Here is a 71095-nt window from a genome sequence, read left to right on the forward strand (position 1 = left end):
CTCTTAAGTGCTGGAACCGATTTAATCACTCATACCAGCCTGATGATATTCCTCAAGCTTTAGCAGTAATGACGTTGGAAAATTTTTCTCCTGATAATGAATGGATTCCAGACACTGGAGCGTCTGCTCACATGACAGGCAATCCAAGTATGCTTGAAAATTTACGTCACTATTTTGGTACTGATGCTGTTATTATTGGGGACGGTAGCTCTCATGCTATTGCTCATGTTGGTGATATGTACATAAATAATGGTAACACTAGAATTAAGTTACGTGATGTTCTTTTAGTGCCAGCACTTGCAAAAAATTTGTTATCTATTGGGCAACTGACCAATGATTATCCATATAACTGTGAATTTTATGGTGTTGGTTTTGTTGTTAAGGAACGAGAGACCAACCGTGTCCTAATGAGAGGATGTCGGAAGGGTAATCTTTACACCTTATCTGCACCTTATGAAGCGCACTTCTCCACCCGTTTCCGAACTACCTCTGAAGACGTGTGGCATCAACGTTTGGGTCACCCTCAGACCTCTGCTATTCAAATCCTAAAATCCAAAGGACTTATTCAAATTATTGGCTCCAATAAATCTCAGTCTGTTTATGAAAGTTGTCAGCTAGGCAAATTGAGCAAATTTCCTTTTTTACCCTCTTATAGTTTAACTCATGCAATTTTTTATAAAGTTTATTGTGACTTGTGGGGACCTGCCCCTATTATTTTTGTTGGTAAATTTCATTACTATGCATGCCTAGTTGATGTTTTTTCTAAATTTATGTGGTTTATTCCGTTTCGAAAAAAATCTGAATTTTTCTCAGCCTTTTTATTTTTTGAAAAATATGTAGAACGTCAATTTAATAAAAAAATCAAAGTTTTTCAAACTGATGGGGGTGGTGAATTTGCTAATACTCAGTTTACCTCTCATTTAAAAAATCAAGGCATTATTTACCAGTTTTTATGCCCTTATACCCCTGAACAAAATGGTGTTGTAGAATGTCGTCATCGTACCATCCGTGAACTTGGTATGACGATGCTCTTCCACAGTGGTGTTCCAAAACGTTTTTGGGTTGAAGCATTTGCCACTGCTACTTTTTTAATTAACCGCCTTCCCACTACTACTCTAGATTTACAATCACTGTTTTCAATTCTTTATGAAACTTTTCCCGATTATCAGTCCTTGCGTGTTTTTGGCTCCAAATGTTATCCATATACTTGGGACACCAAGCACGATAAATTTGATCCAAAAACTTTGCCCTATGTCTTTTTAGGCTATAGCGATCGGCATCATGGGTATAAATGCTATCACCAACCAACTTGTCGTACTTACATTTCTCGTCATGTTGTTTTTGATGAACTTAATTTTCCTTATAAACAGCTTGGAAACCTTCATTTACCCCCACCCTCTAACCCGAAATTTTCTATTTTTTACCTCTGGGTGACGCATCTTTCGGTACACTCTCCCCCTACTACTTCCTCCCTTCTTCCCGAACTAAATATTCCATTACCCACACCCATCACCTCCTCCGCTACTATACCCAACTCCCCCTATCCACCTTCTCCACTCCTTCACTCTCATCTTCTCCTTCACCACCCTCTACTTCTTCTTCCCCAAATCCACCTCCATCCATTACCCATACCATGATTACCCGCTCTCATGCCGGTATTCACAAACCCAATCCCAAATATGCCAACCTCCATGACCTCTCCAATATACCAAAAGAGCCCAAAACCATCCGCTCTGCTCTCACTCACCCTGGTTGGACCCAAGCTATGCTTGATGAATTGCAAGCTTTGTATGCTAACAATACATGGACACTTGTTCCTCGTGATTCCTCTATGGCTGTTATTGGTTGCAAATGAGTTTTTAAAACTAAACTCAATGCAGATGGAACCCTTGATTGATTAAAAGCTCGTTTAGTAGCAAAAGGATTTCACCAAATCGATGGTATCAACTACCATGAAACTTTCTCTCCAGTAATTCGTCCAAGGACTATCCGGATTGTTATCACACTTGCTCTGATCAATCATTGGGACATTCGTCAGTTGGATGTCAAAAATGCGTTTCTCCATGGTGACCTCCATGAAACCATCTACATGGATCAACCTCCAGATTTTGTTCACCAACTCACTCTTCTCATGTTTGTAAGTTAAACAAAGCTTTGTATGACTTAAAACAAGCCCCACGTGCATGGTTTGATAAGTTCAGCAATGTTTTACTCACTTATGGTTTTCATTGCAGCACTGCTGATTCCTCTTTATTTATTTGTCGTTCTGCTTGTGGTTGTCTTATGTTACTCCTCTATGTTGATGATATTTTACTCACTGGTTCCTCCACTGATTTCCTACATGAATTTATGTTGACTCTTAGTAGTGAGTTTGCCATGAAAGATCTGGGGACTCTCCATTACTTTTTGGGCATTCAGATTACTCAAACTACTAATGGCCTTACCTTGACCCAAACTAAATATGCTCTGGACATTTTAGACCGTACTCAAATGACTGACTGTAAGTCCATGGGCACTTCCATGATGGCTAAAACCAAAGGCCTTCAGTCAACAACGCCTTTCTCTGACCCAGCCCATTATCACAGTCTTGTTGGTACTCTCCAGTATCTTACTCTTACTCGTCCTGACCTTGCATATAGTGTTAATTTTGTGTCTCAATTTATGCACTCTCCTACTGAAGCTCATTTTAAAATGGACAAACACATTCTTAGATATTTGAAAGGTACAATTAATTTTGGACTTCATTTCATTTCCAACTCTACACTTGATCTTTATGCCTTTTCTGATGTAGATTGGGCTGGTTGCTCCCTCACCCGACGCTCCATGACCGGTTATTGTATATTTCTTGGCAGTAACTGTATTTCTTGGTCTGCAAAGAAGCAACATACTGTCTCTCACTCGAGTACTGAAGCTGAATATAGAGCTATGGCCCAAACTACTGTTGAACTCACTTGAATTTCCTTTTTGCTTCGTGACCTCGGCATCAAGCTACATGCACCACCTTTATTGCTTTGCGATAATCTTAGCGCCCTTTACATGACCGTTAACCCAATTTTTCAAACTCGAAGCAAATACATTGAGATTGACTACCACTATGTTCGTGAACATGTTGCCCTTGGTCTTCTTCATACCCGTCATGTACCTGCCTCTTTACAACTTGCTGATCTTTTTACCAAACCACTTGGACGCCCAGCTCTTTTTCCTCTTTGCACCAAACTTGGCATTGTACCTTGGCACAGTTTGCGGGGCATATTAACAATAGTCAACCATCATCAACTCAAACCACACAATCACAGGAGTTACCAAGTGAAGCACATGCAATGGCTATAGAATCCACACAATCAGAAGACTTACCATCCCATGCAACCACTACCCAAGTTCTCAAAGGAAAGTCCATCACATGCAACGGCTAGATAATTCCATTTTTAGTTCAATATTCATATCCTTGTATTTACAGTACTTTCCATGTATAAATCAATGTGTTTAACGGCAATATACATATTGTAATATTGTACTCTACTATAAAATAGATAACAAAGAGACTCTCAGATACTCACGATTACTGAGGTTTTTTGCAAACACTTTGTGTGCACAATTGGCTTTACAAAAGATACACTATTTTATAAGGAACACAAATAATTCTTTAGAAAAGCACTAACATGATCACATGATGACCGCATGACAATAATTACGTTGCAAGAAGATTTATATATATATATAGAAGATTTTTTTTAACCTTTTTCAAAAGATTTTTATCTTTTGAAAAAGAATTAAAAAAATACCCCGTGAATGATGGTCATCTAGAAGATAATCTTTCATCAATTACATTCGGTATGTATGTACGTGTGTGTGTGTGTGTGTGTGTGTTTGTATATATATATATGATCACTTATTAAGAAGGAAAACATATATTGTGGTAATGTTGTAATGTTTTGTTAATATTAATGCAATGATGATGAGTTTCCTTCTTGTTCTTGATATAGGAATGTACATATATAGAAGTGGCATAGGGATGTGCATCTTTGTCATGTACCAATTAATAAGCATGCATGCATGAATGGGATATATAACGTCCATGGATTCTCCTTGTATTGAGAGTGGCACAAAGGAAAGCTTGAAGATGATGTAAAAAAAACAGATCAGCTATGAGAAAAACTTAATTGTATATATGAGTGATTCCTTTATGTATACACGGTATGTACTATTTATAGATTACAATGTGCAATAAAGAATAAAGAATATTCTGGCAGTGCTAACAAACCTAATAGAATGAGAGTGACATGCGTTTATTTCACCAATATGCTTTTATTTGGTGGAACCTTAGGTAGCTGGGTCTGTTGTGAGCTCAATATCCCCCCGCAAGATGGAGAGTAAATTTTGATTACTCCTATCTTAAATAACAATCGATTAAATGTCAAAGAATGTATCGGTTTAGTGAGCAGATCCGTCAACTGAGTATAGGAAGGAACGTGTGCAATGGAGATTTGGGCAACTAATATCTTCTCTCGAATGAGGTGGCAGTCAAGTTCGATGTATTTCGTTCGTTCATGGAACATGGGATTTGCAGCAATGTGTAATGCTGCTAAGTTATCGCAATACAAGGTTGCAGGTGTCGAAATGTCAATGTGCAAGTCATGTAGAAAATATCGCAACCATGTGAGTTCACAAGCAACAACAGCCATGGCTCGGTATTCCAATTCAGTCGAAGAACGAGAGATGGTGTTCTGCTTCTTTGACATCTAGGAAATGAGGGAATGACTGAGAAAAACATAGAAGCCAGTTGTGGATTTGCGTGTGTTGGGACAATTGGCCCAATTAGTATCAGAATATGCGATGAGTTCAAACTTGGAATTGCTGGAGAAGAATATGCCCTGACTTGGGGTGCCCTTGATTTATTTGAGGATCTTGAGGATGGCATTGTAGTGGGGAATTCGTGGCTTCTCCATAAACTGGCTGAGCAAATTAACACTAAAATTCAGGTCCGGTCTTGTGTTGGTGAGATAGAGTAATTTGCCGACTAATTTCCTGTACAGAGAGGGGTCATGGAATACATCTACATCATCCTTGGTTAGTTTGATATTTGGTTCCGGGATGACTTAGCTGCCACTAGGCCTGTTTCAGAGAGTATGTCTAATGCATACTTGCACTAAAAGAGCTGAATGTCTGCCTTGGAGCGAGTTATTTCCATGCCAAGAAAGTATTTGGACCCAACGTCTTAATCTTGAAGTTTGTGGCAAGAAATTGCTTCACGGCATTGCTAGAAGTGGAGTCTAAGCTTAATAAATTATGTCGTCGACATAAATGAGAAGTCCGATGAACGAATCGTGCGTTTGCGTTGTAAATAAACTGTAATCTGCCTTTCTTTGTATGAAGCCGAATTCAGGTAAGGAAGAGGACAACTTGGTGTTCCATTGGCGGGATGCTTGTCGCAAGCCATGGAAGCTTTTGTGTAAGCGACATACCTGGTTTTTCTTGGCTGAGGAGTGCCCAGGGGAAGGCTTCATGTACAATTCTTCATCGAGCTCTCTACATAGAAACACATTATTGATGTCCAACTGTTGGAGATCCCAACCTTTGATGGCAACCACTGCAAGGAGGCAACGGATAGAGACAATTTTAGCAACCGGGGAAAATGTGTCATGAAAATCGATACATTCACGTTGTGTGAATCCCTTTGCGACGAATCTGGCTTTGGCATGTTCGATGGACCCGTCAGCATTGAATTTGTGTTTATAAATCCATTTGCATGCAATCAACTTCTTGCCAAGAGGGAGATCGACCATGGACCATGTCTCATTAAGCTCGAGAGCAGTGAGCTCTTGCTCCATTGCTGCGCACCATATGGGTTCTTTGATAGCTTGTGTATAAGAGGTTAGCTCAGTGTGCATGGAAATAGAGGTGGTGAAGGCTTTGAGTGAGGGTGAGAGGATGTGATAAGAGAGAACAGAGGAGAAAGGAGAGAGGAAAATTTAACTTTGAATTATTGAAAGGACCGTGATCTTCATGCTCAGGTGCTGATTGGAGAGGGGCTGGTGCAGTAGCTTGCTAACAATGGAAGTCTTTATGTTAGGCTGGAGCCTTTTTGAGTCTGGTGGAACGTCTTGGGTAGCTGGTGGGAGATGAACCTTGGGTAGCTAGGTGAATTTGGTTTGTTGTGTCGGTGGGTGAGGAAGAGGTGGGTGAAGTGGAGGGGTTGGAAGGGGTAGGAGTGTTTTGAGGCTGGATTGTTGCATCGGGAGGTGCAGGAAATGGAATATGGGGAGAGGTAGTGTATTGGAGTGGGGATAATTGGAATATGGGGTTTATTTATGGGTAGCTGGTTGGCGGTTGTTTGAGAGGGAAAATAGCTTCATGGAATATTACATCACGGGATAGAAATATCTGGTTGGTATTGAGATCGAGAAGCTTGTAGTCTTTGACACCATACGGATAACCAAAGAACAACATCGTCAAGCTCTTGGGTCGAATTTGGAGCGAAAATGGTTGTTGGTGGAGGCAAAAGATAGGCAGCCGAATACTTTGAGATGTATGTAGCTCAGTTTGGTGTTATAGAGGAGTTCAAAATGGGACTTGAAATGAAGAAGAGGAGTAGGGGTTCGATTTATCAAGTAAACAACAGTGGTGATGAAGTCAGGCCAATAATGCATGGAAAGGCCGGATTGAAATTTTAAAGCTCTTGCAATGTTGAGAATGTGTTGATGTTTGCGTTCAGCTAAAGCGTCTTGTTGAGGTGTTGCAACACATGTTAATTGATGTATGACACCTTTGGATTGAAGATAATTTGGCATGTGAAATTCGGCTCCATTATCGGTTCTAATTGTTTTTATTTGAGTTGCAAATTGAGTTTCGACTAGGGAGAAAAAATTCTGAAGAGATTTTCGAGCCTCATAGTGCCATAATTCAAATTCATCAAAGTTGGAAACATTGGAGGGATTAACAGCATTTGAACATAATGCAACAAAAGATGAATGTAGAGCAGTGGGGTTGGGTTGTGACATTTGGAGGTGATATAAGCCATTATGCACCTTCCGCAGTCCAATCGTCATCCAAAATGAAAGGTCCTGGATATAACAACAATTCGAGAAGAATATTAGACAACAATGAAAATGATTTGCTAAGGATTTTGTTGAAATTAAATTAAAGGAAATGCAAGAACACATAAGACATTTTTTAGTGTTAAGCATTTTGAGAGTTAAACATCACCAAGATGAGTGGCTACTGTTGTGGCTTCATTTGGAAGTTTAATATTGTGTGAAACGGAGGTAATGTTGTGAGTGAAAAGAGAGGGGCTATAGATCATGTGATATGTAACTCCAGTGTCAATTATCTAGGTGGCGTTTGTAGTTGTGATTGTCTGTTGTGAGCGAGTGAAATTGCAAAGAGAGATACCATATATGAGGGAAGAATGGGAGACACTGGCGTGGTTGGCTGCAGGTGTGGAGGTGGCAGGATGAGAAGGGTTGAGTAGAGCAAGGAGATGGTTGTACTGCTCCTGAGTAATAGGTGGTCCATGGCTGATTTGTTCCGGCTCAAGAGTAGATTGATTAGCAAACGATTTAAACTTATTATGGTTCTTATGGCCAGGGGGAAAACCGTTGAGTTTATAACACTTCTCTTTGGTATGCCCTGGAATGCGGTAATGAGTGCACACTAGAAGATGATGATTAGCTTTGAAACAACGTTCCAAGGAGTGTCCAGAGATGTTGCAGTGGGAACAAAAGAGGCGGTCCTTGCATGAGGAAGATGAATTGCGTTGTTCAGGTCCCCTAGCAGCCATGGTGATGGGCACTGAAGGTGAGTGAAGTTGCCTACGCTGTTCTTCTTGCTGAACAAGTGAGAGGACACAATTGAGTGGAGGGAGGGTATCGTGAAGTAGTATTTGGGCCCAAACAACATCATAGGAGTCATTGAGTCTCACGAGGAATTGCATGACTTTGTTGCAGTGCGTGTATTCCATGAGAGACTTCACCGAACCACATGTACAGAGAGGCATGGGTTCATAAATTTCCAACTCATCCCAAAAGCTTTTGAGCTTGTTATAATATTGGCTGACAGAATCTTCTTCCTGCTTAAGAGAAGATATAGATTTGGTTAATTGGAAAATGTGTGGGGTATTTTGGATTGAGAACCTGTCCCGAAGATCGTTTCACACATTGGCCGTGGAATCTGCATGACCGATGTTTTGAACCAACTAAATGTTGGATCCAAGCAATGATCATATCGTTACAGCGTTCCCATGGGGCATGTAGAGGATCAGATTCATTTGAGGGTTTGGAGATTTTGCTATCAATGAATCCAAGTTTATTTTTTATATTGAGAGCCCGTCACATGGTCCTTGCCCAGGTTACATAGTTCTATGTTGTGAGCAAGTCTGGAACAAGCAAATTTGAAGCCCCTTCACCAGGATTAGTTTCAGGGTTTATTTTGGTATTGCTTGGCACGGTGGAATTTGTGTTTGGGGAAAGTTCTGATTCAATGTCAGAGGTGGATTGGCTCATTCCTCTGATACCATATTGAGAGTGGCACAGAGGAAAGCTTGAAGATGATGTAAAACAAATAGAGCTGTGAGAAAACTTAATTAGATATATGAGTGATTCCTTTATATATACACGGTATGTACTATTTATAGATTACAATGTGCAATAAAGAATAAAGAATATTCTGACAGTGCTAACAATCCTAATAAAATGAGAGTGACATGCATTTATTTCACCGCTATGCTTTTATCTGGTGGAACCTTGGGTAGCTGGGTCTATTGTGAGCTCAATACCTTGTTCCACAAGTTAGGGCTGCAGATGCAATTCCATCGAAACAACATAAACAGAGCAACTCCAAAGGATAATACTATCAGCAAGCTGGCCAATGCGGCTATGATCTCCTCGATCCCCATAGCTTATGGGCTTCAAATTCACTCACCACCCACGCATACCGACCCCATGCTTTTGCCCCTTGAAATGCCCAACGTCAAGGGTCTTCTAGTCTTCTTCCATTTATTTGCACCCTTCTTCAAAGACTTCTTTCAAGATCGATCGATCGATCCTAACCACCATAGGCCTGATGTCCCTACTACCATGCATAATGCATGGGTGTTTTCTACCATTACATGATGGGTCTTATTGATTCTAACAGAACTCCAACTGCTTTCCCCAGCTGCGGAGAGTAGCTCTCTATTTTTTCACCTTATCTTTATGTGTTTTTCAACTTTTAATACACCTTTATGACATCATACTCTCCACCCACATAGGAATTTTTGATTGGGTGTCACATGACAAATATACCAAGAGAGAATGATTGGTCTCTATAGAAATATCACAAAAGTAAAATTTTAAACTGAAGTGACTTGACATAAGAAGTCAGATTATAAATCTCATTTTATTGTAAAGTAGATATAACCTCTCCCATCAAACCAATGTAAATTTGTAAATGAATTATGTGTAGATTTAGCACTACTCATATACCAAATTCTACTTCTTCTCCATGATTTTTTAATATCTAGATTAGTCGAGCCTTTGTTGTCGAATACGCGACGATGATAATAATAAAAGTAAGCAAGTAATCTGTGCCTCAACAGTTGCTTTTGCTCTTCACAGCAATGGCCTCGGTAACTCAAGGGTGAGATCTGAGGTTTCAATCCCCATCCCTATTGCCTAGAGAAAAAAAATGCTCGCTCTCATTGGATTCCATAAGGAACAGATAATAAGGTAATATTGTAGGTAGGCGTAGCAGATTATGAGGCACATCAATACAGCCTACAGGACCACAAGAGGAATATAAATTGGAGGGGGAGGGGGTTGAAGAGAGGTGTTACACTTGAGGTTGTTCTTCAAGGGCTCCTTATTGACGGAAAACTACGAGCACAAGGCCACTATCGGGCGAGCTATCTGAAAACCTATAATTTTTAGAAACTGACCACTGTCATAGATTACGCCATGGAAGTCTGCATTGAGAAAGGAAAATCCCTTTGATACCAACTGCAACGTTCAAAAATGCATAAAGGATGATTGAGAACCCCCAAAAATCCAAAGTAGAAGTTCAGTCACCTGTCAATGTTTGAGACTGTCCATGGCTTAAACAGATAACTGCGCTACTACCATTTAACTTGATTCTGTGCAACTAAAAGTGACGATTCTCTGTTTCACTAATACATGACAGGCCAGGGACAGTTTAGCACCGATTATCCAGCCAATTTGTCAAGTTACATATAGCATATCAGCTTCTCTCTCTGAATTCATGTAGGGATGGATATAAGCGACTGCTATTCCATTCATTTATATGGTATTAATAGAATGATGGGACCAGCAAGACCATATTCCTTCTCTAAAAGCTCATAGGAATTGCCGGCGTATCATGTGCTTTTGGTGTGTCACTGCAACTCAGTAAATACAGCTACATAATTTCAAATATCTGCAATTTTTAGCGCATCTAGTGAGTGAGGCATCCCATTCCCATTCCCAAACTTGTGCAACTCAGATTCTATGGTTTTGGCAATCTCTGTTCCTTCTGGAGCAGGCTCGGGCAGATCCACATGAAAAGAACCCTGTTTTATGAGTTCAATAGGTTCACGTTTCAAGGATTGCTGCTTTATGTAGTTGTAGAGTTGTTGATGAAATAGATGGTCCAAGGAATAGCAATTTTCTTGGCTATTCTCCGCACGCCGAGATGATCCAGAACCTTCTTTTTTACAGAAATGTGGGAGGGAAGCATGGTCCATTATCTACATGAAACACAAAAGCCAAAAAGATTAATCATCTGAAACTATAGAACAGGAAACTCAACTTCATTCCAGTGAGCCATCAAATGCAACATTTGTTCTGCATAATCATTTCAGAGTTCCAGCAAACATCTGGCTTTAGGCATTACATCCTTTGTCTGCAGCCGCAAAATTTTTAATGCATCTTTAAACAAGTGACATCAGAAGAGATACAGGAATGCTTGATTATTGACAGAAACAGGTCAAGGGGAAACATCCCTGCACGGCATCAATTACAAATAGGAAAGTTTTCCAATCACCCTTAATGGTAATTCCACCTAATGGTGATCATGCAAGTTTTCCAATATTTGACTAAAGGTTGCATCATATCAGAAAAGATACTGGCTCAAAAGTAATAGTTAAAAAGTCGCCATACTTTCAACATGTATATTACAGACTTGAAGAGGAAAGAATACTGACAACCGTAATCAAGATGACAAATATTTCAGCACAGAAAATAGAACTTGCAAAAGAGTTGGAAAGTTCTATGCTGATCAACAGGAAAAAAAGAAAAAAAAAAGAAGGCAAACTGTACATAAGTATCGTGGGGAATATCTAGATAAACTATTATAAAAAAGATTGTGGATAACGGAGGCAGATTTCATACATTTGTGAATACTTTAATACATTCCATAACAGAATTACCTTTAAGAGCTCATCTCGCCCACAGCCTGGCAGGACCTGAACTTTTTTCCTTGTTCTCTCCTGCAAAAGAGGCTTGACAACCTGCTAACAGTTTAAATGTAAGTATGTAACGATGTTACCATGCCAAAAACATATTGTTTTAGAGGAAAAAAAATATTATGATAACCCTATATTCTTGCTGAACTTGAGATAAAGCCAAGTGCTCAGTTTGCACGAATGCATAAAGGAGAAACACTGATAAAACAGCAGACCAGAATACATATCACAATGATCAATAGCCTTTTTTTTATATGTACTCAATGTTCAACAGCATTAGGCATACCTTCCAACAAGCTGAAAATATATACGGGACATTTACAATGTAATATGTATTTGTCCTCTCTGGGTAGTTCAAATCATCAATGGTGGATATAAGCGTCATTAACTGCATGAGAACAGAATGCCAACTGAGTGAATGTTGAATGAATGCATATATCAGCCAGTATAAGATAGACTCAGATTCCCAAGCTTCATCCAATGATTCTGGAATTATTTTTTCAGGTATGTCTATAACTTATTTTTACAGATTTGGCCCCAAGCCAAATAGGATTTGCTTAATGCCGTGCTTCTTAAGTACACCTGTTGAACATATTTCATATACCAATAAATTAATTGTGATTTGTTTAGACAAAACCCCGTATTTATTATTAATCACCCATAAGTCAGAGGAACACCGTGGAATCTGAAAACCTGATTAGCAACTTTATTTAATTCATTTCTTCACATGTTACACAGAATTTTCTGTAACGACCCGATCCAATATTTTTAGGGATGAAATATGGATAATGTAATGAGCCTAAAATAGGTTTAATGAGCCCTATTGGAATAGCCCATGAGCTATTATTTATTGGAATTTACTTAGGCCCAAAACTTTATTTTAAAGTCGTTAAGGTTTAGTTGATGATTTTGGAGGATTTTAATGGGCCAATATTTATAGAAGCCCAAATTAGATTAATCAAGTAATTTTGGAAAGACCATGGGCCCATAAATTATTATGGTGGATCATGAGATTTTATTGGGCTTAATAATTGAGTTCAAGCCCATTTAATATTGTATGGACCAAGTGGGCCCTATTTAATTAGTAACGGCCCAAGAAATTTTTCTTATAGCCCATAAAAAACTGATTGGACGAGTTGGGTTTATTTTGGACTTGAGACGAGGCCCATTGGAATTTATTGAATACTAGGCCCATGAAAATATAGACAAGCCAAAGAGACTTTTGGATCGCCTAAACTGGCCCAACCCATTTGTTAAGTCCATACATTGCCCAAGACTTGGGCCCAAATATTTGAAATGAACTCCAAGTCCATGAATGTGTTCAACTTCAAACACACTAGGGTTACCATTCTACATTCCTCTTCACACTAAAATTCCTTTAACCGACTGCCTTCTATATATTCAAAGCCATCCACGTAATTACCTTCCTCATCACAATCTAGGGTTGCCGCTCTGCACCTCTCTCATATCTATTACTATATATAAAAGCGGATTCATATAATTCCAATGTGGCATTCTACCTATAAAAGTAGGTATTCTACCAATTAGATTTGAAGTGTGATGTTACATATCAAAAAAAGATTTGAAGTGTGATGTTTATTAAGCGGTAAATCTTTTAAAAGCAATGTTTCATTATGAACCATTGTAACTTTTAAGTTTTAATGTTTCATTATGAACTGTTGTAACTTTTAAATTTCATTTCTTTATGTTTATGAAGCGGTAAACCTTTTAAAAGTAATGTTTCATTATGAATCATTGTAACTTTTAAGTTTCATTTATTTTCTTATATATAAAGATATAAACCGATTCAAGTCTCCACCCAAAGGTATTATTTCAACCTTTATATTGTTTCGTTAAATAAACCGCCCTATAAACTGTTTCGAATTTCTCTACTATAAAACTCGGTCTCTCTCTAAATCCCTCTCCCTCATACACAACAATCTGCGCATTGCACGGGTTATAGGCTCGTATATATATTACCTCTCGGTTTCCTTGGCTACAAGTCACGGCAGTTTCGAAGCCACAGCATCCTCCCACATCAAACCAGATCAACCAACTGCCAAGCTCCTCCAATCCACTGCCCTATCGTCAAAAACCAGCAACACCCTCCACAGTCCACACCGTGAGCCTCTTCCCCCACAAACAACCGACGCTGCCCACCATTCCGTCAGCCATGACCAAACGCCCAACGTAAAACCAAGAGCAAACCAGCAAACCACCATACCTGTAGAAACCGAGGAGCAACCCCCTCATGCGCTGCCCGTCAACAAGGAAACCCATCAGCCCTCCTCAGCCGTCCAACACTGAAACGCCACCTCAAGCAAAATGGAAACCACCATCACCGAGGCCCCTGTTCTAAGCAAGAAAAACAAAGCACTTGCTCCCCCACTGTGAGACAAAGCCACTGCAACCTTTGCTCAAGCACCACAGCCCAGTTCCCATCCACGCATCAACCTCACACGACAAGCCCTATTCTAATCAACTGAAAACAGAGCAGCCCCACGCATGACAACCACCTCCATCCTCCCCCACGGTAGCCCACAGTTTAACCGTAGCCGCTTGGCTACCGCTGTTTCACGCCGGAAAGTAAGAATCCACCGTTGGACGCAGCCCAGTTGACGTCCAGAACTATTGTCCACAACCCCCAAGTTGCACGGTGTGTAAACTCCCGCTCTCTCTCTCGGTTACTATACCACAGCACAGTCTATTTCCCTTTCCAGTCTCTCGGTGTAAGCACATAGAATAGATAACTGCTTGCAAAATTTACTTGCAAATTGATGAGGCTTGAGACTTTTAAGTCAAATTACAGTTATGCCCTTATCCTTTTAGCCACTTGCAGTCACGGTTCAAAGTATTTTGAATCCATAGACGAATAGACTATTTTAAAGTTAATGGTACTATGGATGCTAGGAAACCAAGTTGGATTCAAGACCACTAGGGTTAACTTCAATATTATGGAGTTAATGTTATTTCAAGGTTACGAGAATTTTAGGGAATATAGGTTAATTAAGTATTTAGGGTTTATAATTAGACTGTACACACTTTATTAGTAATTTACGTGATGATACTTGTATTTTATAGGTAATCAATTGCACCCCAAAAATAATGGATTAGCTCTACAAGGTAAGTAGCATGATCATACCCTTACATGTACGTACAGTAAATGACAATTTTTTATAAGTATAATATAAGTATGTACGTCCTCTATTGGAAACCCTTTTTTATGTACCCAAGTCATGATAAACTTATAAATGTCATGATTTTATGCATAAGTTTCATGTGAGTTGCATGACATATGCATTAAAATATTTTATGAAAATTCATGATTTTATGTGACTATTATGCATTAAAGCATTTATGAAAAGTCATGAGTTTATGTGAAAGTTATGCATCAAAAGATTTATTAAAATCCATGATTTTATATGAAGATTGATGCATTAAAATATTTATGAAAGGTCCTTATTTTATGTAAGAGTTATGCATTAAAACATTATGAAAATCCATGATTTTATGTGAAGAGTTATGCATTAAGATATTATGTGAAGAAAAATGTATCACGACATTTATGAAAGATTACGATTTCATTTGAAATCTATGAAATGATAAGGCATGATTTCACTTGAAATCTATGGTATGATATGACAAGAAAGTATGCATGTATGACTATGACGAAATGTGAATGTTAAATACGTAACGGCCTATCTTATGATATGAAGACGCTACCATATGTTATGGGCATATAACATTGCCAGGTCGTACATGTTGGTAGTGCATCTAGTGTGTCTTCCTTATGTATGGATTCTACAAACCACTGTCATGGGCATAATCAGAATCTACTTAAATTCGTTAACCCTAACTCACGGAGGTCAACAATGGGTACCGGCCTATGACAAGTGAAAAGACAAGTTAAAGCATGTCATGCACAGTTCAGGTCCATATTCATGTTATTTACGTATGTAATTATAAGTATACATGTTTTCAAGAAACCTTATGTTTTATTATGTTTATTGTATAATGTGTTACTTATGGAGTATTCGACTCATTTTTCTATGTTTTTTTGGTTTAACCTCCCCAGATGAGGATCTTTATGAGGATGGAGCTGCAGGACAAAACTTAGCCCAGAGAGGCGAGGCAGAGGCCTAGACAGTTTATGATTTCTAGTTTAATAAGTTATTCTGGATAAGCACATGAGACTATTGATTTTAATAAGTGCTTCCACAGACTCTCTTTTGGATTTTAAGTATTTTAATAAATATTGAATTTATTTATTTATGAAATCTTTTGGATCTGGTGCTTCCTTAATAAAGAAATTTTTTTAAATCAAGTTAGTAGCACACCGTTTTCTCGAGATTCTAAAAATGACTTTATTATTTACCCTAGGGGAACGGGGTGATACATTTTCTGATATAATATTAGTCTTAAAAACTGATTGTCTTGTTTGAATAACCATATTTTCAACTTGTCTCTTGGTGATTATGTTCCCTGTGATTAACTTCTCACTGATCCATCTTGAAAAAGTCCAATTATTGTTTGAGTGTTGGTCATTCATTCAAGGTAAGATCAGTGAAGTGTACAAGTTGTTTGCAAATCCTGCTCATCCAAGTGTTCAAGCAAAGTGAAATGCAGTAACTTTTGTTTTTGGACAGGTAAAAAGAAAATAGTGAAATGCAATAACTTTTTTTGGACAAGTAAAAAGAAAATAATGAAATGCAATAACTAACTTTAATTTGCTGCTAAAAGAGAATAAGTACCTAAAAAAAACTAAATTATATGATGAGAAGAAAATGAAAATGATACACAGATTGTATAGTGTTAAATGGGGTAGCAGGGGCAGTAAAGAGAAAAGAAAAATTTCACAACAGAAGGTGATACCTTTATCTGACTCAGTGCCGAAAGTTTAAGGCCAGTCATGTCCAAAACCTTCACACAAGTGGTAATAGGCCGTCCATATTTTTTAGATGCAGAAGGCTACACAGACATTTTTTATATGGATCAAAGCGGTGACTCAATACGTTTTTTATGTAAAAGGAATCTCTAAACAACTGTAGAAATTATTCATGAATCTTCTTTCATCTAAAAAAATAACAGGAGATTTCCAAAAGATTGCAAACTTTAATACTAACCAAAATTACACGGTCCCGATATTCATTGATCTGAATGTGTGACTGCACATAGTAGTTGACCTGCAAAAGAAGAGACACAAATAAACATCCTTCGTTGAGAGCAAGCAGTAGAAATTGTTAACTCCATAGGGTTATTTCTGTCAATGAGAAATCAGCGAGGAACTAATCACAAACACTTACAGATGCTTTATCATATGTGCTGAGCCCAATGCCAATTGCAAAGACAGGCAATCCCTGGAGCAGATGGCAAGAGGAAAGGTTAAGAAACACAGATCAATGCAATTAACATCATTGCTTCAATTAAGGTGCTACCCATCAAGCAACATATCACAGTATTGAATATGTAAACACTATCCTGGCAGAATAATAAGCAGCATTTGTTAAAAATGAGCACCTCTTTCGAGTAACCTGACACTCCTACAAGCTGCGAATCACGCACAGCTCTGTACAGCTCAGTAGGAATGATGGGTTTCTGCATAAAGAAATGGCAACCATATCAGACTCAAGAATTAATTGACCAACACTATAGTTATATTCTGCTTCAAATTTACTTGTAAAAAAAATAGACTACTTTTGCACAAAATAGCAGAGCAAGACAATTTAGGACCAAAACATTGTTAATGTGCATGCACCGACAGAAATCATGGTTGTGTTTAATGCGCCTGTGTGTATGTGTGTCTGTGACTCTGTCAGATAGAGAGCGAGAGAGAGAGAGAGAGCAAAGAAGAATTAGGTGCCGTTTGGATAGTAAGTTTAGATGAGTTGAGATGAAAGTTGAAAAAAATATTGTTAGAATATTATTTTTTAATATTATTATTATTTTGAGATTTGAAAAAATTGAATTGTTTATTATATTTTATGTGGAAATTTGGAAAAGTTGTAATGATGAGATGACATGATATGAAAAACTTTCACTATCCAAACGGGGCCTGTTTAATAATATCAATAACTGAAATAAAGTAAATGTCTGGCTGATATTATGAAGCACTACTGCCTTTTTTTGCACAAAATACCAGAGCAAGACAATTTAGGACCAAAACATTGTTAATGTGCTTGCACTGACAGACACACATACACACACAGGTGCTGTTCAATAATATCAATAACTGAAATCAATTAAAAGTCTGGCTGATATTATGAAGCACTACTGCCCTGAGACTAACAATACAACAGCCCACCTGCTTCATATGATTTCCATCCATAAAATGAGAAATTAAGGATAGCGGTTTTCTATGTACCAGGCTAGGTGAAGAGGCCACTGCTAAACCAGTTAGCTCAAAAGGATACAACAACCATATGTGGCATCTATATGTCTATAATTATGAAGTGGTCATATAGGCACTCCCACTACATAATAACAGAAGTTAATTTTGGTGAAATCCGGCTCGAAATATTTGATTTTATTTGCATTCCAAGAGCCAAAATGACCATAACTAGCTAGACAAGGTAGATTGCAGGCTATGAGATAATGCATTTGATATTATGCAACAGATTGGTGATTTTCAAACAATCACATAATGTGAACTCTGTTTAAACACCTTGTGTCTTTAATGAAAGGTATAGAAGGAATTCTAACAGCCAATCTCTAACTTAATGTTGTCAACTGAAAGAAAAATGTGACCCTGAGCATAAAACAAACTTACTGCTAAGATGTTGTCAATCTCATTCTGTACCCTCCAGTTTAAACAATCCACCAACTGCAACATCATACAGATATAGCATTTGTCATTAGTATAAAGAGGATGTGGTAACAAAATGTTTAACGATATAAAATCATAGAAAAATATTTTGACCAAAGAAGAATATAGAACCATTTTATGGGTTTTGGCAACATTCCACTCCCTTGCTTTCAGGAAACGAACCAGAGTTTCAACTAAATATCCTTGATGAACATTCTGCAGATTAAGGTACAATTATTAAGTCCAGCAATAAATTCAAACATCAATACGTTTGAAGAGGTACATAGCACTTGATGAGGCTCAATGCCATATTATTTTTAACCAAAAAACTACAATGAATTTTTCTCCAACCACATTAAAAGAGTGACAAATGAAAAGACATCTTCCATTCCCCCGAACCCATAGCAATTTAATCAAACTCATAGATAAGTTTTCTGCCGAATTAGATTTCAATAGAAAATCTCAATCTGACCAAAGCACAGTTAGTAACCTGTAACGATTGATCTTCGACACTTTGATGCAGACAACAGTGCAAATTATATTTCCTATTTCACCCTTTGAACTTGCCTTACGTTCTGAAGTTGCTAGAAGGGATGATGTCATTCAACAGGTTGGCCTATCATTGACAGAGCTTTTCATGAAGCTGGAGGCATAATGTGCTATGAGACCGAACTACAATTTTATTCTCCTTTTGATGACAACCCAAAGGAATGATATATTTCCAGGAACTGTTGGTTTGATGACCAAGGACAGTATTGGCATGTGCCAAATTCCATGAACACCAATGATATATAGCTGACCCATCCAAGAGATACAGAGAGAAAGATGAAAATGGAAGACATGAACAGATCTAGTAACTTAATTAAAGGGCACATGCCAAAATCTTCAGTGAGTTGCGGTAAAAGCATAGCATAACCACTTCCACCGAGTCTTATGCCAGAACTACATGGTGTGAGTGTGACTCAGATAAGACCTCGTTCTGAATCACATAACGTGCTATATTTGCCACATAAAAGACGAGTAGCCACCCAGATCAAAGTATTTAATCAGGTAGCTAAGCAAGATTTCAGGATCAAACTCTTTTGCGCACCAAATTCTCCGAAACACAACAAACATCTGTGGCTTATATCTTTTGCTCGGCTACAATCAGAAATTATTTCTCCTACAACCAGAATTACGAAAACCCAAAACACCCAGAAAAAATTACTGAACAAAATGCACTAAAAACTAAACTTTAGAAACAAGAAAACAAAACAAAATAAAAAGAAGCATATTTGGAAGGCTTGTGAATCGGGTTGAAGACAGATCGGATGCAGCATAAAAGAATTAAGCAATAAGGAAAATGGGAACCTGAAATGTTCTCTTCAAAGGCTCCTCAACTGCCATTATTCAAAAGATTTATTAAAAAAAAGAACAGAAAGTTTATAAAGTGTTTGTCGAATGAAAAAGAAAATGAAGTTAAAAAAAAAAAAAAAAACAGACCTTGATCCATTAGTGATTGAACCTGCCTGATCGCTTCCTGAGGAACGATCCCCATTTCTTCCCTCTGTTTCTCTCTCCCTCCCTTTCACACACAAATCTGCCCAAATGGACAGTCCAAAAAATTCACTACCTTCCAGGCTTCTAAGCTTCTTCCTCGCTCTTTTTCTCTTTGGACTCTTTTGTTTACCAAAGTTCGGTAAATTTACCAGGGTGGGGGGAGGGGAGGCGGGCCTACAACCCAGTCATCCCAGATTCCCACTCTCCACCTAGAAATTTGTGCTAGAACCCCTGTTTGAGTTTTTTGTTTCCCTCTGATTCTTCAGGCTTCAGAATCCCAGTTACCGCTGAGTTTTTCACCCACCAAACTGTATGGACCATATGGTTATTCTACCTTACTGGTCCTACAATCCGATAGATCTCTCCAAGGATTCGAATATTATCTCCTCCTGCACCACCTACGAATGATACGTGCCACTTATATTTCGGTTCACATATTATTCTCCCTCTATTTCTTTTTTCTCACTTTCTAGCCTTTACTTTCTATTGTTATATATATATATATATATATATATATATATATAATACATACATACGTATACGGTATATTTATGTGTATGGGCCCGACTGTTCTGCAGTCTCTGTTTTCCTATTTTATTTTCGGGTAGTGACAGTGTTACTACCTCATTATTACTTATTTATTATTTATAATTTTTTTTAAATTTTTTTTTTATTATTTTCTTAAGTATTTTTTTAGCATTTTTAATCATTAAAAAATATATAATTTTACTAATAATTACTTCCTTAACCATTAAGTAAAATAAAAAATTAAAAAAAAATAAATATAAAATAAGTAATAAATAAATAGTATGAAGGTAATAACTCTATCATTTTTTTTTATTTCCATGAGTTCCATTTGAGTAGAGAATAATTATTTATTATTTATTATTTTATTAGTAATTATTATTTTTTTATTACTTTGTATTACTATTTAATATTTGATTATTACTTTTTCATTACTATTGATAAAATATCCAAACACAACTTAAATCTTGTATTCACATTTGTTTGGGTGGATGTCCCCTTCCCTATTGGGATCTTTACTCCATATACGATGTTTCTTCGACTAATCCTTGTCCGCCCGCTAGTATATTCCCAAAGAGGGTAAAACTTGGAAGCGTACAAGATGGTAGTAGGTAAATAAACTTTTCTTGCTAAACCACTGTTTGGGAACAAAACTGCTCAGACGTTGCTATCACATAAAGATTCTGATGCAGATTTAAGGTAAAATGGGATTGTATTGACCGATACGATGAGAAGCGGAAGGAGCTAGCTAACCTACCAAATTGCCAAGTGTTGCCGTGTTTGGTTTCTATGATTAATGATGCTTTATCGCCAAAAGAGAGGCCGGGGATCCTATTTCCTTGGGTGATTGATGAGACAGACAAATACACCAAAGCAAAAACGGAACCCAGCTAACGTGCGTATATTCGTACATCGAAACTTCGTCGCAGGACTCGCTTTTGTCGGTCAACAGTCTTGTATTCGTGTGATGATTGAAACAAGGAGAATGTACACAAGTGTGTGTGTGTGTACGTGGGTGCGTGGTAGACAAATTAAAGGACACGATTTCATGCGCGCATGATGAGATGATGATCCTAATGTTACTGCAATTAATCAATTAACATACGTACGTACGCGTGCCACATGAGGTGCATTCGGACTGTATCCACAATATAAATTATGCGAAGAGCGTCCGACTCCATTATTGTTTAGAGCAGTGCGTGTCACCTAAAATGCATCTTGGTAGTCATGATGAGTACTGTGAAAGCTCACAGTCACGTGTGAGTTAAAATGAGCCATATATCTTTGACTGTGACTCGTTGATGAACTCCAAACGACCAGCTAGCCGGCCGGATCGGAGTCTAAAGTCTGACCCTCTTTTGGGAAATACTTGGTATGTTAGAAAGGACATGCAGTACCGTCCATCTTTTTTGCGCAGCCTGTAATTTCAACCATCGTTTAGACCGATAAATTGGGCTGTTGATCATTTTGCATCGCTACTTGGGTGATAGAGTACTGATCATGATAGGGTTAATGGATGTATTGGGTGGATGAATTATGACGAAGGTATAAGATCGAGCCCCCACGAATACTGGGTTCTAATATTTATCAAAAATACTAAATGTACGTAAGAAAAATTTATAAAAAATTTATTTTTTAACGTGTCAGTTATTGATATGTTGAAAATTATAAAAATTGAAATTTAAAATTTGAATTTAAAAAAAAAAAATTAACAAAATGAGTCTTATAAGTAAAACTATAAATATATATAGCACTACTCATATTTATAATATCGGTTAATTTTTTTTTTAGTTCCAATTGATGATCATCATGGACCTCAGGCATGCATGCATGAATACTCGAACGTACGTGATCTGCTTCATCGACCTTTTGTTCAATATTATTCATTCCCGCATAATTTTACGATGATCATAGGTTTGCCAAGAACACGTTCATAAACATCGATTTCTCTCACTTCAGGTCATTTGAATGAAAACTACTCTTAAACTGATCCAACTCCCCATGCACTTAGCCGGGTACGTTTTACTACTGGCATAAGTAGTTATGGGTCCATTTTTTGTTGTCATGTGAGGTCTTTATTGAGTGGATGAGCAATAACATGGTTGCAATATTCAAAAGATATTGATGGGCCATGGCGTACGTACGTGGCCGCCGGCCCCATGCATCTAAAAGAAAACTCCGAAAAGAAGATGATCAATATGAATAGAACAAATTCACGGAAGCGGATTTTCTAAGAGAGACGCGTCGCTGCGGGCCGGTCGGGTGTCAAATGTTATTTTACACCAACGAATAAACAGCTATCACGTATGAATATCAATAATATTGAGTAGGGGTGGTAATATGTAACACGATCCGTTAATTCAATACGAACACAACACGATAAAAGCGGATTAGGATTTAGCTTTAATGGGTTCGGGTCAAAACGGATTGACCCGTTATGACACGATTGCTTAACGGGTCACTAACGGGTCAACCCGTTATGACCCGTTAAGAAAATTAAATTTACCTTTATACCCTTAGACCTAAATGGCAAGAAGGATGCTCCACTTTCTTCTTCAAATTTTAAATTTATTTATATCTGTATTTTAAATTTTTTATTATATTTGGAATTGTAATATTAATATATTAACATTATATGTTTTGTTTAATATATTTGATAATGAATATTATTATAAATTGTGTGGATCATATTTGTTTGGATTGTAATTTTAGACTTGTAGTTAGTTTTTATTTTTTATAGATATTATTTATATTTAAATATTTATATAAAATCAATTAAGTCAAACGGGTCGTGTCGTGTCGTGTCATGTCGTATCGTATCTGTTCAACCCATTAACGTAAACGGGTTGAAACGGAACAGGTCGTGTCGTGTCATATCATGTCAATTTATTTATTATTTATTAACGGGTCATAACAGGTCGTGTCGTGTCGACCCGTTATCTTACCGTGTCGTGTTTGGGTTTAGAATTTTGACACGAAATCCTTAACGGGTCGTGTTCGTGTTGACCCATTAAGTGTAATGTACATGCCTTAACACGACACGAACACAACCCGTTAATACGATTTGACACCCCTAATATTGAGAAAGCACTCGAATGTAGCAGATCAAAATTTAGTATTCCCCTCGTGAGCCCGAGATCTCTCCTATGCCCCCACCCTCGTCGAAACACTGCCCCCACCCCCGTGGCCTACTCCCGTCTCTCTCTCTCGCTCATTCTAAAAACATTGCCGTTGAAACAGTGTGCGCCCACCCCCTTCCACTATTCCTTTGAAACCCCTCTCTCTCTCTCTCTCTCTGGGCGCAAAAATAGTCTACATTTTGGTGGTCATTTATGTACTATTTGATGCAGTTTGTAAGTATTTTTAACTCAATTATGGTCCCTTGTGCATAATCTCTCATCATTTGGGCACGATGGCTCACTCGGTGTAACATTGGGCTGCATCTTTTTCCTTTGTCTTGTTGTTATTATATCTCGCTTGTTTCTTTATGAATCTTTTGTGGGATTTGAAGTTGTTTTTTATTAAAAGAAACGCTTTGGGCTGGTGTCACCTACAAGGACTCATTATTGGAGACCAATGGAGACATGACACGTAAGGAGTTGATGAAGACTATGGCCTCTCAGCGTTGCAAGGAATTCTTTGTGCATTCTCTCCCTCTCTCTCTCTCTCTCTCTCTCACACACACACACACACCTTCCATCTACAGAAATCCCTCTCTCTCACTCTCTCATTCCCTCTCTTTTTCTCTGTAATCACCTACTTTCAGGCCATGGCCAACTCGAACTCCTTCGTCTTTGGAACATTACCAGTTTCTTCTTCTTCTTATTTTTCTTGCGGTAATCATCTCTCTCTCAAACACACACTCGCTAGTGATCCAACTAATTATAATAGCATTTTTTAAATTTTCCCATGATCAGGAACAATTGATTATAAAGCCAAACGCCACCCTCGGAGTCGTACAATTGTGGTGAAAGATGGTAGGAATCGCTACTCTTTCGGGGCCAACACTGAGTCCTCTGCAACAAATTCAAGTTTATCAAATGGAATAACTTCTGGATCTATTTCGTCTCCACGTTTACCAGTGATATCCATTTCGCGAATCCTGAAAGGCATCCCTCACTGTCCTCACTTTCTTCATCTTCGAAGCTACTCTAAAGTGGCAAGGAAGAGTTTGATGATCAGGTGGGATTGAGCATTTGAAGAAACAATCGAAGAAATCCATACTCGAAGACTTTTTCAATTTAAATTAAGTCACAAATATCCAGTCAGTAGCAACATTAGCCAATGCAAACACAAACAGCAGTAGCAACTTCCACAACTGAAACAGTAGCCGCAGCTATGGACTTTCGCAACTCCAACATCGATTAGCATTAAAAACTCTCGCAATTTGTAACCACCTAAAATGCTTGTAAGGGGCTTAACTTTTGAGTTAAATTAAAGCATCATTGATTCTTCTTGTTTTACATAGTAGACGAAAGAAGACCATGGGGTCCAACTTTTTAAACAAATTTATATGTTTATTGGAATTAACCAAGGTGATGGAGGAACTCCAGCTGTACAAAATGTGGATTTGGCGATTGAAGAGCAAGGCTGAGTATCATGGAATGGAAAGTGCTGGCTGGAGAGTGTGATTTTGAGTCAATCACAGACGTAAACGTGATGTCTAGCTAAGGATTTCAATTTTGATCTTGGACAATGAGAGTAGTCCATTTTACTTTCAGATTTTGGGTTATGATTTTCGTGAAGGAGGGGGAAGGAGAGAGAGAGAGAGAGAGAGAGAGAGAGAGATTTCTGCAGATGAAAGGTTCGGGGGAGAGAGAGAGAGAGAGAGAGAGAAGGGGTGGGGTATGCATAAAGATCCCCTACAGTGCAGAGAGCCAGTGTCTTCATCAACCCCTTACGTGGCATGTCATCATTGGTCTCCGATAATATGCTCTTGTAGGAGACACCAGTTATAAGTTATTCTCTTTCATTAATTGATGATTTTTGGAGGGACATACTTTGATCTCAAACAATTGTTGTCGGCTTTGGAGTTTGGTGTTTCCTTGGGAGGGAATAAACTCTCTTCCACCACCGCCTCTGTTGCCGACTGCAAAAATAATCATTTGTTTTATCTATTTAATGTCTCTTGAATTGGATAGCCCTATTCAGACTTAGATGGCAGTGTCAATCTTTAAGAGCCCACTTAGTAGGGAATACCATGGAAGCCAGAAAATGGAAGGGAACCAACCTGCAGGGAGGAGACGAGTATTTGTGCAAACTGAAACTGGATGTGTTTTGGGGATAGAATTAGATTGAGGTGATAATGTCCATATCGTGAAGAGGAGGAGGCTGCAACTTGCTCTAAATTTCCCTACTGATGAGAGCTCACTCACTTTTGGGGATATGGTGTTGAAGAACCTTATGCATAGGAGCTCCTCAACCCTATGTTTGTCACCCATTGGGAGTGATAACCAGTAGAAAGATCGGAGTGGTCCTGTTGAGATATTAGGGCAGTCAACTCACTTTGCTAAAATGAAACAGCTGATCAAGGAAATTGTGAAGGCGATTAAGATCGAGGTTGATCCGGTTGCTGTTCATGGTGGACTTGCTGGTGCGTACTATTTTAGGAATAGCAAAGGAGAGAATGTTGCGATTGTGAAGCCTACAGATGAAGAACCCTTTGAGCCAAACAACCCAAAAGGCTTTGTTGGCAAAGCTCTTGGGCAACCAGGTTTGAAACATTCAATGAGGGTGGGGGAGACGGGGTTTAAGAAGTTGCAGCTTACCTTCTTGACAAGGAAAGAGGGAGAATCGGGGAGAGATGAAACGAAATGGGAGATGACTTCGGGGAGGGGAGGGGAGGGGAGAGGGAAAGTAAATTGATTCAATGCATTATGGTTCATTGTAAGACAAATACACTTCATAGATGTTGAAATCCCATTAGCCGGTGTGAAAATGAGTATCCCACCCGACCGTTTCTGAGCTTTTTCTTTTTTCTAATTTGTGAGAACAAGAAAATTATTGAAATTGACTTTTGATAAATATCCTATTCGAATAGTTGTGATATTCTTTTGTGCTGATGGTATATTCTACCTCTTTGCTTAATTCTCTATAATCACTATGTTTAGATCAGATATAGATCATGTTAATATATTTACTTTTTATTATAATCATTCATTCTAATTTACGTGTTATATTTTATTTATTTATATAAGAAAATTATTTTGTTTACATTTAATTTGTGTAAAAGCTTATAAATTGTGTTCATGTGTAGACTAAATTCTCTTTATATAATTATTTTGATTATGTGGCATATATTCGATTAAGAATGATAAAATTTAAAATATGAAAGTAATATTGAAAATACTTCAACTATATTTCATATTTTATGCCAAAACTTTAGAATGATTGATTGTACGATTGGATACCCAACAATTCACACCTCCCTTACAAGTTACACGTTATTAATTACAATAATTCTTGTAGTTGAGGTCACCTAACGCGTTTAATGACCGCTTGCTCCTTTGATAAAAGCCTATAGACTATCTAAAGGTCTGGTCAAAGCTGTAGGGCCCTACCCATACAAGGACACCCTACCCGTATAGATTACGGATAATTATATTCAACATTTTAATTTTTATTATTTTTGTAATATAATATTAAATAATTATAAATTATTTATTATATTTTATTTGTGAACCTATCATCTAATGTCACATTATAAAATGATGAGATGATGAGAAGAATTGAGATGATAAATTAATTTTTTTATAGACTATATATATGATTGATAGTGAGATGAGTTGAAATAATATATGAATAATAATAAGATTATTAGTTAAAATTAAATGAGATGAGATAGTTTTATCTCAACTCTTCATCCAAATGACCCAGTCTACTTTAGCTTATAAATTTAGGTATTTTCTTTTAGGAAAAAAGTGTCTATTATAAAATAAAAAACGTATTCTAGATTTCTATTTTCTAAAGGGAGCGTAAAAAATTTATATATTTTATAACTATAAAAAATATTTTTCTAAATAAAAATAAGACAACCACCGAGTTTACAATATCAGAAGAAAAGTTACTTACATAAAATAATTTTTTACAATATTTTACATAATGATGTTTTAAATAAAGAATATTTTTATAAAATAATTTATAAAATTAATATCATTTTATGAAAATACCATCATCTCAAAATATTATTGTAAAATATATATTATTATACATGAAGTGTGAATATCATTATTCATATATGAAATATGCAGGGAGTTCGCGCAATACACAAGAAAAAAAAAAAAAATGAAATCTTGTCTCTTCTTCCACCTTGGAGCAAGTGGCAACCAGGAAAAGTCAAAGTAGAAGAAAACAAGCTCTCAATTTTCATCACGTCATCGAGATTGTACATTGAGGGCGGTAGCTAGGAGCTGCTCGGCCTCACGTTGAAATAAACGAGCAAGTCATATTTTCAAAGGCACAGATCAGAAAAAGGGCATAAATTATTACAATAATAATACGTTATGCAAGGACTTCTTCAAAGTTTCCATGTGCTAGCTTGTGTTCATCGAGTACCGTAGGTTCTCCGAGTCCCTTCGCCCAAGGAATAGGTTTTTGCTTCAAATACATCCGGCGATTTAGATAAAATAAAAAAAACCCATGTCAATGATGTCGTGGTGATCATTTTTTACCGGAAAAGGTTGAGCCAAAGATGTCGGTGTCATTGTCGGATGCGACCGGATATATGCCGGCTTACGATGAAGCTGGTGCTGCAGCTGGGTACCATAACCAGTTCAAGCCATATAGCAGTACTACTAGTGTGTGCGAGATTGAGGAAGAGAGTACGAGCGAAATCTTCGAGATCGATCATGGAGTGCTGCCGATGGGATCCATCAAAGAAGAGTTTGAAGGGAGTGTGTTTTCGTTGGATGTTCAGAACTGGGAAGACTGCGTGTACGTGGCCGTGGGGAAGAGCGAGTCCAGCATGGAAGCGCTTGCTTGGACTTTGAAGCACGCTGTTAATCCCTCCACTCTCGTCTATCTCATCCATGTCTTCCCGGAGGTTCAGTACATACCTAGCCCATGTAAGCTCTCTCTCTCTCTCTCTCTCTCTCTCTCTCTCTCTCTCTGTGTGTGTGCGGTTGGTGAGTCAAACTGGGCCATGTGCAGCCTGTGCCTCAACAACCAGTGACTTTGCTTTCAACAATAGACAAACAGACTTGTATGAGATTCTTTTATGAGCTCTATGAAAGACTTGCGAAGAAAAGGTTGAAACATGTCATTGTCGACAAAACATCTAGTGGCATGCATAAATCACGGGAAAAATGATAGAGATCTGTGTCTATCGGTTGAAATTCATTTTTATAAGGGCCTAGATTTGAACTGAAGCTTTGGTTTTAGGAAATTTTTGGGACAATTAAGATAAAGTACTTGATGAAGGTTGACCCTGCCCCATGCTCAGGAGCTGGGTTTGATCATTAAAATAGATCATAAACCAGGGTTTAAATCATTAGAATCATCCATGCTTGCTCCATTTTGAATGCTACCTTCAAGGTGCCAGAATTAAACGAGAATTTATAATCTTAAAGTTCATCAAATTTTCCAGGATCTTATGCATATACTGATCAAATGACCCATGCGTGTATCTTGGTGATTTTAGTAGGAAAGCTTCCAAAGAATCAAGTGAGTGCAGAGCAGGTGGAGAGCTACATGGCCCAAGAAAGAGGCAAGAGGAGAGAACTCCTCCAAAAGTATCTTGATGCCTGCTCCACTTTCGGGGTACATAAACTCCAATTTGATCCATCATTTTATACAAACTTATCTATGTTTGAGGTTAATCTTTTAATGAAATTTGAAGAAAAATACAATCAATGAAACAGGTTAAGTTCGATACCATTCTTATCGAAAGTGATATGGTTGCAAAGGCCATCCTAGAACTCGTTCCTATTCTCAATATTAGAAAGCTGGTTGTTGGAACCACTAAATCCAGTCTACGGTACATGAATCTTTAGTTTATCAGTACGGGCAAGTCCATTTAAGAAGTTAATTATAATTCTGTGATCATTCCAAAGAAACATTTTCTTTCTTTTTTCTCATCTGCACATAACTTTTCAAAAATGGATAGGAAATTGAGGTCTAGGAGAGGAAGTGGGATAGCTGATCAAATGCTGCAGAATGCACCAGTAGGTTGTGAGGTTAAGATCATATGTGAAGGAAAGGGAGTACTGATTGAACAGATGACCGAGTCCCCTTCTCCACGTGACAATATTGATGATAATACTCCCAAGCAGCCTCCACTAGAGCAAGATGATCAACGCAATGACTCGTTTTCATGCAGTATGTGCTTCAAACCCATGTTCAAGTAATAGTTACAAATAATTGCAGATAGAGAAACACTACAAGATCAGAAGGGATAGATCTCTTGGATTGATTCAGAGTGTAATATCTGGTGGTGTACATTAAAATCTTAAGAACACTATTTGTGATTCTGATCTTTCCACTGGGTTTTGTGTTTCTTTTTCCGTTTGGTATTAATTGTCATAAATTGTAGCTTTGGAACAACTTAGACCGCATAGAACAACCATGCCATTTTTCTTTTAGCTTTGGACATTAATCCAAATTCAGCTACAAAACTACACCAATGCACAGTAGTCGCTGCATTCCCATTAGAAGCACTTGCTCTGAGAACATACATGCATGCATGCTTTTTATGCACTTGAAAGCCTTAAAAAGGCAACACAATCAATACCACCACCAAAGATAAGAGTTCCTCGTAAACTGTCAATGAAAGAACTCCATGCTCACCACCATTAATAACACTCCCCCGACTTGTTTAGAACACAGTTCAGCTCCCCTAGCACAAACCTTTTCCATATCACAAACAGAAATCAAACCGAGTAATGCTATACTCCGTACTCCCATCATATTTTCATTCTACTATATAAAATATGGCATATTTATCATCACTAGATAAATAGGAATTATCCAATATAGGATTATACAATAGTGATAAATATGACACCCACGTCTTATATAATAAGATAAAAGTGAAATGATAATATGGTGTATAGAATTTTTCTTCAAATCCAGACAAATTAGTCTTTTTTCACCAGTATTGACTACAGTGGCACAGCCATTCATTGAAGCGGTCACGAGGGGCAGTGTAGCACGGTCCGGCCAGTATTATGTAGAAAACCAAGGAGGATATATGCAGGGCCACTTGGATCGTGGGCCTTCTCATCACAGTAAAAAAAAACAGTAAGTTAATTAAAAAAAAAACTTACCCGCCAGTTAAATTAGGTTTGAATATAAAAATTCTCTTAATTTATCTCAATTCATCTCATTTAATTATTATAATTTTATTAAATTTTCATACAAAATATAATAAACAATTTAATTTTTATTTAATTTTCATCTAATCTCAATTCATTATCCAAACCTCTTATTAATCTTATAAAATTGAGATTCGGGATCAATTGTTAAAAAAATTTATGAATAATATTTATGCTACGCTCGATTGTAATTTTTATGATCTGTTGAATGTCTCGCTAGAAAGACCAAAGATCCATGTTTCCTTTCTTTTCTTGGTAAAATCAATTGAGGAAATAAATTAAAGCAGATGATAAATTTATGTCATGATCCAGTTCGGTCAAAACTAATAAATACATGAGGAACAAATTCAATTACACGATAAGGATCCCGACCTTTTCGTATGCTACACCAATCACTACTTAATTGGTGACTCAGGGACCAAGGAAGGCCAAGTATGGAGTGTTGAAACGAATATTAATAATTAGATTTTTTATTTTTTATAATTTATAATAAAACAATTAATAATAATTGAAAGATATATATTTCTCCATCACAGTTTGATGAAGAATTTGACTGACTATGAGAGTAGGATCATCCTAACAACTTAACTTTTAAGTGTCTCCTGATAACTAGAAGTACAATAACATTGTAAGTAAGAATCATTAACTCTTTAGTAATATTTATAGACTTTTGACCAGCAAGAAATTTAAGGACTTTGTGTCCCATTGTAATTAGTATAGAGTTAATCTTATCTAATTAGAGTTAATCCTATCTCATTGTAACTCATCAACTAAGTAATAAGTATTGAGCAATTCTAAATCATCAGGATATGTCGATATGAGTGTGTGAGACAGAATTTAAATAAAACTCTTACATTCTCTCACTTGACCCATACGACTATAAAATAATATTTTTCGTTCATAGGTTTATTACAGGAAATTAATTATACTGCGTAAATTCATATCTAGAAAACTTTCACTACTCAGAAAACATTACATTAGTTCTGTAATATCAATGTCAAACTAGTTACCAATGCGAGTCGTGACATTCCTCTATTATATGACCAACTAATTCCCTTTCATGTACCACAACACCAGTAATTTAATTCAACACAATCTTTAATTGAGACAATTAATAATATTGTAATGTCTTGGGTTTCAATTCATGTCTATTATAGACATTATCTTGTCATAATTCATCTATATTATTTAATGTAGATATAAAGTAGAAAGACAAGAGAACAGAAACAATCATAATAGATATCTTTCAATATCCAGTAACAAAATACTCAACATATCAATTATCTTTTTAACATGTTCACATCATGCGTATAAGTATATGACCCATCTTTTCAACATGTTATTTAAAGTATAATCATTAACACACTATTGTTATGGACATATTTATTTCTGTGTTTTCTCCTTAACATTTTGGTATTTAAAATTTCATTAAATATTTATCATTCGAAGAAAAATATTATGAAGAGTTCTTGCAATACTTTCTTAGCGGCTTGGCTATAAGTTGACAATTTCAAGTCTTAAAATAAATTTTCTCAGTCAAATATCATACATTGTGGCCTCAAAGCATACCACAAACTCAACCTCTATTACATATAAAGCAATAAGAAATTTGTATCATACTTTTCCATAAAATAACTCTACAAGATAGCAAAATATATAACCATAACTATATTTTTCGTCATTAGAGTAATCCCACAAAATATGGTCTGAATATCCAGTTACCTTAAGAATATCAGATCTTCTTGAGGCAAAAATATAGTTTTTAATTTCTTATAAATAACCTTGCATTCTTTTCATAACTTTTGGGTCAAACATCCTTAGATTATTTTGGCAATAACCAAGAATGCTAACTAAAAAACTGATATTCAACCTTATACAAATTTATGCAATCATCATATTTATTATAACAATCAATGGGGTGTAACCAGTCCGGCGGTCCGGTTTTGGACAAAATTTATAACTAAACCGGTATGCACCGGTTTTGTATTTTTCAAAACCAATTACGCGCCGGTTACCCTCCTAAACCGATAAAACCAAATTTACCGTTTCTGGTCCGGTTTTTCGGTTTTAATAAAATGTAAATTTCTCATAAAAAAATATGTTTATTAAAAAAAAACAGCTTTAAAAAATCTGTTTTATTAAAAATCTTTACTATTTACAAAAATCTATTTTATAAAAAAAATCTACTATGTAAAAGAAAATTCTGCTATAAAACAAGAAATCTGCTTATAAAGAAAAGGAAAAAAAAAACTACTATAAGCCTATAAATATAACTGCTACAAAAATTGAAAACAAAAAATCTACAATAAAAAGAAAATTATGCTATGAAATAAAATAAGTCTAAAAGTCTAATATTAATACTATATAATAATATATGGTCACAGTGATAATTATATAATATGTTTTATATAATTATATATTATATATAAAAATTAAAAAAATATTATATATAATATTTAAAAAACTAATTTAAATATATAATAAATAGAACCGGTCTGGTCCTAAAAATCATGGAACTGGAACCGGACTGGTTTTGGCATTTTAAAAATCGGTTTTGGACCGGACTAGTCCAAAACCGGATTGGTTTCACCGGTTTGGTCAGGTCCAGACCAGTTTTTCAGTTAAAATTTACATTCTTAACAATCATATACAAAATTTTTTTAACAACCTAATCAATTCGATAACACTGTAAATTACTAAGCATGTCACATTTTATTTTTAAAGCATCTATTGACCAGCAATTCTGCATGCAAAATCTTTCAAAACTCTATGCAAATATATTGAGACAATTCTAACAGTTTTTGTCTTGGTATTAAAATTCAATCCCAATTACCAAGGATGTCTCATTCATAAATTTCATTTTTAAAGTTCTTTAGAGACATAACTTTAATGTCATACTACAAACCATGATTCATACATACCAAAAAGCCATATACATGCATGATCATAAATATAAATATACTCCCACTGAACTTAGGATATATACATTAACAATAAATATTTTTCTTAAATCTAAAAACAGTATTGGTATTATCAAATTCCACATACCAATTTTAAAAAATCTGTTATATTTTCTAAGTAATCATTTTATTCGTTTTTTGTAGACTTCAAATCTTCACTCTACAATTATTTTCGCATTCATTTGATATAACTCTAGACCATAATGAGTTACTAATATCATAATGATTAATGAGTTGTTTTTGAGTTTATTAGAAATTTCTTTATAATAAATGCTCATTTATAAGTGAAATTTATGATTACAAGTCAACTCTATATCATTTAATATTGCCTTTAAAGTCAGGATTTTATCACCAACACTTATTTACATTCGACCTTTTATACATTTCAGATAATTTAGACGAAATTACGAAATTAAAGTCAGGGTTTTAAGATCCGATATGTTCTGGCCGGACATATCTTGTATTGACTTCAAATGCCTCAACAGAGGAATGAAACTAATATTCAGCCCAAGGTTCACCGAAAGAGGATGGCTTTTTCACGATATCATATTATCAATAGCAAATCATTTGAAACTGTTGATTTTGGTGATGACAGCAGAGCTCTGCGGGCAATAGCTGGTCCATTTGAGGAAAGTTTGATACTTCTAGTTCTATCTCAAGACTGAAATAATAATAATGATTATCAAGTTTGAAATATATCAAGCTATTTTATGGAGGAAAATGCACATTGATCCTCAGTTTCAGTTATAAACAGACTAAAAATTAAATGCAATTTGTTTAGCATATTTTGTTCATGATTCAACACTCTGTTCTTTTAAGCAAATTCGAATACATTGATTTGTTTTTGCTACAGTCATTTGTATCATCCCTGAAAAGTTGAGGATGGTGATTTTATTTAATATTTTCAAATAACTCCAGGATTTGTCCGTCTTGCAATTGAATCTATAGTACTATGGGTAGCTAATTTCGACCTTAAATAATTCTATTTGAAGACTTTTACACCGCACATCATCTACATAGCATAATTTCATAATTTTTTTGCCGTTGGTGGTGACGGGAGACAAGCTTATTGGGATAAAGAAATAGCGAATCCTCCCATCATCCTCCCCATATGTTGGATATGTATTGCACATTTTACATGTAAGGTCCTGGTTGTTCACACCTTTGAGTCAGTTAAACTTGATGATTTTGAATTTGTTCACACCTTTGGTTCTTCAAACCTAGGAAGTGAGGAAATGTTTAATCGTGCTTTATCAAGAGGGAACTGTTCTCAAGCCTTTCAATGGCAGTCTTGAGGCAATACTCGTGCAAATAATTGAGAAAAATTTAGCCGCGGCAATAACAACCATACAATTCCTCCTAAATTCTTTATAAAAGTAAAAATGAAAAGAACTTCATAATCACCAATATCAATCCCTGAAACATTCAAAACAGTTATATCCTATATAAACTACTGGCAATCAACACCAATCATCACTAAAAGAAATCAAATTCAAGATAATTATCCGAACCTTTCTGCTCAGGAGCAGGTGTAGCAGCAGCAGTTTTTTCGCTTGTTGATGCTGTTGGAGCAGGTAATCTCTCAATCTCGACGGGCTTTGGGATCTCAGGCGGAGTAGCACAGCGTATCAATGCCCAATTAACACCTTCAAAGAAAGGGTGCTGCTTGATCTCAGTTGCCCCTCGTTTATAGGCCAATCTATGCTGTGGTTCCTTTACAAGCAACCCCCTTATGAGATCCCTCGCTGCAAAACTGACAACTGGCGATTCTGGAAAACGCAGAGGCTGACCCACAACATTGAAAAGTGTAGCTCGATTTCCAGATCCCTTAAAAGGAGTTTTACCAAACAGTAATTCATACAGAAAGATTCCAAAAGTCCACCAATCAACAGCACTTCCATGACCTTCACCCTTAATGATCTCGGGTGCCAAGTATTCATGCGTCCCAACAAAAGACATAGACCGGGCATCAGTTGGCTCAGCAATGAGCTCAGGTAATGGGCTGACTTGGTTACCTATGTCATTTTTAGGTTTCCTGTCCTTCTTGGACTTGCTTGAAAAGAGGCGTGGTGAGAAGCATGTTGTAGGGACCACGCAGGATGGCTGAATGCAGGAAGGCTCAATGCAAGCTGGCTGGACACAGTAAACAGGGTTTTTCCGGAATGGGTCAGATTCCATAGATGAGGTTTTGACAAGAGTTGGGCTAACAGCACAGCGGAGTGAAAGGTCAAAGTCAGAGAGCATTATGTGTCCATCATCCCTCACAAGGACATTTTCTGGCTTAAGATCACGGTAGACAATACCAAGCATGTGGAGGTACTCTAGACTTAGCAGGACCTCTGCTACATAGAATCTGCAGGTTAAATGAAATACAACATTTAGTTACTAAGAAGTATCATATGACATATAAAACCCTCCCCCCCCCCCCCCGGCCCCCCAACAAACAAAATATTAAGCTGAAAGTGAATCAGAACATGCACATCAACTAAAATGAAGGGCACAATATATTATGGTTTATCAAAATAATAATAATATTATGGTTAAGCTAGCTTAACATACTTGACTGCCTGCTCAGGGAAATGCTTTCCTGGCTGCCTCTGCCTCAGAGTGTGCAAATCTCCTCCAGGACAGAACTCCATTACCAAACATGAGAACTTATCTGTCTCAAAGTGGGTGTATAATGTTGGAAGGAAGGGATGGTCCAGAGATTGAAGTATCTCTCGTTCTGTCTGAGCACGAAGCAGCTTCTTCCGAGTTGCTAGAGACCCTTTATCCATAACCTTCATTGCAAAGTAGCATTTAGTTCCACTTAACTCAGACAGATAGACACTACCAATGTCCCCACAGCCAAGCCTCTTCAGCAGTCTAAAATGGCCCAAACCCAAAACCCCGTCTCTTGCTCGAATAGCTTGGATGGCTTCCCATCTCATGTCATTTGCTTTGTGCGGTTTGCTGATACTGCTACTAAAGCTGCTAGAGGTACTCTCGTCGCTTACATCACTGCTTGTGCTACCTCTACACATACTGCTCTTTCCACTCTCAACAAAATCAACACGATCACTAATCTTGGCACTTCCACTGGTTTTGGCAAGACTGCTGGTCCCATCACTAACTTTCGCAGAAACTGAACTGTTCTTCACGCTCTCATACACTGATGTCTTCTTTTCTTGATCGACAGAACCTTCCAGTGAGCCTCTTGTATCATCAACAGCAGAATCTACACCAGTTGCTGCTTGCTCAAGACCCAGTAAGGATGAACTTGAATCAAATTTATTAATTAAAGAATTGGACAACACCTTTTGATTAGAATTTGATGAGACTTTATTTTCAGCACCTTCACCCCTAACCTCCTTTAATGTGTGCTGAACATATTTCGGTAATTCTTCGGGCACTACTAACTCGGGTTTGCTTGCCTTTAAAAACTGTGGAGCTAAAGGCCTCAGATCATTTGCCTCTACTGTCTGAACGCCTGCTGTTTTCTGTTGCTGTCTCGTGGAAGCTCTTGCACCAGTTTTTGAGGCCATCACACATGACAAAGAGTTTTATCAGATTGAATCAATCTACTTCTCAGCATCCATCATCGACAAACTATATCTTGCACTAGCAGCATAACTACATCTCCACTCTGTCAAAACCAGCATTTCAGCAATTACAGACATCAATAGCAAATTATTGAAGAACCCATTGCATCGCAAACGAAAAGATTATATATATTTAATCGTAACAACACTTTAAGCCCCAGAGAGAGAGAGAGAGAGAGAGAGAGCTAGCTACAAAGATGGTGTGCCTGGAAGTATATCATGAAGTTCATTAATAATAAAATACAGGGGCATAAATCCACGGACGAAAATTAAAACAAGTGGAGTTTTACACATCCAGCACCCTTTTCAGTTTTCCCACGACCCAGACAATAGAAAAATCACAAAATTAGATCAGATAGTGCCCATAGAGAATACTGAAAAGTTCAGCTAAATATGAGTAAAAATGTCAACTTTTAGCAAGCATAACACCTAAAACCCCACCAGTAAATTAAGTTTAATTTTCCAGGAATTTAAATAATTCAAGCACAAAGATGCATGTAGACTCGATCATATGATGTAGAAGATGTATCATTGGAAGATTGACAGTCAGCCATCTAACTCGATCTGTCATTTTCCTTCACCCAAGTAAAGGTAAATTAACCAAAACGAATTAGAAAATTTAAGGGAAAAAATAAGAAGTCAGAACAGATACAAAAGACTCGAGGACCACCAAAAAGAAGCAAAGAATCAGTCAGCGAGCAACTAATTAGATATTTAATTTCTGAACACATTTTATGCAAAAACTCAAAAGAGATAAACCTACTGCAGTCAACTACAAGAGCATGATGAAACTCCAATTACACCAAAACCCGGATCTCCCTCACAAAGCGAAAGACATCAGGGAAAACCCAGCACAGATCCAAAGCCACAGAACGACCCAGGAGCAAAAAGCAAGTTTAGAAGTATAGTAATGGCATTCCATCAATAAAAACTCAGTGAGGCTAAAAGGGTAGGAGAGAGAAGGCCTGCAAAAAGGAGTACCTGATTGCAAGGTTCACATACTTCAGCGGCTTTGCTCTGGCAGTGGAAAACAAAAGAGAAGAGCTAGCACTGCCCAAAAGGGGAAAGGGAGTTGTCCTGAGAGCTTAAAGCCGGTGTAGACCAGAGCGAGAAGCCTGAAAGGGAAGCTGAAGAGAGCAATGTAAGTTAATTACAATGGAGGACTAGGCTTCAGCTTCTGGCGGATATTAGGCAGAGAGAGAGAGAGAGAGAGAGAGGAGAGTCAAAGCCAAAGCCAAAGCCAAAGCCAACGAGAGCTTTTTTGTTTTTTATTTCTCGTTGCGTGCGAATTTCAATTGGTTTATGCATACTTCATCCCCAGTCAAAATTATCAAAATACCCTTCATTCTTTTTGCCGTTTTCTTTTAAAATGTATTTGTTTTTACACTTGTCTTCTTCATCAGGTCTTTTGTTTTCCATTTCTTAACCATTTTGAAGTAAATTTCAAATTACGCTTCCTTTTTATTTTATTTTTTTAATTTATCAACTTTTACACTACCCCTCTAAATAAAAACTTTACCGTTTAGATAGTGAGATGATATGATTATTAAATAATAATGAAATTATTAATTAAAATTAGATAAAATAAATAATTGTTTTTATGACAAATGTTTCAGTTATAAAATTTTTTACAAAAATAAATAAAAATTAATGTGGATTGATATAGTATATTAAGTTATAAAATTATTTTTACTCTAAAATAAATCTAACATATCACATAAAATTACGTCAAATTACTTTTATAAAATATTTTCTTAGAGATAAAACTTCTCCTTTTTTTTCTCTTTGTTTATTGCTTTTTATGTGTCAATCTACATTTTAAAAGACATGATTCATTCATGAGTCAACCTAAACAGGTGCTAACCTAAAAAATTATGAGGAAAAAAAACTCTGCCCATATATAGTTTTTAAATATGTTTAGAAAATTCGTGAAAATCAGAAATAGTTGACTTTTTTTTTTTTATAAAATTATTAATTTCCTTTCGTATTATGTGGAAAATATGTTCTAAAAGACAAGTTTGAATTAATACCTGACTTCTAATCAATATCATCAAAGAGAACTTGCCTTTTACTAAAGTTAATTAGGTATTGAACTCTTCAGCTACTAATTATTTTCAAATACCATTTTTTATTCAATTTAAATTGTTAAGATACTGAAAAAGAATTTTACTGTGTACAAGTAATGTATCAATCTGCATATTAATATTATTGTATTCATATTTTAAATTTAAATTAATACTGTTTTTAATAAAATTTATTTTTTAATTAATCATATTAAATGAGTGCACGTATTAGTATGCAGAATCGCTTCCAATTAAATTTTTTTCTAAAAAAAATAAGTGACATGGCATAGTCTTGATTATTGAATCTTAACTGATCAAAGTGCACATTATATAAAAGATGTAAGTTGGTAGGAAATGATCAGAACCATTCAATGTTTAACATTATTGTATTAATGTACGTACGTACGTGAGATGCAAACTCTGTCATCCCTCTCCCATATGTTCACAACAGTGTTTCTTTTGCTTGGCAAAAGAGACATGCTATAAGACAGAATATTCGTTAACTTGGTAAGTAACTACATCCAATGAAAGGGAAACGATATTCGCCTTTCACTTTGTAATTCTCGTTCACTCTTTTTAAAAATAAAAATAATAATTAAGATTCCGTTTAGATATAAAAATACTTTTAATTCAATATTTTTTTATTTCATCTTTATAATATTTTAATTTTTTATATAAAATATAATAAGCAGTTTAATTTTTTTAAATTTTAAAATAATATTATTTTATTTCCGTAATTAATGTCATTTAGACAGTGTCCAAACATGTCTCCTTCAAGCCAACTGATCTGTACTAGCTACTTCAAGTACTACTTTGTTGTAAACGACAACGAATCAACTTTCGTCTGCAACTTTCATTAATTTACCACCGTATTGGTACTGGATTTCTCTTGTCGTGGGGGGACAACTTTATTTATTGAATTATATATTTTTACATATTTTTTATGTATTTTATTAATGTAATTAATCAAAATAACTATTTATATTAAAAAAAATGCAACCAATCAGAATACACAAAAAATGCATAAAAATATTACATATAAAGTTTTTGTTATTTATTTATTGAAGTCGTACGTAGTCCAAATCGTCCATCCACAGCTACATTCCATGGGACTAGAGTTCTGTCATGCATTGAGATTAATATATTATATGTTATTTGAAAAATCTAATGTATTATTATATTTTTAATCGTTTTACTTCAACGTCTTTATTTTGACGTGACATATATATATATATATATGAATCATTCTTGGATTTTATAATACATTTGAGATTGGCTTTTTACTTGTGTATGTTCGTAATATAATATAAATATATAATTAAATCTATATTTTTTTATTAAATTAAATTTTTAGGATAAGTGATGAAGATTTTATATGAAATGATCAGAGCATTAATCATGAGTTTGAATCCTAACTGTAAATTTATTTTATTTAATTAAATATTTTACGTATATAATATATACGAAACTTTGATGTACAACGTCATAAATAAAGATTAGGGGCAGGCAGTACTAGTAGTTATTATCAATCTTGGGAGCAACTTCGTGGAAGAAGCCTCCTTCCTTTAAGGCCAGAATTAGAACAAATTAAAGCTGTTTTGGCCGAAACCACGCATCCCGCCTCAGTACCCTTCGATTCCAAACACAGAGGGCCACCTTAACCTTATAAAGGGATAAAGTCATTAATGTGTATATCATGATATAAATTAGCTAGAATTTGTTTATTTATTTTATAATTAAACGAGTGTATTAATAATTAAGAATATTACTAATTGTAACCATGCATAAAGCTCGGAGCTGGAGTAATATCAAACATGAAAAATTATCTAAGATACTAAAACAATATTTATTAATTTAATTTTTAGCAATTGTGATCTCCGAAACTTGGTCTTGGCCTGCTAATTATCTAAAGTACGGATATATTATTTATTTTTAAAATATTATCATGTCAATAATATGGTCGATATATATATATATCTTATATCTTGATCTGCATTAATTAGTATAAGTTTTAATTTTAAGGCTATACACACTAAATAAATAAATAAATAAAAAGTCTATCCACACTGCTCCATGCAGCATAGAGGTGCGAGCTAGTCACAGTTTACCACATGCATGCAGCTGGTATTTGTTTAGAAGTTAAAACTAGAAGTTAATTTGATGCGCGCATGCAGTGGTCCTGCATGCAGCATATATATATATATAGGCCTTTCTTCGTTTTTATTATTTATTGTTATCATATTAATTAATTAGCATTATTGGTGCTGATGATGATAAGATCAGCCATGAACCATGCATATATATATATATATATATACTCGAGATCATCATGACACCATGCCATGAATGAAGGTGAGATCTGGGGTCCATACATTTCGTGAAGAATGCTGTCCCTAGTGTTTGATTCCTTTAGTTTTCCACATGATCTTTTGTACCAGTGACGAAGGAATATCATGTTCTTGTTTGATCACTTTTTTTCTAAATCCTTTTTTAATATTTTGGGAATTCCACCAAAAACCATTTATGCCAAGGAAAAAAAAAAAGGAATTAATGGACCTTGAAATCTTATTAATTATCTCGTAGCCTTTAATTAATTTGTTTGCATAATTATTTATTTAATTAACCAAATTAATTTAGAGATAAAATTAACTCAATCTCCTTAATTTATGAATACTACTGGTCTTTTTATCACAAACAAAATAATTAAGGGGCATCTTTTAGATAGGAGAGGATGCAATAATATTTATAATTAGGATATTGTAGGGTTACAGTGATGTGGATATGGGGATCGGAAGAGGATAATCAAACCAAAAATAAGACAAATAGATAGAGTTTATGAATGTGTTTGATGAGATGGAGAAAAAGGCTACGAATCACCATCCTAGCTATAACAAAATAAAAGAAGAGAGTCATGAGCAGGCCCTACTTAATTGCATGGGACCATACATGACATGATCGATCTAGAGAACTCTTAAAAATGTCTAGATCTGTTGTACGTACTAGGACCTCCTTATTTGGATAGGGATCGAACCCGACATGCATGCCCATTACTCTCCTGAGTTCTGCATATATAATGTAGATCTGATTTTATCATTTGTCGCACGTAGGGGCTGATATTGGCAACCCATTATCTAAACTAGTTGTGCAATAATTCCATTTGCATAGCATGCGATAGCCGCGATTTCTGCACCTAATTCGCACCCATGCAGGAATTCGACAGCAGCTAGCATGCCAGCATATATGCATCTTCTTTTCTGGACAAATGGTTCTTAATTGGGCCAGAAAATTTGGAGTTCAATATTCGAGCTAGCCCATGTCAACTTTTGCAAGAGATGTGGGAAGCTATCATATATAATTAGAGTTAAATTATGAATTTAATTTTGTGAAATCTGATTAAAGTAATTTCGAAGTTAGCTTTTGAAAAAACTACAAAGAAAAATCATTGCATATGAATAATTATGAAACTAGAGATTTTGCTGATGAAATTTGATTGAGTTTCAGTTTGAACGCAGTAGTGCTCGCAGATGTTTGTATCATGATATGCCGTCTTCTTTGATAAAATAGAAAGTTGTTGCGCGTACGTAGGTTTAATCGCCAGCACAATGCAGTAAAGATAATATAATATAATGACCAGCCTAGCTAGCTAGCAAGCCCACTGACAGGGACATAATTCAAGCTACGAAGTAAATTGCATTTAGGCAAATTAGACCAAAAGGACGGCTAATGCACACTAGCACGTAAGATCGATGATGATGCGATGCTATATAGCTCCAGACATGATGAATTATGGCACTAGTAGTATTTGTCTCCTTATCTTATAAGCAATAACAACAACATTAATACGAATAATGGCAAACTAGAGCCGTGCCCCTTCAAGATTTCTTAAGGCTCCCTAAATGTTCCTCCATGCATCATTTAATTTCTTTTGTTTGTTTGCTTTTTTGTATTTTTCTGGGAGAATATATAGAAGAAGCTAGTAAGTTCTACATGCATTACAAGGGGAAATAGCTAGGGAGGGGTCACGAACCAGGACGGTACCGGTTTGAGGTTCCATATCATGTTTCGAGATGGAATGCCTTGGATTTTTGAGATAAGAATACTTTCGAATAGCATTAAATACTCAATAAATATCAATTAATAGTGCATGAGAGTTGTAAGACTATTCTATACATGTGGATGATATCTTTAAAGGAGTAGTGATACACTATTGTTAGCGTCTTGGATAATTTCTGAAGTTAAAAGACACAAATATTTCTTAAATATGACTTTACACTTGGGTCTGGTTTTAATAGAGAGATGTTTTTATCTCATTTCAATATTTAAATATCACAGTAAATATCAATATTTTTCAATCTCAAATCTTCAATTGTTTTATCTATATATTCATTATCTAATTATTATAATTTTTTTAAACTTTCAAACAAAATATAAAAAATAATTTAATTTTTTTAAATTCTAAAATAAAAATGATATTATAACTATTAATGAAGTATTTCACACACTAGGCTCCGAACTTGATCATCTACAACACAAGGAAACTAGGGGCTTGGGGTTAATGAAACACCTCCAATGTCTAAATCAGTCATCTATTCTTTAGAGGGAGTTTTTGTATGTATGAGAGCATGAAGTGTAATTCTGTTCTGGTACTTGGCTTTTATATTGTCTGCTGAGGGGTCCCATGTACCCCGTATCAAGAGTGCCTGTCCTTATTGTGGGGCCTCCATGCCGTCGTCATGCATGTGGAAGGCGATGTCAGAAATTTCAACGCCTCGTCACCCCATATTTGCTTCCTTCTCACGTGGGTTATGGGCCTCTTTGATCTCCTTTCTCTTGCTCATGAGCCGACTACACTTTGGTCACTACCTCCCTCTAGATAAGCTAGGCCCAGCTCGATATGGCTTGAGAGGTGGCATGCAAGTCTTGCACGCCAATCAAGTCTTGGTTATTGTTAGGGCTGTACAAGAAATCAAAAAACCGACCCAGATCGGCCAAAATCGGCGTAGAACCGGTCGGCAAGCAGTTGGATTTGCCAAAAATCGATGTCCAACGGTTCAGTCTCGGTTTGATCCTAGGCCGAACCGTTGAACCGACTGAACTGATAAAATGTTTTTTTTAAAATTATACATATATGAAACGACGCCGTTTCAAGTGAAATGGCGTCGTTTCATGACTCAGTGTTTAAAAAAAAAAAAAAAACAAACGGCACTGTTTCCCTCTAGGGTTTTAAATCCCACAACTTCTCTTTCTTCTTCCTCGTTTCTCCTTCTTCTTCTTCTGCACTTCTCAGTTCTCACACCGCCTCTCTCTCTCTCTCTCTCTCTCTCTCTCTCTCTCATCGAGGCTTCACAATTTGCACAGGGTCACCTCCATCGCAACCTAAGACGCCGACAAATCGACTATAGTTAAGCCGAGACCGATATCAACTGTTTTCTCCCCTTTCACCGGTCAGTTTCGGTCAAGATTTTCATCATTTTAAGGGATTGGTACAGTTTTGGTCCAAAATCGAAACTGCACCGATACCTTCGATTTTCACTCCTAGTTATTATAGAGAGGTAGCACATAGATCAATGGCTAGTCATTGCTAAGATAGGGTGGTTGTGATTTAGAGTGGCTGAAAAACTCCAATCAATTTTTTACCAAAGGAAAAAAACAAAAAATGTGTACTAAAAATAGTCACGAGGCCTTCCAGGGAAAGAATACGATAGGGATGGAGATGGAGATAGAGATAGATTTCAATTTTTGTGTATGTTCAAGGCTAGGGAGGGTCAATTTAGGGCCACTTTTTTTTTTTTTCAGAACCCATTTCCGCTTGTTCACTATTTGTTTTTTTTTTAAAAAGAAAAATTAGTTTTGGCCCAACAAAATTTTTCTTATTAGATTTCTGTTAAAACTGAAAATTGAAAAAAAAAATTACTCAAAAAATATATATAAAAATATAGAAAGCAACTCTTTTGGGTGCAGAGAATATGTAGTGGTATGTGGACTTATTCAACTGTGAATCACTTGTCGGATAGTCCATGAAAGTAAATGACAAATGTAATAACGACAAGCTGGAATTCACGAAATATTTGGCTAAGCCATTGGCCAAATATCATGGAACAGTATTTTTACTTTAAGATGTAAGCCTGTAAGCATTGATCTGATTATTTTAATTTTCAGGTAATTTAGAATTAATTAAATTATTTATTATATTTTATATAAAAATTTAAAAAAAATTAATAATTATATAAAATGAGTGATATCTTAATATCTAAATGAATCTTTTATGTTTATGAAAAGTTGAATTGGACAGAAAAATCTGATATTTGTGGTGTCCGACTACCCCTGAAGATTCCAAGATTAGCATTCATTTTTTAACATTTTTTCTTCTGGCCTCTCCTCTGTCTTATAATGTGGAAGTTTTCGTTTTCCTATTTTGGTAAAAAAACCCAATGAAAGTGGAAGCAAGCCTAAAAAAAAAAAAAAACCTAAACTAAACTAAAGAATACAAGAACGGAAGGAAGAACGTACGGTAACAAATCCAAGGCCTAGTTTGATTACATAGTTTAGACGTGATTAGATATTTTATTAAAAATTAAATAAAATATTATTATAAAATAATTTTTTAATATTATTATTATTTTAAAATTTAATAAAGTTAAATTATTTATTATATTTTGTGTAGAAATTTAAAAAAATTATAATGATGAAATGAGATAGTTTAATTTTGTGCAACTAAACTATCTCATCTTTTTTAGAAGTGCAACTGTAAAGCATGGGCCATCAGCCCAAGAAGCCTAGTGCAGATGCTCATATTTATGAGGATTCTGGTAATAAAATTATCGTATTTTTACGTATGTGTAGAGGATATTTGGGTCCTCTTGTTGCCAAGCCCATAGTTGGAAAGTGGGCCCAGCCTACCACTTTGACCTACAAGGCTTACGGCCCAAGAGCCCATGAGAGCATGGTATCAATAAGAGAACAATACTACTCGCAAGAGATAAACGCATGAGACTGATGGTTATCGACTCATTTGACACGTTCCTGCGCCACTATAAATGGTTCATAAAGGTATCAAATACTTTTCTAAACTTCTTGAGATATTTTACATTGAGATTACTCTTCTAACTTAAGCATCAGAGTTTATCCTGGGCACCCAATGCTATCGAGTTATTGCAGGTCATTCGAGTGGTTGGTGGTGTGAAACACGTCCTCTACAGTGGCACCATCTGTGGGTTTTTGCAGACTGCCGCGTGATTTTCACATGTCAACTACTACGTGAACATCCGTCGTCTTGTTCACAATAACCTGAGTGTACAAGAAAATAATAAGACAGTAAGAGAGGAAAAACATATGCCGGTAAGGAGCATCGTTACTGCAAGTATCACCAGTCGGATACCCACTAGATTGAGGATTGCTCCACATTAAAGAAGGGGGTCACTGGTCGCTAGCCTCACAAGAAGCAGGGAGCTCGAAAGAATGCTAGCCGACTATCTCAAGCCAAAGAAATAATATGGTTGTGAACGTGAAGCAGGAGCCCCAAACGCCAAAGGCCGGAGGAGGAATGAAGACATAACACTCCCCGACAACTAAGGGATCAAGACCCGACACCCTTCGAAGAGATCCGTACCATAGCAGGAGAGTTCGTCGACAGGGGTGTCACGACATCTAGCAGAAAGGCTCACGCTCGCAGAGCAAGATATCACGAAGTATACATGGCGAATAAACCCCCTAAGCACCCCAGGTTGAATGCAACCCCTACTATCTCATTTAGAGATGAAGACTGCCAAGGGGTTCTGTACTCCCACGATGACGCCCTAATTGTCACCTTGCTGATAGCCAACTTCACGACCAAACGGATTTTCATAAACAATGGAAGCTCAACCGACATCTTATTTTGGGACGCTTTCACTAGGATGGGCATTAGCCCTGACAAGTTGCGTCCATCGCCATTTCTACTGAAGGGGTTCTCGGGAAAAATTGGCCAACCAATGTGCCAAATATTATGGAATAATATTTTTACTTCAAGTTGTAAGCACTGATCTGATTATTCCAGTCAATTTAGCACTAGTTAAATTGTTTATTATATTTTGTATGAGAGTTTGAAAAAATTGTAATGTTATATAAGATGAAATGAGTGTAGCCAAACGACGCATTAGGACAGAAAATCTGACATTTGTGGTGTCCAGCCACCCCATGAAGATTCCAAGATTACATTCATTTTTTAACATTTTTTCTACTGACCACTCCTCTGTCTTATAATGTGGAAGTTTTCATTTCCACTGATTTGGGAAAACAACCCAATGAAAGTGAAAGCAAGCCAAATAAGAAAAAAAAAATGAACTTAAGAATACAAGAAAGGAAGGAAGAACGTACGGTAACAAATCCAAGCTCATCTTAAAAGAAGGCTTTGATAGGGTTCATTTTTTGAGAAGTGCAGCTGTGAAGCATGGAGCATCAGTCCAAGAAGCCTGGTCCAGATGCTCATATTTATGAGGATTCTGGTAATAAAATCATCGTATCTTTACGTATGCATCTTATTTTATTACAGGTTCCTATGTAAGTAGCATGTTTGGGCATGTTTGTGGAGGACATGTTATCTTCTTATTAACTTAACCTTTCCAAACTTCTATGGCTTTGCAGATGAGGTAAATGACTCTCCAATCGAACAAGTTCGGCTCACAGTCCCCATTACAGATGATCCAACATTACCATGCATGACATTTCGAACATGGGTTTTGGGGATCACATCTTGTGCAGCTCTGGCATTCTTGAATCAGTTCTTTGGTTACCGCCAGAATGCACTCTATGTATCTTCGGTTTCAGCCCAAATTCTAGTGCTTCCAGTGGGAAAGCTTATGGCAGTATACCTACTAGACAAATCAGTTCGCATTCCTGGAACAAAATGGTGTTTTTCATTGAATCCAGGGCCCTTCAACTTGAAGGAGCATGTCCTAATCACCATATTTGCCAATTCAGGTTCAAATATGGTTTATGCTGTGGGAATTATTACAATTGTCAAGGCTTTCTATCACCGTCGGATTCATCCTCTTGCAGCCATGTTGCTAACTCAAACCACCCAGGTATTCCTTGTTTTTATCTTTCAGATAATAGGGAAGAATTTTATTCCACAGAAAATATAAGCATAGCTCAAGTTTGAGAAATAGAGTTTTAAACATAACTGGTTTTCGCCATTATCAAGACTTATTGGAGTTGTTTCCTTTAAATTTTCTTAATAAGTTTGATGGTTTATTTAGCTGCTTGGATATGGATGGGCTAGAGTTTTCCGAAAGTTTCTTGTCGATTCACCTTACATGTGGTGGCCTTCCAACCTGGTTCAAGTCTCTCTATTTAGGTGCTCCTACGTCCTACCACTTTGCTTCCACCACTTCCCCCTTACCACCCTCTGCACAACTTCTTCCTTTTCACCCTCTCTCTCTCTCTTATGTTCTTTGAACTTGCAGGGCATTGCACGAAGTTGAGATCAGACCCAAAGGCGGACTAACGAGACTGCAGTTCTTCCTTGTAGTCCTTACATCAAGCTTTGCATACTATATTGTACCCAACTACCTGTTTCTATCGATTACCGCACTCTCCTTTGTTTGTTGGATATGGAAGGACTCAGTCACAGCCCAACAAATTGGTTCGGGTCTTCGAGGCCTTGGTGTTGGCTCGTTTGCCCTTGATCGGTCCACTGTAGCTAGTTTCCTAGGATCTGCCACCCCAGGATTTGCCATTATTAACATAATGGTTGGTTTCTTCCTAACGCTCTACGTATTAATCCCTATTGCTTACTGGACCAACTCCTTTGAAGCCAAGCGATTTCCTATTTTCTCATTGCATGTGTTCAACGCTGATGGTGGAAAATACGATGTTTCAGTAGTTTTGAATGAGACAACCTTCCAATTCAATCGACAAGGATATGATGGGTACAGCAAAATACATCTTAGTATCTTCTTTTATGGTCTAAGCTTTGCAGTACTGGCTGCTACAATATCTCACGTTGCACTCTTCCATGGAAGGTATTGCATAAGTACTCGTCTATTTTACTGCATATTTTCTTGAAACCTCCACTTTTCCTTAAAAGGGGCTATGTGCTCTCGAAGCTTCATGTACTTCCTAGTTACTTGTACCTTTTCTACGTGCAGAGCAATCTGGCAACAAACAAAGGCTACATTCAAAGGTAAGTTCGGGGATGTACACACCAGAATAATGACAAAAAACTATGACCCTGTCCCTCAATGGTGGTTTTACACACTCTTAATGGTGGTGGTTGGACTTGCCCTACTTGCTTGTGAAGGCTTTGGCAAACAATTGCAGCTTCCCTTTTGGGGTATCCTACTAGCCATACTCTTGGCTCGGAGCTTCACTCTCCCTATTGGCGTAATCACTGCTACGACAAACCAGGTACGCCATTGAGAATAAGCTTCCAGTCTCCTGATCATCGTATTTGATTGGATTGTAAAAAATCTTCGTGCAGCAACCAGGACTTAACGTCATCACTGAGCTGATTATCGGCTACATGTATCCGAGGAAACCTCTTGCAAATGTAGCTTTCAAGACCTATGGCTACATAAGCATTTCTCAGGCACTAATGTTTCTCTCAGACTTCAAGCTAGGCCACTACATGAAAATCCCTCCAAAATCCATGTCATTGTTCAGGTGGTTTCTTAATCCTACGAAAAATTAGGTTCTCAATTTTTCCGTCATTAATCACATCCGTTGATGTGTCATATTTTAAATGACTTTCATTCAAGTTGTTTGCCTATCAAACAACTTAAAATGTGTCATATTAATTAGTATGATTAAAGATGATAAAAGTAAACTCACAAAGAGTATAATTATTGTTTAAGAAAACTAATACTTGCCTTTATTCGGAACGAAGTTAGCGGGAACCTTGGTCGCTTCATCAGTTTACTTTGGCACATCTTGGTGGCTTATCACGTCGGTAGAACATATCTGTGACCCATCTAAACTTCCAGAAGGAAGCCCCTGGACATGCCCCGGAGATGATGTTTTCTACAATGCTTCCATCATATGGGGAGTAGTTGGTCCACTTCGCATGTTTGGCCCTCTCGGTCTTTACTCTAAGATGAACTATTTCTTCCTCATTGGCATCCTGGCACCGGTACCTGTTTGGGTATTCTCTCGCCTGTTTCCTGACCAAAAGTGGATATGCCTCATTAACATGCCCATCATTATAGGAGGTGCAGGGGTAATGCCAATGGCCAAGGCTGCGAACTACATATGTTGGGGTGCTGTTGGCATTTTCTTCAACTTTTTTGTGTACAGGAGATTCAAAGGCTGGTGGGCTAGGCACAATTACATTCTCTCAGCTGGGCTAGATGCTGGGGTTGCTTTCATGGCCATCCTCTGCTATTTCACATTGCAGGTTAGAGACATCAATGGAATGAGGTGGTGGGGTTTGGATTTGGACGATCACTGCCCACTGGCAAGTTGTCCTACTGCCCCTGGCATTGAGGTTGAAGGCTGTCCGGTATTCCCTTGACAAAGTTACACAGTTATACTGTGCAGTTTATGCAGTAGACTTGAAAGTTTGCTAGACTAAGTAGATCAAGTTAAAGTTTAATCTTTTGTGGTAGCACTGCCTATCATTAAATCTCGGAGCACAACTCTTGTAGGATTGACATTGTTGAAGACTGCCACTTCATGGTTGCAAATTTCGATTCCACATAACAATATCTATCCTATCATTACTGTACGTTAATGCTTCTAAGATGGCTTGTTACACCTGCAACCCACAATAATTTCATGAGGATTGGAAGAATCATGGATAACTAATGACCATTCATAGTTACAGCTACTCCGCATTACCAATAAAAAAAACTACTCTGCATCATACAAAGAATAAACCCTACCTGAAAGTACAAGAAGGGTTTTGCAACCAGCATTCTGTCCAAATAAGATATCAGTGTCTAATCTATCACCCACCATACACATTTTGGGGCAACTGATTTGAAACCTACAGAACAAAAAAGTATTCAAATTTTTCTGAAGTACAAAATCCAATTCGATCAACCATTATGCTTTTGCAATCAATAGTCTACAATTTATTTAAGTTCCGTATGGCTTTCAAACTATATGGCTCCCAGTTCCTCGTACATTCAAAATAATAATAAATTTCTGATTAAAGCATCTAGTTTCAGTAAAAGGATTAGGAGAATATGGTTATGTCGCTGAATTTACATGAATGCAATTGTTTCAATTGTTCCCATTACATCACTTACTTTTGTTGTAAGAAGTCCATCAAAAAGGTTGATGGTTTTCCAACTACAATAGGCTCCTTCTCAGTTGATCCACACATAGCAGCAACCATACACCCTGCACCTGCAAGTATGCATCATAGAAACTGTCAAGTTGCAAACTTGGTTAAATAAAATAAAGGTTGAAAGTGAAAAAAAAAAAAAATACCAGGCCATTCTTGCAAATCAGTCATATGTCCAACTGCATCACGGTTGGTCGCAATAAAAAGGCATCCAGGATTCTCACGTACGCAAAGGGTTCCATACCTGCCAGTTGAATGCTTGAATCTTTTAAACAGAACAGCAAACAACTTGTTCCATTAAATCTTACATATCCAACACAGCAAGCATATAGTAGAAAAATTTTAGAACTCAAAAATTCACAAATTTGTAGTAGATATAATTTTTTTTTATAGGTAAAAAAATTTGTGGTAGAAATAATGACCATGATACTATGCAAGTATTATATTATCAATAGAAGTTTCCTCCTGGATTCCATTGAGAGGCTGAGATCTTGAATGTAAAGTTGGTTATAACCTTTGCAACAATCAAAAGGCCATTGTTTTTAAGTTCATCCAACAAAGCATCAAAAAGCCCTGACCCCTTTGCTGAAGAAGGATGACTTGCAACAGTATTCGAGATAAAAATGGCTTAGAAGCCAAATGGAAACACAGACATACACACACCATTCGCGGCCTACTCAGACAAGAATGTCACATGTGTAAGTGGTTTGTATATAAGCATTTCCAAAGGAGCACAATTGAAGAAATAAAGATGGCATGTTCCACACATAAAAATAGGGGAGTAATGAACAGAGAATTTAGACTTACTGAAGCTTTTAATAGTTAATATACGGGTCTAGTCCAACCACAACAGCTCCAACCTGGGAATAGAAGTTTTGCCACATTTTAAGAGCAAGCACACAACAAATAAAAGTATCAAAGAAACGATGGGCAATATGTTACATTACCGTCTTATCGTGTTCAAAGAGGCAATTTGTTTTCCATTGTGCTGTCTTTTTGCCATCTTCCTGCAATATCTTGCTTTCATCAGCATACCTATTTATGAAAAAAATCTTAAATCAAGTGTTTCCTCCATATTGGCACGAGGGAAAACCCGATCGTTTAGTAGCCAGAGCAGACCAGCAGCTGGAGTGCAAAAACTATGGACTGGCCTTAAAATCACCTCATTTTTTAGAATAAAGTCTTGAGTGCAATTGGATATATGGGTTATGTATCTTGTCTATAAGTCCAGAACTTCAATTTGAAAACAAAATAACAAACTGAATTACCGGGCCACCAAGACCTGTATACCCAACAAGCTCCAGCTCTTCCAATATACCCTCTCCACCTATCACATAAACCTGCAAAAGGAACAAGCGGTACCACTTATAGTCCCTTCAAATAACTTGTAACAATATGGCACGAAATGAGAAAAACGAGTTCCTTTAGACCGCCAAAACACAGTTTTACTAAACAATGGTACTAGGATATGCTTCTTTGGGTGTTGAGTATGTCATTCTAAATAGTTCCTTGAGCCGAACCTAAGAGTTCTGAAAAAAATTAACCTAACAACGATAGTAAGAGGTATTCATATATGGAGTCGTTACTTCCATACATATTATTTTTTAAGACAGAGAGATATATGGAGATTGCTTAAGAAGTTTTACATTTGTTTAGTTCTATTATTCACAACTCATTTTTTGGTTTGTGTGGTGGGAACCCATTAAACCAAATTCTGTTTTTTAATATTTTGACTGACATGGTATGGTCCTAATTAGTAGTTTATTGTCAAGTTCATAATTAAAATTTGAATGTAAGGGCCAAGTTGATTCAAATACTATTGCAGTCAATCTTAGTGAAATAATAAAAATAATTACTCACTTTTAAAAAACTTGAAATACATTTACTCAAAAGTCAAAAGTTCTTGATTTCTATTTTTTAGTTTTTTGTGAAACGTTTATGCAGATCTAATAGATTCATCTCTGCTCTCACTTAGGTCCCATTTGGATGTTGGAACACATTGAGATCAATTTAGTTTAGTCTAATTTTAAATTGAGTTTAATAATCAAATACCCAACTTTCAAATTATTAAACATCACTTAACTCAAAACCCTCTTTACACATGAAACTAATAATTTTTTTCAACTCAACACCACGAGGAATCCACAAATTTTTTCAACTTCTCATAAATACATTTAAACTCATATTAACATTTAAACACATCTTAGGTGGGCCCCACAAAACTCATTCCACCATCTCAATTCACTACTATTTATAAAGAACTCAACTCATCTTAATTCAGTTTAACATCCAAACGAGGTCTTAGTATATACTTTTTAGGAAAAAAACTACTTTGCCTCCCAAGTTATACTGCTCTACTCGACTGTTCTGAAAAAAAAAATTATTTTTTTTTATTTTTAATTAGTGATTAAGGAAGTGATTTTAAGTGTATTGGTATATTTTTTTTAAAAAAAAATATTTAAATATATTAAAACAATGTGAATAGAAAAATGAAAAAAAAATTGCAAAACTAACTATCGATTAAAGTGAGCGCCGCCCGAATCTACTTTTTATTTATTTAATTAAATATTAGTTTGTTAAGAAAATAAGGAATGTTATATTTGGATCTCTTTAATCAGATCCTCCGAAGAGATGAAGAAGCAAAGTTTTGAATACCGTATCGGAGGTTGTATTGGTCAAGGCACTAGAACGAAATATTTTGATACCGGTACCGTTTCGTGTACCATTTCGGAATAGTTTATTCCTGGATAAATTTTATATATACAAGCATTAATTGTATTCCAAAATAACAACAAAATAAGTCATAAACTCAATATTTCTCAATACAAGTCCTAAGTTTTAAGTTACAAAGTTCTTCAGTTTTAAGTTACAACAAACATCATATTAAAAAAATCACTCATTCTCATAAAAAAGACAATAAGAATCAAGATTCGACATGTTAATCAAAATATTTTCATCAACATTACCACCATCATCAACACCAACATCATCATCATCTTCCTCATTTAGTGAGGCTAATGGCTCCTTAATACTTGCCCAATCCAAATCTTCTCTATAATCTTCTCTATCAAGAAGCTCAGATTTTTCACCACCCATTCTTACATCAAGTCAATATTTTCAAGATTGATTGGATCTAAAACATATCTTCCCTGTTTTATGCACCTGTCAAACTAAAATCAAACATAAGTGAAAATGTTATATATTTTTCAACAGTGAAAAACATTAGTATTAAAAAAATTTACCTCTCTCGCAGCTTTAAATTATAATGAACAAATACTAAATCATTCAAACGTTTATACACTAATCTATTTCTCTTCTTCGAATGAATAAAATCAAATTTGCTCCAGTTTCTCTCACATACAGTTGCACTACAACATTGACTTAGTACTCGAACAATAAACCTTTGAAGCATTGGAACCTCGCAACCAAATTGGGTCTACCATGCAACTATAACAATAATGCAATTATAAATTATTAATTAAATGCAAGTAAAAATAAAATAAGATAAAATTTAAAGTACAAAGTCATACTATTTAACAAATGATATTAATAAATGATAATACGTGGATTAATCTTATCACGCTGGCGGATTGCTAAATAATATAGTCCAACTCATATAGTTCTTCCTACCATCTATAATTGTAAACCCGACATCACTCTAAACTCCCGTACATCTTTAGAATCTAAACCACAAAAAAAAAAAAAAAAACTAAACCTTAAATCCTATAAAGATTATCTCCTATAGTCCACAAAGTAAGCTTGTCGGATCTAAAATCCCTAAACCTCAAAACTCAACCATAAAGTCTGCAAAATCTAAAACCTTAAATATCCACATTATCAGCTCTTATTCTTTACAAATCTATACCTCAAATATGAAATTTCTTCCTAAACCCACGGATGTCCAAGCCTCAAATGTTTATAGTCTGCAGAACCTCAAACCTGAAATATTCCCATGATCATGTCTTAGTTCTCAAATTTCTATATATATCAAATATGAAATTACTTCCTAAACCGAATCAATATCCAAAACCTCATACGTTATAATCTGTAGAACCTCAAACTTATCATACAATTGAACTTACGTGCACCTTCAAAAATATAAACCTTACATCTTATAAAAGATCCTTACCTACAGTCAACAAAGTACGCCTACTTGATCTAAAACCCCAAGTATAAAGAAAGTCATTTCTTAAAATCTTCAAAAAATCTAAAGCCTTAGTTCTCTTCAAAATCTTCTTTTTAAAACCCACACCATCTAAGACCTCAAACATCCTAGAATATATTCCAAAAGATTGCCGAATTCTAAAATTTTAAAAACAAATAAAATCATCTCTTATAATCTACAAATTTTCATATCTCCAATCTGAGTTAACTTCCTAGCCCACAGATATTCAAAACCTCATATTTCGTGGGCCACCCAACATGAGTATGCAAAAGCTCAAACCGAATATCTTTAAAATCATGTCCTAGTGCTTTCAAAATTCTAAAACCTTAGATGTCATCAAACATCTTATTATTAGGGGTGTAACCGGTCCGGTCCAGTCCGGTTTTGGATAAAATCTAGAACTGAAACGGTATGTACCGGTTTTGTATTTTTCAAAACAAATTACGCACCGGTTACCCTCCTAAACTGGTACTTCCAGTTTTATCAGTTTCTGGTCGGGTCTGGTTCGATTTTTCGGTTTTTTTAAAATGTAAGTTTCACAATTTGTCATTAAAAATTTATTTAAAAAAAAAACTGATTTAAAAAAAATTATTTTATATTTTTATTAATATATTAGACTATATAATAGTATTAATATTAGACTATTAGTATAGTTATAAGTTATATATTAGTATTAGTTATAAATTTTTAATGATTAGTATTAACATTTTATGTAATAATTTATAAATTATAATAAGAAATTATTTCATATATGAATATATATAATTATATATAAAAATTTCACATAAAAATTTATAATTATACATTATATATAAAACTTATATATATTAATATTTAATATATAAAAAATATTTTGTATAAAATTTATATATAAAAATATTATTTTTTATTTTTTTTTAATCAACCGGTCTGGTCCGGTCCAAAAAATCCCGAAACCGGCCGATTTTTACATTTTAAAAACCGGTTCCGGACCGGTTTTCCGGTTTGAGTTTACACCCCTACTTATTATAGTATGCAAACCTCAAACCGGATTTTCGCTCAAACTTATATAAACATCGAAATCTAGACCTCCAAGTCATGTCCTACAATCTTCAAAATAAGCCAATCAAATCTAAAACCTTAAATTCCTAACACCTCAATCCATAAAGTCTGCTGAATCTCAAACCTGGATCTGATACCAACTGTAACGCCCCGTCCCCAAGGGTCCAGAGAGTTAACTCATGTCACCTAAAAATCATTTTCCATCCACATAGTACATACTCTAATTTTTTTTCTATCGCACAAAATACTCATTTATTTACATCAATTACTCCAAAATAACTATTCTAAGACAATACAAAATCTTAATATAAACATTAACCTTCCAACAAATCACATCATCAGAGCACAACAAGCTTACTGAATGAAAATCCTCAATACCCATATAAATCTTCTATGCTTAAACCATCATTCTTAACTCCTCTCACCCATGCTCCATATCTTTGATCCTCAACTGGAACATTCAAATCATCTGAAAAAATATTGTGGAGATAAGGGGTGAGTTATCAACAACTCAGTAAGCAGAGAACATATCCTAGTACGTAAACATGAGCATTTTCAGAAAGTTCTGTATGCAGAAACAAAATATTTTATTTTTATATGTAGATCTCAGAAAAATGTGTTATCAGAAAATCAGAGCGACTTTTCAATCTTTTCATACTCAAAATCAACTATTCATATTTAAAGATCCGTTTCATATTCAAAATCGTTTTGGCATAACATAACTGAACATCTTCATCTTATCATATCATATTATATCATATCATATACCATGTTTAACCCCTGTGGTAGGGTTGTGCTATCTCCAGTGGCCAAACCAATCAGTGTCATATGGTGAACTTCTTCTTTTTCAATCTCGGAATCCCAAGTGTGTACACAAGAAAGAATACGTAAAAAGACCACTTTATTTCCAAAGTAGGTGCACTCATATCATATCATGTTGGTACCAACCATATCACGTGAACCAGTATCATCATATCAGAATCATATTCAGAACTAGATTCAGAACAAATAAGTATGCCAAAGGTTTATCATATTCATATCATTTCCATTTGATCATAAACAAACCCAAATCATTTTCATATCATTTATACAAAAATTCACAGATATCGTATTCGCTCTTTTGCACATTTCAGAAACATGTCAAATATTGTTCATGTCTACACATTTAATGTCAAAACATTTCTTTTCTCTTTCATACGTATCTCATGAGTGAATGCAAAACATATACTGAGGTTGTTTTTCACTTTTTCTTTTAAAACAACATGCATATTTTTACAAACCAACCTCAGTTCATTTCCTTTTATGCAAATCTAGCATAGGAACCCCGCTTATCTGGACGACTTAGCTTTTCAGAATTTTCCTCAAAAAATGTCGAGTCGACTATAAATCATCACCTATAAAAAAATAATCACGTAATTTTCGTAAGTTTCCAATCAATCACGTATTTCGATATTTAAGCCTAAACTTCTAAAATAACCTATTTTATTTCCTCAAAACTTAAAACCCTCACAATCCCAAAATATATCATCACTTTCTAAAATCATCAATATCCACCATAACCAACGTCAAACTCAAAACACCAATATTTAAACCCGAAACAGCCAACAAATCTCACATCATAAACCAATCACACAAACAACTCCATAATCCAATCCAACCGACTCCCTTACTCCTCGAATCCAGTCTGGCACAACCAACCAGTTCACAATAAATATGAGTTAGTGTAAAGATATATTTAAATCTCAAAAGTTCTTTGGAAAAATACTTACAGCGCTATAACATACTTTTCGAAGGATCACAGAGGTACAAGAGGTGGCTACACAGCAATGGAACAGTGCAAAATGCACTAGGCCGTAGGTCTCAAAAATTCACTTTTGAACGGGTACAAACGAAGACCCGAGATTGCTAGGGAAGGGCTTAGGGATGGCGGTGAAGCTAGTGGTGGTGGTGGTTGGCTGTGGGTGGCGGCGTAGAGGGCAGTCGAAGATCACAAAGACCAAAACGGAAATGTTGATGAATGTGCTTCATCGGTGGCGGATCAGAGCTGGGGTTGGATGCATTGGATTGCTAGGAGGTCGAGGATGAAGTGATGAAAAAATGGTGGCCGTTGGTGGGGCGACAGTGGCGCGCAAGCACAAAGAACGCCGCGGCTTAGTGTTGCGCGTGGGAGCAAACGGCGGCGCGGGATGAGCTGAGATTGGAGGGGGGGGGTCGCCTGCCGATGGGGAAGGTAGTGGGCTGGGCAGTGTCGCCGGACGAAGGTGCACGACGGCAGGCTGGGAAAGGAAGGAAAACGCACGGGGAGAGAGGGGAGGCATCGTGCGCGAGCAGGAAGAGAGGAGAGAGAGAGAGAGAGAGAGAGAGAGAGAGAGAGAGAGAGAGAGAGAGAGAGAGAGAGAGAGAGAGAGAAAAAAAATAGAAATGGAGGGAAAAAGAAAAGGAGAAGAAAAGAAAAAGAAGAAAAGAAAAATGGAGGGAAAGAAATAAGATCCAATCCTTATATCCTGGTTCACACAAATAATCTAACGAAAATTATTTCAAAACAACGAGTTAAATAAAATAATTTAAACACAGTGAATAACTTAAATAAAATAATAATAAAATCTAACAATAAATTAATTTAAAATAAAGATTATTTTATATAATGAACAATAATTAATAATAATAAAATACATTGAATTTAAATTTCACAGTTAAAAGTCATAAAATAATATCACGTAAAATCATCTAAAATTTAAAACAAGTCTATAATCATAAGAAATGTAATAGTTACTTAATGAAAAAATACACATAAATACAGGATATCAAATTAAGACTCCTTAAATGTTCCTCCATCATTTAATTTCTTTTGTTTGTTTGTTTTTTTGTATTTTTCTGGGAGAATATATAGAAGAAGCTAGTTAGTTCTACATGCATTACAAGGGGGAAGTAGGGAGGGGTCACGAACCAGGACGGTTCGAGGTTCCATATCATGTTTCGAGACGGAATGACATGGATTTTGAGATAAAAATACTTTCGAATAGCATTAAATACTCAATAAATAACGTGCATGAGAGCTGCAAAACAATATTCTATATATGTGGATGATATCTTCTAAAGGAGTAGTGACGGTACAATAGTGTTGGCGTGTTGGATAATTTGTGAAGCTAAAAGTAACACAATTCCTTAAATGCGTCTTTACTCTTTGGACTAACGTCTGGTTTGAATAAAGTTATGTTTGTATCTTATATCATCTCATTCCATCTCAATATTTAAACATTATAAATATTTTTAAATCTCAAATCTTTAACTATTTTATATAATCATTATAATTTTTTCAAACTTTAAAAAAAATATATAAAAAATAATTTAATTTTTTCAAATCTCAAAATAAAAATTATATTAAAAAATTATATTCTAACTATTAATGACATATTTTGCACACTAGGCTTGGAACTCGATTTCGATGCCTAAATCAGTCCTCTATTCTTTAGAGAGAGTTTTTGTATTTATGAGAACATGGAGAGTAATTCTGATCTGGTACTTGGCTTTTATATTGTACCCCGCTTTAGGAGTGCCTGTCTTTCGTGTGGGGCCTCCATGACGTCGTCATCATCGTTGTGGCGTGGCCTTCTCGAATCACATCCTCGTGGCAGGCTGGTGAGTGCGGCCACCTTTTGCACACTTTGTCAAGGACAAGAGGTAGTGTTGCAGATACTGTCAAGGATAGGGTTTGGAGATCAAGAATTTTCTACCAAATGTGGTGAGAGTTTTTCTGGTTAGTAGGTGTTGAACTACCTCGTACTCAATGGTGTTATGTTGTGATATAATTAAGGATTCAAATCTTGTGTTGATCTTAAGGGATTATTAGTGATTTGAAAATTTGAGATGATACTTGTAATTAGATATTAAACTTTTGGTAATGCGGATTTAAGATGTAATTCTTGTTGAATTTGAGGGAATAGGTCTGGATGATGGAAATGTTTATTGATGGTTAACTTTGGAAGTGGCTAATAGGTTACCAACTTGTAGAATACAATGAAGGTTGGTGAGTTTTAACATAGGAGTCGATTGAGGTTAGCACAGTTCATGTTACGAAAATAATAATAATCATTGGGTTTTTGCTGAGTGTTGTATTAATGTTGTTGGTGGAAATGGAGATTTTGGATTTCGTGGCCACCCTAGGAGTAATAGACGTGATGTGTCATTGGGAGACTAATGCGAGCATAATGGAATCGCCTATAGGAGTAGACTTGGGAGTGCATTACTCATGCTTGTTGGGAGTTGTTGATGGTATGGTCTTTTCAAGCGTGTTTTGAGTTATATCTTGTATCTTGCCTTGACGTTAATGTTTGACCTTACAAATTTCGAGGACAAAACTTTTTTAAGGGGGAGAGGATGTAACACCCCGTATTTTAGTGTATTTTAATGAAGGAATTATTTTTATTGATTCAAAATTTATTCTCTTGTTTTAAAATTATTAGATTTTTAATTAGGCTATTTTTATGATTTTTAGTTTACGAAAATTATTTTTTTGAAGTGCTTTCTTTAAATTAATTATTGTTATGTGTTTAAATTTCTTCTCGAATTAAATTAACTTGTTGTTGAGTTTAATTATTTATTTTCATTTTAATCACTAGGTTTGAATTATTTTATTTCACTTACTGTTTTAAAATCGTTTCCGTTGGATCATTTTTGTAACCCAAGTTATGAGAACTGAACCTCATTTCTTTCCCTATATTTTCTCTTTCCTCTTTTCTTTTTCCTTCATTTTTCTTTTCTTCCTTTCTTTTCTTTCTGCTGGTCTCTTTCTCCTCCCGCGCGACCCAGCCCTCACTCTCTCCCGTGCGTCGTTCTTCGTCAGCCCTGCCCACCGCCGCCGCGCCGCCGTGACCTGCACCGCCCAGCCCAGCAGCTCCCCCACCCACCGGCGACCTTCCCCCTCCGATCTCAGCCTCCCTAGCGCCGCTGTTAGGCTCCACGCGCACCACCAAGCCGCGGCACCTCTTGTGCTCGCGCGCCGCCGTCGCACCACCATTGGCCGCCATTTCTTCACCACATCATCCTCGACCTCCAAGCAACCCATTGGACCCAACCCCACCTCCGATCCGTCACTGGTGAAGCACATCCAACTCCATTTCTGTTTTGGGTATTTTTTGCCTTAAACCACCCTTTTGCGCCGCCACCCACGGCCAACCATCACCACCACTAGCTTCATCGACATCCCTAGACCCTACCCTATCAATCTCTGGTCTTCGTTTGCACCCGTTGAAAAGTGGGTATCTGTGACCCACGGCCACAGTGTATTTTGCACTGTTCCGTAACTGTTTTTCCACTTCTTGCGCTTCCGTGATCCTCCAGAAATTATTATATAGCATTGTAAGTATTTTCCAAAGAATTCTCGTGAATTTAATGTATTTTTATACTAGCACATTACACTGTATTTAATTGCTGATTGGTTTTGCCGGACTGAGTCCGAGGAGTAACGGGGTTGATTGGATTGGGTGATGGTGTTGTTAGTATGATTGGTTTAGACTATGAGATTTGTTGGCTGTTCGGGTTAAATATTGGTGTTTTGTGTATGACGTGGGTTGTGGCGGATACTGGTGATTTTAGGAAGTGATGTTATATTTTGAGATTATGAAGATTTTAAGTTTTGAGAAATTTAAAATAGGTTATTTAAGAAGTTTAGACTTAAATATCGAAATACATGATTGATTGGAAACTTACGGAAATTACGTGATTATCTTTATAGGTGACGATTTATAGTCGACTCGACATATTTGAGGAAAATTTTGGAAAAGTTAAGTCGTCCAGGTAAGCGGGGTTCCTATGCTAGATTTGCATAAAAAGAAATGAACTGAGGTTGGTTTGTAAAAATGTGCATGTAGTTTTAAAAAGAAAAAGTGAAAAATAACCTCAGTATATGTTTTGCATTCCCTCATGAGATACGTATGAAAGAGAAAAGAAATGTTTTTGACATGAAATATGTAGACATGAGCAATATTTGACATGTTTATGAAATATGCAAAAGAGCGAATATGATATCATTGAAATTTTTATGCATGTGATATGAAATGATTTGGATCTGTTTTTGATCAAATAGAAATGATATAAATATGTTTCGCATGTGTTTTGATATGATATGGATATGATAAAACTTTGGCATACTTATCTGTTCTGAATATGGTTCTGATATGATGATATTGTTCACGTGATATGGTTGGTACCACCATGATATGATATGAGTGCACCCACTTTGGAAACAAAGTAGTCTTTTTACGTGTTCTTTCCTGTGTGCACACTCGGGGCTAAGAGATTGAAAAAGGGGAAGTTCACCACATGATACTGCCTGGTTTGACCACCGGGGATAGCACAACCCTACCACGGGGGTTAAACATGGTATATGATATGATATGATAAGATGAAGATGTTCAGTTATGTTATGCCAAAACATTTTTGAATGTGAAATAGATTCTTAAATATGAATTGTTGATTTTGAGTATGAAAATATTGAAAAGTCGCTCTGATTTTCTGATAACACGTTTTTATGAGATCTGCATATAAAAATAAAATGTTTTTGTTTCTGCATACTGAACTTTCTGAAAAGACTCATGTTTACATACTAGTATATATTCTCTGCTTACTAAGTTGTTGATAACTCACCCCTTATCTCCACCATCTTTTTCAAATGATTTGAATGTTTCAGTTGAGGATCAAGGATATGGAGCATGGGTGAGAAGAGTTAAGAATGATGGTTTAAGCATAGAAGGTTTATATGGGTATTGAAAATTTTTATTCAGTAAGTGATGTAAATATATGGATATTTTGTGTTCTGATGATGTGTTTGTTTAGGAGATTGATGTTTATATTAAGACTTTGTATTGTCTTAGAATGGTTGTTCTAGAGTAAGTGATGTAAATATATGGATATTTTGTCTAATTAGAGAAAAATTAGAGTATGTACTACGTGGAAGAAAAATGATTTTTAAGTGACATGAATTAACTCTTCGGACCCCCGTTTTGTATCAGTACGTAAGGGTAGTGTAGCCCTATCATTGCGTGCGTGTGGAAGGCGAAGTAAAATGTCAATGCTCCGTCACCCCATATCTGCTTCATTCTCACATGGGTCATGGGCCTCTTTGATCTCCTTTCTCTGGCTCGTGGGCCGACTACACTTTGGTCACTAGCTCCCTCTAGATAAGCTAGGCCCAGCCCAGTATGGGTCATAAATATTTATTCCACTCACAATATTTTAATTTTATAATATTTTTATTCAACTTTTTCTCTCTCATTTATCAAAATCTCATAAAACATTTTAACTCAAATAATTTCTAACTCATCTCATCTCAATTCAAATATCTCACTACTATTCACAAACCATCTTAACTCATCTCATCTTATCTCAACTCACTATCCAAACCAAACCTCATTCCAATCAATGAAGCAACTAAAGAAAAGAAAATAATGGATCCTAACTCTTTTTAGTCCATGCATATTAATCAGCGATTGGTCTAAACAACTGACTGGTGAAAGGTATAGTCAATGCTCTACAATCAACTATTGTGGCGCATTCAATAGAGAAGCACACATCCTTCTTCGCACAAGTGGGTTTTGGCATATTATATGGTTCATTGGGTGCTGCCAATATATAGTGGGATGAGGATGACTGATTAGATATTTGAGGTTGATCTAAAAAAGCTATGTCGTGTGGTAGTACCAACCATTAGAGATGTGAAACACGAATGGCGAATGTGACGTGTGTGTGTGTGTGTGTGTGGGGCCTTGGCTTGAAATTAATGGCTGGTCATTGCTAAGATAGGGTGCTTGTGGTTTAGAGGGGCTGAAAAACTCCAATCAATTTTTTACCAAAAAAATTAGTTTTGGCCCAACAAAATTTTAAATAATACAAAACAAAATCTATTAATCGTTATTTTTCTTATTAGACTTCTGTTCAAACTGAAAATTGAAAAAAACAATTGCTCAAAAAATATATATAAAAATATAGAAAGCAACTCTTTTGGGTGGGGAGAATATGCGGTGGTATGCTGGACTAATTCAACTGTGAATCACATGTCGGGCAGTATTTAAAGTCTCATGTCGGATAGTCCATAAAAGTAAATGACAAATGTAATAACGACAAGTTGGAATTCACGAAATATCTGGCTAAGCCATGAGCCAAATATCATGAAACAGTATTTTTACTTCAAATTGTGTTAGTGTAATACACAATAATATAATAAAAATTATAATGAAATTAACATTAAGACGAAACCAGTTTGGATTGAGGTACAGAAATCTCGCTCTCTTTAAGGAGATACAAGCCTTCTACGGTGTATAAAGTCTCAAATTAATCGGTACAACAGAACTCCTCTTGATTTGACTCATTCAGGATACAACAGCCCAACTGATTATCGTATGACTTGAATCAATTCTGTACAAGTGGTTGAGCTCAAATCTCTACAAAAAGAAACACCTCTCTTTTACTTGGAATCTCTCGAACACACAAAAACTATCAAATGAAATAGCATGAATTTTTTATACACTATGTCTGACTGAACCAAAGCACCTATTTATATGCTAGTAAAACTTGCTGATAATTACACTGTGAAACGGCTCATGAAGTAACCGAAGAATTAAACTCTGCATAAGTTAACGCATGAAATAATGATTTGAAATGGCTAAGCCTTAAAACAAAACCGTAAAAATTCATAATCAATCAAATGTTGAAAATACTGCAATGATGGGTTTCTCAAGCTGGAGCTATTTTTCCGTCAGTCAAAAGAAGGATAACGTATAATAAATGAGTTAAAGTCATAGCTGGAAAACTAGCACCTCAATAGCCATAAATGCAATGCATGCCTACCGAATGAAAACATACAACACTAAATCAATCAAATTTTTTCTTCTGACCACTCCTCTGTCTTATAATGTGGAAGTTTTCATTTTCACCGTTTTGGGAAAAAGACCCCAATGAAAGCGAAAGCAAGCCAAACAAGAAAGGATTAAAAAAAAAAAAAAAACCTTGAGAATACAAGAAGCTGGGAAGGAAGAACGTACGGTAACGAATCCAAGCTTATCTTAAAAGAAGGCTTTCATGGGGTTCATTTTTTTAGAAGTGCAGTTGTGAAGCATGGAGCATCAGCCCAAGAAGCCTGGTCAAGATGCTCATATTTATGAGGATTCTGGTAATAAAATCATCGTATCTTTACGTATGCATCTTATTTTATTACAGGTTCCTATGTAAGTAGCATGTTTGGGTATGGTTAGAGTAGAAAAAGAGTTTAGGACACGTAGATTGTGGATGACATCATGTTATCTTCTTATTAACTTAACATTTCCGAACTTCTATGGCTTTGCAGATGAGGTAAATGACTCTCCAATCGAACAAGTTCGGCTCACAGTCTCCATTACAGATGATCCAACACTACCATGCTTGACATTTCGAACATGGGTTTTGGGGATCACATCTTGTGCTACTCTGGCATTCTTGAATCAGTTCTTTGGTTACCGCCAGAATGCACTCTATGTATCTTCGGTTTCAGCCCAAATTCTAGTACTTCCAGTGGGAAAGCTTATGGCAGTATACCTACCAGACAAAGCAGTTCGTGTTCCTGGAACAAAATGGTGCTTTTCATTGAATCCAGGGCCCTTCAACTTGAAGGAGCATGTCCTAATCACCATATTTGCCAATTCAGGTTCAAATTCGGTTTATGCTGTGGGAATTATTACAATTGTCAAGGCTTTCTATCACCGTCGGATTCATCCTCTTGCAGCCATGTTGCTAACTCAAACCACCCAGGTATTCCTTGTTTTTATCTTTCAGATCATAGGGAAGAATTTTTATTCCACAGAAAATATAAGCATAGCTCAAGTTTGAGAAATAGAGTTTTAAGCATAACTGGTTTTCGCCATTATCAAGACTTATTGGAGTTGTTTCTCTTAAACTTTCTTAATATGTTTGATGGTTTATTTAGCTGCTTGGATATGGATGGGCTGGAGTTTTCCGAAAGTTTCTTGTCGATTCACCTTACATGTGGTGGCCTTCCAACCTGGTTCAAGTCTCTCTATTTAGGTGCTCCTACGTCCTACCACTTTGCTTCCCCCACTTCCCCCTTACCACCCTCTGCACAACTTCTTCCTTCTCTCTCTCTCCCTCTCTCTCTCTCTCTCTCTCTCTCTCATGTTCTTTGAACTTGCAGGGCATTGCACGAAGTTGAGATCAGACCCAAAGGCAAACTAACGAGACTACAGTTCTTCCTTGTAGTCCTTGCATCAAGCTTTGCATACTATATTGTACCCAACTACCTGTTTCCATCGATTACTGCACTCTCCTTTGTTTGTTGGATATGGAAGGACTCGGTCACAGCCCAACAAATTGGTTCGGGTCTTCGAGGCCTTGGTGTTGGCTCGTTTGCCCTTGATTGGTCCACTGTAGCTGGTTTCCTAGGATCTCCATTGGCCACCCCAGGATTTGCCATTATTAACATAATGGTTGGTTTCTTCCTAACGCTCTACGTATTAGTCCCTATTGCTTACTGGACCAACTCCTTTGAAGCCAAGCGATTTCCTATTATCTCATCGCATGTGTTCAATGCTGACGGTGGAAAATACGATGTTTCAGTAGTTTTGAATGAGACAACCTTCCAATTCAATCGACAAGGATATGATGGGTACAGCAAAATACATCTCAGTATCTTCTTTGTATATACTTATGGTCTAAGCTTTGCAGTACTGGCTGCTACAATATCTCACGTTGCACTCTTCCATGGAAGGTATTGCATAAGTACTTGTCTATTTTACTGCATATTTTCTTGAAACCTCCACTTTTCCTTAAAAGGAGCTATGTGCTCTCGAAGCTTCATGTACTTCCTAGTTACTTGTACCTTTTCTATGTGCAGAGCAATCTGGCAACAAACAAAGGCTACATTCAAAGGTAAGTTCGGGGATGTACACACCAGAATAATGAGAAAAAACTATGACCCTGTCCCTCAATGGTGGTTTTACACACTCTTAATGGTGGTGGTTGGACTTGCCCTACTTGCTTGTGAAGGCTTTGGCAAACAATTGCAGCTTCCCTTCTGGGGTATCCTACTAGCCATACTCTTGGCTCTGAGCTTCACTCTCCCTATTGGCGTAATCACTGCTACGACAAACCAGGTACGCCATTGAGAATAAGCTTCCAGTCTCCTGATCATCGTATTTGATTGGATTGTAAAAAATCTTCGTGCAGCAACCAGGACTTAACGTCATCACTGAGCTGATTATCGGCTACATGTATCCGGGGAAACCTCTTGCAAATGTAGCTTTCAAGACCTATGGCTACATAAGCATGTCTCAGGCACTAATGTTTCTCTCAGACTTCAAGCTAGGCCACTACATGAAAATCCCTCCAAAATCCATGTTCATTGTTCAGGTGGTTTCTTAATCCTACCAAAAATGATGTTCTCAATTTTGCCATCATTAATCACATCCGTTGATGTGTCATATTTTAAATGACTTTCATTCAAGTTGTTTGCCTATTAAACAACTTAAAATGTGTCATATTAATTAGTATGATTAAAGATGATAAAAGTAAACTCACAAAGAGTATAATTATTGTTTAAGAAAACTAATACTTGTCTTTATTCTTAACGAAGTTAGCGGGAACCTTGGTCGCTTCATCAGTCTACTTTGGCACATCTTGGTGGCTTATCACGTCTGTAGAACATATCTGTGACCCATCTAAACTTCCAGAAGGAAGCCCCTGGACATGCCCCGGAGATGATGTTTTCTACAATGCTTCCATCATATGGGGAGTAGTTGGTCCACTTCGCATGTTTGGCCCTCTCGGTCTTTACTCTAAGATGAACTATTTCTTCCTCATTGGCATCCTGGCACCGGTACCTGTTTGGGTATTCTCTCGCCTGTTTCCTGACCAAAAGTGGATATGCCTCATTAACATGCCCATCATTATAGGAGGTGCAGGGGTAATGCCAATGGCCAAGGCTGTGAACTACATATGTTGGGGTGCTGTTGGCATTTTCTTCAACTTTTTTGTGTACAGGAGATTCAAAGGCTGGTGGGCTAGGCACAATTACATTCTCTCAGCTGGGCTAGATGCTGGGGTTGCTTTCATGGCCATCCTCTGCTATTTCACATTGCAGGTTAGAGACATCAATGGAATCAGGTGGTGGGGTTTGGATTTGGGCGATCACTGCCCACTGGCAAGTTGTCCTACTGCCCCTGGCATTGAGGTTGAAGGCTGTCCGGTATTCCCTTGACAAAGTTACACAGTGATACTGTGCAGTTTATGCAGTAGACTTGAAAGTTTGCTAGACTAAGTAGATCAAGTTAAAGTTTAATCTTTTATGGTAGCACTGCCTATCATTAAATCACGAAGCACAACTCTTGTAGGATTGACATTGTTGAAGACTGCCACTTCATGGTTGCAAATTTCGATTCTACATAACAATATCTATCCTATCATTACTGTACATTAATGCTTCTAAGATGGATATTCGTAAAGATAATTATGAAGAACTAGAGAGGATACCTTGTGGTTTATTTCTAGTGGAATGATATAGGACCCACCCTAACCGGGATGCAAACAAGATTTGAACCAAAGTAGCTAGTAGCTCAAAAAACAGTTTTATATCTCAAAAGTTTGTAAACAGCCTCCATGATATCACATTAAACTTTAGTTATCCATGGGTCGTTACTTTGAATGACTTATGACAGCTCAGGGTTCGCAAAGAGACAGGAACTTAATGAGAAGTCTGATGAAGGGGGATCTCAACTTGAGGGAGAAAAGGACGATAAAATATACTATCATTGCTAATGAATAGAATTCAAAGCAACTATTGTGGTCCCCAACCGTTGGAGTACTCCAAGTCCAATGAGAAATATTACTGATAAATATCAAGTCATATTTTTTTTTTTATAAGTATTATCAAGTAATATTAACCGATAATCAAATTCAAAGAGTATTTTAGCAACTGAAAACCTAAGTACCAGATGGCCAGTAAGCACCAAAGTTAATAATTCCCCCATCATAAATAAATGGGCTGAAAGAATGTCAGAATGCCCGGTAGTCGGGTTATGCTCCCAATAGTTCCAAAATGTCAGAAACTTTGTTTGTATAGTAATCTGGTTTAATATCATTTGAAGGGTCTTGAAGAGTTGATTGGCTTGTTACACCTGCAACCCACAATAATTTCATGACCATTGGAAGAATCATGGATAACTAATGACCATTCATAGTTACAGCTACTCCGCATTACCAATAAAAAAAACTACTCTGCATCATACAAAGAATAAACCCTACCTGAAAGTACAAGAAGGGTTTTGCAACCAGCATTCTGTCCAAATAAGATATCAGTGTCTAATCTATCACCCACCATACACATTTTGGGGCAACTGATTTGAAACCTACAAAACAAAAAAGTATTCAAATTTTTCTGAAGTACAAAATCCAATTCGATCAACCATTATGCTTTTGCAATCAATAGTCTACAATTTATTTAAGTAAGTTCCGTATGGCTTTCAAACTATATGGCTCCCAGTTCCTCGTACATTCAAAATAATAATAAATTTCTGATTAAAGCATCTAGTTTCAGTAAAAGGATTAGGAGAATATGGTTATGTCGCTGAATTTACATGAATGCAATTGTTTCAATTGTTCCCATTACATCACTTACTTTTGTTGTAAGAAGTCCATCAAAAAGGTTGATGGTTTTCCAACTACAATAGGCTCCTTCTCAGTTGATCCACACATAGCAGCAACCATACACCCTGCACCTGCAAGTATGCATCATAGAAACTGTCAAGTTGCAAACTTGGTTAAATAAAATAAAGGTTGAAAGTGAAAAAAAAAAAAAATACCAGGCCATTCTTGCAAATCAGTCATATGTCCAACTGCATCACGGTTGGTCGCAATAAAAAGGCATCCAGGATTCTCACGTACGCAAAGGGTTCCATACCTGCCAGTTGAATGCTTGAATCTTTTAAACAGAACAGCAAACAACTTGTTCCATTAAATCTTACATATCCAACACAGCAAGCATATAGTAGAAAAATTTTAGAACTCAAAAATTCACAAATTTGTAGTAGATATAATTTTTTTTTATAGGTAAAAAAATTTGTGGTAGAAATAATGACCATGATACTATGCAAGTATTATATTATCAATAGAAGTTTCCTCCTGGATTCCATTGAGAGGCTGAGATCTTGAATGTAAAGTTGGTTATAACCTTTGCAAAAATCAAAAGGCCATTGTTTTTAAGTTCATCCAACAAAGCATCAAAAAGCCCTGACCCCTTTGCTGAAGAAGGATGACTTGCAACAGTATTCGAGATAAAAATGGCTTAGAAGCCAAATGGAAACACAGACATACACACACCATTCGCGGCCTACTCAGACAAGAATGTCACATGTGTAAGTGGTTTGTATATAAG

At 36.3% G+C, this 71095-nt stretch overlaps 6 protein-coding genes and 1 pseudogene across 10 annotated transcripts in view; 3 read left to right on the top strand and 4 right to left on the bottom strand.

Annotated features, from left to right (window-relative positions):
• Nucleotides 1-9673: 9673 nt before the first annotated feature.
• Nucleotides 9674-20132, bottom strand: LOC108996566 (phosphatidylinositol/phosphatidylcholine transfer protein SFH9-like). 2 transcript variants are annotated; one of them, XM_018972528.2, is made up of 12 exons: nucleotides 19716-19757; nucleotides 19584-19612; nucleotides 18724-19395; nucleotides 18366-18449; nucleotides 18198-18251; nucleotides 16949-17026; nucleotides 16735-16788; nucleotides 16555-16614; nucleotides 16304-16399; nucleotides 11718-11819; nucleotides 11396-11476; nucleotides 9674-10714 (listed from the first exon to the last, which is right to left on the bottom strand). In XM_018972528.2, exons 4-12 carry the CDS (start codon nucleotides 18366-18368, stop codon nucleotides 10397-10399), a joined length of 846 nt encoding a protein of 281 aa, XP_018828073.1. In that variant the 5' UTR covers nucleotides 18369-18449; nucleotides 18724-19395; nucleotides 19584-19612; nucleotides 19716-19757; the 3' UTR covers nucleotides 9674-10396. The 2 variants fall into 2 exon arrangements, with proteins under 2 accessions (XP_018828073.1, XP_018828072.1); XM_018972527.2 differs by lacking the exon at nucleotides 18724-19395 and having other exon boundaries at nucleotides 19716-20132.
• A 7539-nt stretch (nucleotides 20133-27671) lies between these two features.
• On the top strand, nucleotides 27672-29797 carry LOC108996585 (U-box domain-containing protein 35). The gene is made up of 4 exons (XM_018972564.2): nucleotides 27672-28360; nucleotides 28936-29054; nucleotides 29156-29271; nucleotides 29401-29797. Exons 1-4 carry the CDS (start codon nucleotides 27988-27990, stop codon nucleotides 29639-29641), a joined length of 849 nt encoding a protein of 282 aa, XP_018828109.1. The 5' UTR covers nucleotides 27672-27987; the 3' UTR covers nucleotides 29642-29797.
• A 646-nt stretch (nucleotides 29798-30443) lies between these two features.
• Nucleotides 30444-38422, bottom strand: LOC108996569 (serine/threonine-protein kinase D6PKL2). 4 transcript variants are annotated; one of them, XM_018972537.2, is made up of 4 exons: nucleotides 38130-38394; nucleotides 36127-37192; nucleotides 35079-35920; nucleotides 30444-30508 (listed from the first exon to the last, which is right to left on the bottom strand). In XM_018972537.2, exons 2-4 carry the CDS (start codon nucleotides 37089-37091, stop codon nucleotides 30459-30461), a joined length of 1857 nt encoding a protein of 618 aa, XP_018828082.1. In that variant the 5' UTR covers nucleotides 37092-37192; nucleotides 38130-38394; the 3' UTR covers nucleotides 30444-30458. The 4 variants fall into 4 exon arrangements, with proteins under 4 accessions (XP_018828082.1, XP_018828085.1, XP_018828083.1 ...); XM_018972540.2 differs by lacking the exon at nucleotides 30444-30508 and adding an exon at nucleotides 34086-34228; XM_018972538.2 differs by lacking the exon at nucleotides 30444-30508 and adding an exon at nucleotides 34726-34787.
• A 9217-nt stretch (nucleotides 38423-47639) lies between these two features.
• On the top strand, nucleotides 47640-50861 carry LOC108996571 (oligopeptide transporter 1-like). Its single transcript, XM_018972544.2, has 7 exons — nucleotides 47640-47694; nucleotides 47834-48273; nucleotides 48448-48545; nucleotides 48655-49212; nucleotides 49339-49597; nucleotides 49671-49841; nucleotides 50064-50861. Exons 1-7 carry the CDS (start codon nucleotides 47640-47642, stop codon nucleotides 50697-50699), a joined length of 2217 nt encoding a protein of 738 aa, XP_018828089.2. The 3' UTR covers nucleotides 50700-50861.
• Nucleotides 50862-50904: 43 nt separating this feature from the next.
• LOC108996572 lies at nucleotides 50905-54572 on the bottom strand (annotated as a pseudogene).
• An 11144-nt stretch (nucleotides 54573-65716) lies between these two features.
• On the top strand, nucleotides 65717-69227 carry LOC108996509 (oligopeptide transporter 1-like). The gene is made up of 7 exons (XM_035688469.1): nucleotides 65717-65848; nucleotides 66023-66462; nucleotides 66638-66735; nucleotides 66863-67435; nucleotides 67562-67820; nucleotides 67894-68076; nucleotides 68300-69227. The coding sequence occupies exons 1-7, from the start codon at nucleotides 65794-65796 to the stop codon at nucleotides 68921-68923; spliced, it is 2232 nt and encodes a 743-aa protein (XP_035544362.1). The 5' UTR covers nucleotides 65717-65793; the 3' UTR covers nucleotides 68924-69227.
• Nucleotides 69228-69536: 309 nt separating this feature from the next.
• Nucleotides 69537-71095, bottom strand: part of LOC108996570 (phosphoglycolate phosphatase 2-like) — a 3294-nt gene continuing 1735 nt past the window's right edge. Inside the window, exons 8-11 of the mRNA XM_018972542.2 lie at nucleotides 70524-70621; nucleotides 70340-70439; nucleotides 69967-70070; nucleotides 69537-69839 (exon numbers count right to left, since the gene is read on the bottom strand). Coding sequence (XP_018828087.2) covers nucleotides 69739-69839; nucleotides 69967-70070; nucleotides 70340-70439; nucleotides 70524-70621 — 403 coding nt within the window. The 3' untranslated portion in view covers nucleotides 69537-69738. The remainder of the gene's footprint in view (nucleotides 69840-69966; nucleotides 70071-70339; nucleotides 70440-70523; nucleotides 70622-71095) is intronic.

This window comes from Juglans regia, chromosome 3, assembly GCF_001411555.2.
Source record: "Juglans regia cultivar Chandler chromosome 3, Walnut 2.0, whole genome shotgun sequence".
NCBI classification, from domain to species: Eukaryota; Viridiplantae; Streptophyta; class Magnoliopsida; order Fagales; family Juglandaceae; genus Juglans; species Juglans regia.

What these genes read in the sequence shown, in the direction of transcription:
- LOC108996566 (XM_018972527.2), bottom strand. Translation starts at nt 19,770, where the DNA reads ATGGGGATCGTTCCTCAGGAAGCGATCAGGCAGGTTCAATCACTAATG. An exon ending in TCAATCACTAATGGATCAAG is followed by an intron (nt 19,613 to 19,715) that starts GTCTGTTTTTTT and finishes GAATAATGGCAG; the next exon opens with TTGAGGAGCCTTTGAAGAGA. An exon ending in CTTTGAAGAGAACATTTCAG is followed by an intron (nt 18,450 to 19,583) that starts GTTCCCATTTTC and finishes CTTAATCTGCAG; the next exon opens with AATGTTCATCAAGGATATTT.
- LOC108996585 (XM_018972564.2), top strand. Translation starts at nt 27,988, where the DNA reads ATGTCGGTGTCATTGTCGGATGCGACCGGATATATGCCGGCTTACGAT. An exon ending in TCAGTACATACCTAGCCCAT is followed by an intron (nt 28,361 to 28,935) that starts GTAAGCTCTCTC and finishes TGGTGATTTTAG; the next exon opens with TAGGAAAGCTTCCAAAGAAT. An exon ending in ACCACTAAATCCAGTCTACG is followed by an intron (nt 29,272 to 29,400) that starts GTACATGAATCT and finishes AAAAATGGATAG; the next exon opens with GAAATTGAGGTCTAGGAGAG.
- LOC108996569 (XM_018972537.2), bottom strand. Translation starts at nt 37,091, where the DNA reads ATGGCCTCAAAAACTGGTGCAAGAGCTTCCACGAGACAGCAACAGAAA. An exon ending in TTCCCTGAGCAGGCAGTCAA is followed by an intron (nt 35,921 to 36,126) that starts GTATGTTAAGCT and finishes TTTAACCTGCAG; the next exon opens with ATTCTATGTAGCAGAGGTCC. An exon ending in ACCTGCTCCTGAGCAGAAAG is followed by an intron (nt 30,509 to 35,078) that starts GTTCGGATAATT and finishes TGTGATGAGAAG; the next exon opens with GCCCACGATCCAAGTGGCCC.
- LOC108996571 (XM_018972544.2), top strand. Translation starts at nt 47,640, where the DNA reads ATGGAGCATCAGTCCAAGAAGCCTGGTCCAGATGCTCATATTTATGAG. An exon ending in TCATATTTATGAGGATTCTG is followed by an intron (nt 47,695 to 47,833) that starts GTAATAAAATCA and finishes ATGGCTTTGCAG; the next exon opens with ATGAGGTAAATGACTCTCCA. An exon ending in TCACTGCTACGACAAACCAG is followed by an intron (nt 49,598 to 49,670) that starts GTACGCCATTGA and finishes ATCTTCGTGCAG; the next exon opens with CAACCAGGACTTAACGTCAT.
- LOC108996509 (XM_035688469.1), top strand. Translation starts at nt 65,794, where the DNA reads ATGGAGCATCAGCCCAAGAAGCCTGGTCAAGATGCTCATATTTATGAG. An exon ending in GTTCAAGTCTCTCTATTTAG is followed by an intron (nt 66,736 to 66,862) that starts GTGCTCCTACGT and finishes TTGAACTTGCAG; the next exon opens with GGCATTGCACGAAGTTGAGA. An exon ending in TCACTGCTACGACAAACCAG is followed by an intron (nt 67,821 to 67,893) that starts GTACGCCATTGA and finishes ATCTTCGTGCAG; the next exon opens with CAACCAGGACTTAACGTCAT.